Source organism: Numenius arquata, chromosome 5 (genome assembly GCF_964106895.1).
Source record: "Numenius arquata chromosome 5, bNumArq3.hap1.1, whole genome shotgun sequence".
Taxonomy (NCBI): Eukaryota; Metazoa; Chordata; class Aves; order Charadriiformes; family Scolopacidae; genus Numenius; species Numenius arquata.
This window is the reverse complement of record NC_133580.1, coordinates 27,422,387-27,494,475: the sequence shown is the minus strand read 5'-3', so window position 1 is coordinate 27,494,475 and position 72,089 is coordinate 27,422,387. Positions and strand designations below refer to the sequence as shown.

Below are 72,089 nucleotides of genomic sequence, written 5' to 3'. Positions count from 1 at the left end.
GGCTCAGTTTGTGGGCCCTAAACTGGGCCAAGTGAGCCTAGTTCCAAGCCTCAAAAAAACATCTGAGTCCAAGGCTGCAGGACTTAATCTCCATTTTCAAACCCTAAAACTGCGCAAGCGAGCCTGGTTCCAAGCCCCAACAACACAGGACTTAAGTTCTGTTTTTCCAAGCAGTAAAACACAGGATTTGAATCTCTTTTTTTCAAGACCTTTAACTGCCCGAATGAACCTGGTTTCAAACTCCCAAAACATAGGAGTTGGTCTCTGTGTTTCAAGCTTCCCCCCCCCCAAAATGCAGGACTCGCTGAGTCTGAACCTGCTGAAGTCAGAAATTGGAGAAGCCTTACAAGTTGCAATAAGAAGACTGAAGAGCAGATGAAAGGAAAAGGTAAATGCAATTAAAACCTCCGTTATTTTTAAGACAGGGAGGAGAGGTGGGCAGTTTGCACCCTACTGCTGTGCGATACCACTTCTCTGCCACTGAGATTGCTAGCACCATTAGCTCTGACCCTCTGAACCTTTCCATGGTAGCTCAAACTATTGCATGGAGACCATTAGTCTCACTGAACTCGGGGCCCACTTTCCCTGAGGAAGGTTTACATACATAAACAGAGAGGCTTGAAAGCTTCTCAGTTTAATAATACATTATTGGGAAATAGCTTTCTATGAATTGGAGTCTTTTCATTGATTTTTGCAGGCTCAGCGTAAGGCTTATAGCAAATATACCCAGAGCATGAGTACATACGGGATGCTGCCTCTAACGCTGCCTTCAGCTTTGATGCCCTTTCTTTGATAGAGCCGTTAGCAGCAAACTTCAGACCAACTTCTACAGAACGCACCAGTCTGGGCCACTCTGGGTGTACAGGACTGTGCATCGCATTATCCACATCGGGGGGAACAGAAAAGCTCATTTAAGGTTTGTTTTTTAAAGAGGAAAGAAAACAGTCAGGGTGTTGCAGTGGAAGAGCTGAAGAGCAGAGGGTAAATTGCCCTTTCTGTGAACATTGCAGTTGCTTGAGCATGACAGGACAGGACTGCTCGCCACGGTAGGGGGGAGGCAGCAACTTGGACGAGGCTGGGAAATTCTGATGTTCTTTCTTTGATCACTTTACAGCACAGCCTCTACTTTTCACATGTTACTTCCCGTGTCTTGGCCTTGCTTTCACCCATCAGCAGGTTTACTCTTCCAACAGCGTTTGAAGTGAGGAGACAATAACTGCAATTTTAATAATGAATGCTTTCAGATGAGTATTTATTTTTAGCGAACACTCTCTGTTCCTCCCTCCTTTCCTTGTTTTCCCAGGTAATTGGGTACGCAGGTCCTACTAAATTACCTTTCATTCTTTGCCATTGTATTCTGATGGACTTTTCCCTGTCACTCACACCTCCTTGGTAGTTTAGAAAGTCTGCCGGTATGCAGTATGTTTTACTATTTGTTTTATGATACTAATACTGAAACTCCCTTTGTTTTTTTCCCTAGTTTTCCCTGGACTTTGCAAAGTCTCTTTTTTTTTTTTTTTTCCCTTTAGCAATGCTCCCCTATTTGACATATAGTGTATTGGCATTTCCTCTCTTCCTCTGCTTTCTTATCTCCTCTATCTGCAGCTCCACGTAAATACTGATAATAAAGAGAATACAGCACCTGGCTATTTCAGCATGCCAGTGTCACAGATATTCCTCAAGAAGTAAATGAGGGTCCCCTTTATGCCCCTGTGACTTTTTTGCTGGGGTGGCTGTGGGTGGGAACACAAATACAGACAGATATCCCAGCTTAGCTGATGATGGGTATTGAGTGTAAGTCTTCGCAATTAGTGAAAAAGAGGAAAGCTGGATGTTTCCTAATGCTTTTGACAATGAGAAGAAGCTGCTTTGGAAAGGAGGTTTGTTTTGTTTGCTTTTAGGAGATAAATGATTGTGGTCCTGATTCAGACATCTCTGTTGCTAACCTCAAATTATTGATGCTCTCCAAACAGTCTTTCAGTTATTGCTCACATTGTACTTTTCCCTTGACATTTTCCTATTCTGTTATTTCAAATGTCCGCTTCAACACAGCTGTGATTACCTGCTAACCACACACTGTCTGACTTACAGAGTTGCACTCTTAACACAACTGCATTATCTTTTTTCATCAAAGGAAGCAGGGAGCGTTGAGATGTGTTTGGCATCGGGCAAATTCCAGGGGAAAAAAAAAAAAAAATCTGTATAGGGGACTGTCTGCTGCTGGGCTCCACCAGAATGGAAAATGCAGTGGTAACTCGTAACTGAGATTATATATTATATAGGAGGTAAAAGCAAATATATGCCAGGCTAGTCTGAAAACTAGCAGATCCACTTTACAATGCTCTTGGTCTTACTGTGCACTACACCTAGGGCTGGGGAAACAGTGGGTTTGTACAATGTGTGTGCTTTTACGCTCTGGGGCTAATTGCCCAGTACCGTATTCGTAAAGGTATTTAGGGGCAGTTAAAATCTAGTGGTTTTACTGAGTATAGGCACCTTGGCAGATCTTGAAGTATGACCTTTCCCTTGTATGTGCTCAAGTTACCTGGATGTAAAAAAAAAAACCATAAAACCAACAGTAAAACATTTCCTTATAGTAATATAGGGATTGATGTATTCAGGTTTGAGATACTGAAGTAGTTTGGTGACAGAAGGGGTGTAGGTCCCTCAGAAACCCCCAACAAGGATTCTTCATGTACCTAAATGAATCCCTTCCTATTCCTCATCCCAATCAGACATTTCTGAGTGAAATTCATCAGCTCTGGCACGGCTGGAAGTAATGCAAGGAGGAGAATGGAGGATGTCCTGGTGTCCCCACGTAGGTGTGCAGGTCTTTCAGCAACCAGTAGGTCCCAGATGACAGTGCCAGTTTCCCTTCTGGGCTGCACTGAAATCAGCATCATCTGTCTGAAGAAGCCACGCTGCTCATCGGTTCCTTAGAAGGGTCATTCAAGAGCTGCTTTGTTCTGTTCTGTGGGACATACCCCCACGCTGCATGGTGATTAGGGCCTTTGGCAGACTCTTAACAGGTAAGGTTTTTATAGAAGCCTGTTACAAGAGCCTCAAAGCCGGTTGAATTTATAGACATTCACCCCTGTAGCTCTGTGCCTAGCCATAGAGCTCTTTCCCACCTAGCGTTGTGATGGCATGTTGATTTTTGTCACTTGTTATTTAGGGATAAGAAGGTGGCATTTCAGGGGACACTAGGTCTTCTGCATTTAACGGGCTTAAGGTAGAGGACCAGTTCTTTCTTGCTGTACCACTTGATGGCACACTTGCAATAGCACACTGCGGGCTGAAGGCAGAACAAATCAACAAGCGGATCCTGTCCAAAGTTGTTCCACTTGTTTTGCATCATGAATGCACCTGTTTAATTGATTAAAGGAATCTAACACTGTGGTATTGAGTAGGAATGAGCAGGGCATACAAAATAATTACAGCAAGAAAGCCCTGTATTTTGCAATTTTAATCCCAGATATTGCCTGGATAATTCGTTACTTTTTCATTCTTTCTGTAAGTTTGGTAAGGAATTTGCCATTGCCTCACTGAGCCTCTTCTTCCAAGGGCGGCAAATTTTCCTTGCTCGGTATTTTCCTTCTTCTCTCTATCAGAAGGTTTGTGGCAGGTTTGTTCATCCCATGTGTTGCTAGACTGTAAATGGAAATTAATTTATGTCCTCTAAGTAATAAAATCGTGATCCAACTTTAATCAAAGGAACATTCTCCAGTGGACTATATGATGTTGATAAATGAGTATGAACTGTTATCACGTACGCCACTTATCTCTAGATGGTTATAAATACAACAGCAAATACTGCAGATGGTTACAGGCCACAGGTAGAAACAATTTGCTGGTCTGTTGGATTTTATGACTTCATGAAGAACGTATCAAAACATTTATTAGCTCTTTATATACAAAATCTTGATGGCAAATGTAAATGACCAGGATCTGAAGTTAAAATGTTTCAGAGTGGGAGCCTCGCAAGTAAGTGTCATGGGTAGGTAGCACATGAGAGGTTTTGAAGCACACACTGTCCTGACTTCCTCCATTACCCACTGAATTGCATTGGCAGCAATAATTGCAGCTTCAGGAAAAGTAACTGCTAAACAATGACAGCAGTAAAGCCCTACAGCCTTTCTCAATCAAATTAAGTGGAAATTTAGTCATTGAGTACTGCTCCTGAAACTGGCTGAGCAGGAGAAGAGCAAGCACCCGGGTGGGTTGGAGGATAGTTCAGGGCAGGAGAAAGACTGCTCGCTTTGCTCCGTGGCAATCCTTCTTATGGTCCCCATCTTAAAAGTCAGTGGCCCCTTCTGCCCTTTATTTAATGTTGGCACAGGAATAAAAGCAACAGATTGCAAGTTGAATCTACTCTAACAGAAGCCATGTAAGCTCATGAATTTAAGGGAGCGCCGTTGTCATCTCTTTAGCCATCAATTCTCGTTTTGCCTCAGCAATTTGTACTTCCACCATTATTCACCTGTCTCCACCACTACCTTTTGATCTTTGAAGGCCATTTTGATATTGTCAGTATTTCCTTTCTACCTCACTTATTTCTACCTTTTCTACTTATCTTGGTACTTGCAGTTTTTATCAGCACCATCTGCAAACACCTTGCATTTCTTAACAGGTCTTACAAATTAGGACTTTTTGTCTCTATACATTCTTGCGTGAGGGGGAACTGGAATCATTTTGGGTAGCAAAGGAAATATATTTACACTGATTTGATGTAGACTACCCAAAATGAAAGAATCAAAGAAATGAGTAAGAAGACTTTGTCATTATAGGGAATCCAGGAGACTTCCTTCAAATGGTATCTGAGAGAGCATTTACTTCAGCCTTCACAAAGGAAGGGGAACTCTGCCTTAATGAACATTATTTGGGATAAAGATGGGATAGGAAGGACAGGTTTTTATGGAAGAGAACAGCCTGCAAATTGATATAGCCTTTTAACCTCTTACTTCTATAACCTCTTTCTGCAGTGCTTGGAAACAATAACCCAAATAAGTAGAAAGGCCTTTGGCCAACCTTTACATAATGTAGCTCTTGAAGAAGTGCTGTCTCAAAGATTGTGGGCACAGATTTCTATACAGAAATTGTTCACAGTGCTTAGAAAAAAACCCCAACCTATCTAAAACTTTGGAAAGCAGGTAGACACAGCACATGGCTGTGACCTCAGAAGACTGGGTGCGTTCACCTTGTCTACCATCCAATGTGCAGTTCTCCCCATGAGGTGACCAAGCTCTTCACAGTGCTTGGGTCTAACCTGAAGTTTCCTTTTTCCCTTTTTCATCATTATTTCTTGTGCCAGTCCCCCGTTGCTTTTGGTGTGTTTTGAGCAGCGCTTAACCCCAGCCCTTTGTGACAGGCACTTTATCAGTGTAACAAAGCATCTCTGGGCTTGTGGGAAACATAAGTCATCATCTGTCTGGAAGCAGCCAAGACTCACTACCGGTTGTCATGCAGAGTCAGAGGCTGAGAAGAGAGAACTTGTCAGCTTTACCTTGATAAGCCCACGAGTGTGAAAGACACGCCACATGCAATTTCCATTGCAGAGATCACCAGGAATCCATGAGTAGTGTGAATGAGTCAGGCATGCAGAAAATTATTCAAACCAGAAACCTCAGGCAGTTTCAGGTGTTCGGGCTTTCCATAGGAATCAAGGGGATTCTTAAAATTGTCTTACATGATCAAGATAATCACAGAATGGTTTAGGTTGGAAGGGACCTTAAAGATCATCGAGTTCCAACCCCCCTGCCATGGGCAGGGACACCTCCCACCAGACCAGGTTGCTCAAAGCCCCATCCAACCTGGTCTTGAACACCTCCAGGGATGGGGCATCCACAGCTTCTCTGGGCAACCTGTTCCAGTGTCTCACCACCCTCACAGGAGAGAATTTCCCCCTAATACCTAATCTAAATCTAGCCTCTTTCAGTTTAAAACCATTATGCCTCATCCAATCACTACACTCCCTGATAAAGAGTCCCTCCCCATCTTTCCTATCGGCTCCCTTCAGGTACTAGAAGGCTGCTATGGGGTCTCTCGAGAGTCTCTTCTCCAAGCTGAGCAACCCCAACTCTCTCAGTCTGTCCTCATAGCAGAGGTGCTCCAGCCCTCTGGTCATTTTTGTGGCCCTCTGCTGGAGGTCCATGTCCTTCCAACAGGTCCATGTCGTTCCTGTGCTGAGGACTCCAGAGCTGGATGCAGTACTCCACGTGGGGTCTCACCAGAGCAGAGAAGAGGGGCAGAATCAACTCCCTCGACCTGCTGGCCACGCTTCTTTTGATGGAGCCCAGGATGCGGTTGGCTTTCTGGGCTGCCAGCATGCGTTGCTGGCTCATATTGAGCTTCTCATCACCCAACACTCCCAAGTTCTCCTCGGGGCTGCTCTCAGCAGCCTGTATTTGTGCCTGGGATTGCCATGACCCAGGTGCAGCACCTTGCACTTGGCCTGGTTGAACTTCATGAGGTTTGCACAGGCCCACCTCCAAAGCCTGTCCAGGTCCCTCTGGATGGCATCCCTTCCCTCCAGCGTGTCGATTGCACCACACAGTGTCATCGGCAAACTTGCTGAGAGTGCACTTGATCCCACTGTCCGTGTCCCTGACAAAGATGTTCAACAGCACTGGTCCCAATACCAACCCATGAGGAACACCACTGGTCACCACCTGGACATTGACTTCAACTCTTTGAGTAAGCCATCCAGCCAATTCCTTATCCAACTAGTGGTCCATACATCAAATCCATGTCTCTCAATTTAGAGACAAGGATGTCATGTGGGACAGCGTCAGACACTGCACAAGTCCAGTCTAGATGACATTAGTTGCTCTCCCCTTATCCACCAATGCTGTAACACCGTTGTAGAAGGCCATCAGATTTGTCAGACATAATTTGCCTTTAGTGAAGCCATGCTGGCTGTCATCAGTCACCTCCCTCTTTGCCATGTGCCTCAGCAGAGTTTCCAGGAGGATCATCCATTACAAAGTACATCAAGATAGCAAGATAACAGTTTCAGATTAACCTTCCTATATTTTTTCCCTTCAAGCAAAAAGGTGATTCTCACATGCTCACATTCTCACATGCATCTCACACTGAGCTGTGGCTCAGTAGACTTCTTGCAGCTGACCTGAGTCCAGCTAGGAGATTAAGGCTCATCTTCCTGAAGCTGGCTGCTTGGTGTCAGCTAGGGGAGATGCAAGGAGCCATGCAACCCAGACGTGGCTTTGTGCCTGGTTTCAAGGCACCAACTTTGTTTTAAAAGCTGATTGCAGTTCAGGAAAACAAGCTTTTGTTACTTGCATTCACCCCCTCACATAAAAAGCTTCTGCACACCTGGAAGCTGGTAACAGCCCAGCACATTTGTACAAGTTAAAAATACTGTTTTGCTTAGGAAAAATAATGCCCTTTTGAAAACAGCTATTAGTTGAAAAAGCGATGTAATATGCATATAAGCTCTTTCAGACCAATGCTACCCCCAGACAAAGTGTTTCTTCATCAATACAGTGCTAAAATAGCATCACTGCAGAAGTTCAGCAGCCTGCTTTCAAGAACTAAAGTCAGATGATGGTTACTTTTGCAAGACAAGTAGAAGCAAAGTCTGCTTGTGTCAATCAGTATGAAAATGTAATTTAATTCGGAGCAACAGAAATCAATTTTTCTCCTAGGACCTAAGAGATCAGAAATTAAGCTGAGTGTGCGATATTTAGCGATCCATACAACCTCACCTGGGAAAAGCATAGTTCATGCGGGTTTTGTTCTTCATAATTCTTTTCTGTTCTGCTTTACTGCTTGAAAGAAGGAGGCTTAAGAAGCTTCACGGTGGCAATAAAATCTCACTCCAATTGAGATTTTCTTTTGGTGACCAGGAGATGGAATCAATGCTCCATCATCAGGCCATCTTATTAGAATCACTAAAGCACGCTCAACAAAAGGAAGAACATGAAATCACAGGTCCTTAAATCTTTCAAAAAAAAAAAAGGAAGCTTTTCCCATCAGTTGCCTTCCCTGGAGAAGTAGCGGCACGTAAACTGCACAAGACCCTTACTAAACCTGTCTTCTGCTCTTCAGAAATATGTATCTATCCAAGTCTTTTTCAGCATCATCTTGCAGTCCAATGGTCCCCAGGTTTGGGCTGGGAGCTCTCACAAAGCAACCCAAGCCTCTCTACTGCAAACTAAGGGTCCTGTGCCTTCTTGCTGCCCTGCCCATGCGTTCCCCAGATGCGTTTTCTGGGCTCTCACACCACACAAAGACCCACAAGGAGCATTAGGTTACCAACAGCAGAACAAGTCTCAGTACCGGTGGCACGGGCAGAGCCCCTGCCCCAAGGGGTGCTCAGCCAGTCACTAGCACACAGGGCACTTACCCCGGGGGCAGGAAGAACAGGATTTATCCTCCCTTGAGGAGGACAAACCAGGATGCACAGGTTACCTGGCCACAGCAACTTCACCAGGGAAGGGCACGCCGTCAAGCGGCACAAGCAGAGCAGGGTTGGTGGCAATAACAAGTCCCAGCAACAGGCCAGTGACCATCAGACAAACACGCAGGGATAAAGCAAGTCCCAGGGCAAGCTAGGAAATCTGGCAAGCAAATGAGGTGGAGGCTGGAGGCACCAGATGTTGATGAGGGTGATTAGAGTCTATTAGCACATTCACACCCTGCCAGCTGGCTCTCCTTCTCAGGCTGGTTTGAGTCAAGGATTTTACCACTGGTCCATGAGCCGCAGCAGACACTTGTTTCCAAAACTCAGACTGCATTTCCTCAGTTAAAAGAGGTTTTGCTCGTAATAAGTATTTCCATCAGGGTTCTGTCTCTCTCACCTCCTGACCGCTTTCTGGCCCTCACCTCTCCTGAAAGCTCCCAGCACGCAGCAAGGTCCTCCTGATGGCGACCACGGAGTCCTGTGCCCTGCCCGGGGCTGTCGCCCTGATGGCCACGAACCTCCGTGGGAAAACCTCTGCCCTAGCACTGAGTTCAGGGGACGGGGCATCCCCGTGGGGTGCAAAGCATCCAGACACATTGGGTGATGATGACATATCCGTGGTGGATCTGTGACTCAGATCACGGGGTGGAATGTATGGGAGCACCCAGCCAAACCGGTTTCAGAGCACAAGAGGTGAGATGCAGGGAGTTGTCATCTGACTCAGCTTCATCTCCGCCTTGCCTTGTCTGTGCAGAGATAATGTGGGGGGAGCTGCAAAAGCGGCTCAGCCCAGGGTTGTCTTATGATTGCATCACAATAAGAACCGAAACCGAACGGAGCCTTAACTCCCTTAACAAATAAAATGCCCCGAGTCCCATCCCACCACTATTCCCATGACTTTGAGTGCTAGGCATCACAAAATTGGCAACCGAGACTTAGCCATCGCACCACCAGAGGTAAATATCCCAGACAGTGTAATCCACTCAGGCATAATCCTGCACCCCCACAGAATCAGGAAATATAAACCGCAAGGTTTGAGGAGAAAAATGGGGGAATCTTCCAGCGATACAGGAGGATCTCCTGTAGGAATCTCCTGTAGGAGATTCGTCCCCCGCCTCGTCCAGGACGCTGTACAGGGTAACTTCCCAGGGATTGAGCGACCTTACCTGAGAGAGAGGGTAAGTGATTAAGAAACATAGGTATGGTATAAGGCATGCTATTAAGATGGTGATTTGTGCACTCTTTTAAGGTATTAATATCTAGTGCGCCTGTGGTTTGTGTTGTTACTTTTTGGGATCATTTGTAGGTTGCAATAGTGTGTTCTGCGAATTGCTTTTAAATTGCAATAGCGTAATCGCCATTGTACGCATAGAACTCGCAATAGTGACGTGTCGGACCTGTGAGTGAAGTCCAAATAAATTGTTAATTTGAACCTCTCAGTGAAGTCCTTTTTCCCGTTTCGTCACAAAAATGGCGCAGCGAGCCGTTGGCCGCTGTGATCTATCTGGACTTCTGTAAGGCCTTTGACACGGTTCCTCACAACATCCTGCTTGCCAAATTGGAGGGATACGGATTTGATGGGTGGACGGTTCGGTGCATAAGGAATTGGCTGAATGGTCGCACCCAGAGGGTGGTACTCAGTGGCTTTAAGTCCAGATGGAGAGCAGTGACTAGTGGTGTCCCTCAAGGGTCCGTGCTGGGACCGGTACTGTTTAACATTTTTATCAACAACATAGACAGAGGGATTGAGAGCACCATCAGCAAGTTTGCAGATGACACCAAGCTGTGTGGTGTTGTCGATACACCAGAGGGACGGGATGTCATTCAGAGGGACCTGGACAGGCTGCAGAGGTGGGCCCAGGTGAACCTCATGAGGTTCAACAAAAGCAAGTGCAGGGTCCTGTACCTGGGAAGAAACAATCCTCAGTATAAATACAGCCTGGGGGATGAGGTATTAGAAAGCAGCCCTGAGGAAAGGGACTTGGGGGTGTTGATGGATGAGAAGCTGGACATGAGCAGGCAGTGTGCACCTGCAGCCCAGAAGGCCAACCACATCCTGGGCTGCATCAAAAGAAGTGTTACCAGCAGATCCAGAGAGGGGATTCTGCCACTTTACTCTGCTCTGGTGAGACCTCACCTGGAGTACTGTGTGCAGGTCTGGGGGCCTCAATATAGGAAGGACATGGACCTGATGGAGCGGGTCCAGAGGAGGGCCACCAAAATGATCAGGGGGCTGGAGCACCTCTCCTATGAGGACAGGCTGAGGGAGCTGGGGTTGTTCAGCTTGGAGAAAAGGAGGCTCCGGGGAGACCTCATAGCAGCCTTCCAGTACCTGAGGGGGGCCTACAGGAAGGCTGGGGAGGGTCTGTTTACAAAGGCCTGCAGTGACAGGATGAGGGGCAATGGTTTTAAGTTGGAGAAGGGGAGATTTAGATTGGATATTAGGAAAAAGTTCTTTACTGTGAGGGTGGTAGAACACTGGAACAGGTTGCCCAGGGAGGTGGTTGAGGCCCCTTCCCTGGAGATATTCAAGGTGAAGCTCGACGAGGCCCTGGGCAACCTGGTCTAGTTGGGGGTGTCCCTGCTGACTGTGGGGAGGTCGGACTAGATGACCTTTGGAGGTCCCTTCTGGCATGGACCAATCTATGAATCTGCTTGCTAAACGGGTCTGGGCTAAATGAGGCTCGGCTCTTGGCCCCCCGCCCTGAGCTCCCGGGCTGCTGCAAAAAAGCAAAAACCCCCACCGCTTCTTGCTCTGAAAATAGACCTGTACCTATTTTGGTTGCTGTCTGAGTGAAGGATGGTTTAACCGTGCCCGTATTTATTTGCAGGGCGTTTCACCAGCTGCGCTGCCCCCGTGCTGATTCCGCTTCCCTGGGGTGGCAAAGGACACCTCTGCGGCGTGGAGAAAGACACTTCGGGTTTTCCATCTCCCTCCGGCTTAAAGGTTATTGTGGAGGTATTTTGGAGATGCTTCCTTGCTGGCCGTTTCCCTCGTAACGGTTTTAGTCATAGTTTTAGCCCAGCTGTGTGTGTTGGGGGGGTGGATTATCACATACCCCGGGGCCGGCACAGCCCCCCCACCCCGGCATGGCAGGGCTGCAGCTGGGTCCCTGCCGGTGGAGGAGCAAGAGCATTTTTGCTTTGTCTCTGTAGATAAAACAAGGTGTCGAGCTGCCGGGCCACCGGGCAGTCACGTATACATCTAAGGTGAAGCCTTCCACTCTTTTCCGTAGGTCCCAAACTGTCTTCATGCCGTTTACTCGTTGCTCTGGTCACTCAGCCCCTGCCTGTCTGTCCCAGCATTATTTACACCACGGTTGTTTCAGAGAGGTTGGAAACCAAGCGCCAGGGTGCCGCAGCGAGGGGGATGCTTCTGGAGCCCCCCCAAAAGGCAAGTTGGGGCTAAGGAGGCAGCGGGAGCCCCGTGAACGCATCCCAAGCACCACCACCCCCCCCCCGAGCTCCCAGACCTCGTCGGGGAGATGCCCGAGCCCCAGACAGAGCGAGGGCTGGGGGCGCCAGAAGAAAAGGGAGGTTTTGTCAGCGCCACACAGAGCGTGGCTTCATCCCCACCAACCCTGGCAGACAAAGAACAAAAGGCAGCGGATGCCAAGGAGTAGGTTTTAGCTGCCCATGGAGCCTTCCCTTTGTGGCTGGCATGGCTGAGGAATGCTCGAAAAACCCAAGAGGCAAACAGTGATAGGGGCTGTTTATCTTTTTATTATAAATTTAGTATGAATGACCAATGGAAAAGTCACAATGGAGTACCAAGAACATTTTATCAAAATTTTAGCAGCATTTAAACAGTAATAGATTCCCAACCTCCTCCGGGCACCCCTTGCCCTTTGCCTCCCACCCATGAAACAGTAACTTTCACCCAAGTGTGCTTTCCAAAGCCGTGCAGGGGATGTAGCTAGCCATTTCCCCCTGAGCTGCCACGAAAAAAAACCCACCTCATCCCAAATGCTGGTTACCACCCAACCTGCATCCACGCAGGGCCAGGCTCCCGTCCCCCTCCTCAGGGCTGTCAGCATGGCGGGAGGCTGGTGGGCTCTGGCGTGGGATGGGATGGGATGTGCTGGGGGGGGACCCAGCATCTGCTCCCACCCTCGCCGTGCTCCTCACGCCAGCCCCTCTGCGGGCGCCCATACCTTCAACCACGAAACCAGGGGCTAAGCCCATTTCCTACCCGCTGCTACCCTTTGTGTCTGTATGTAGGGGTGCCGTGCACCCCGCGGTCCCGCTCCTGTACCTGAGAGTGTGCGGTTGTGGCTGGATGGACAGAGAAAGGGGAGACGGGACGGCCCGTTCTCCCACCGGAATTGATAGCAGGGTAACTGGGAGCTGAGACTTGAAGGGGAAAGGTAGAAGGTGAGCAGCGAGATACTTCAAATTCAACCCACAAAATGAAGTCGGTCTACTATCAGCTAACGTGGAGAGCTGTGGTCTTGTGGTCTGCCTACTAACAAGAACTAGCTTTTTTTGTGTGTGTGGTTTTGTTTTTTTTTTAAAGTTACATTAAGAGACGTGAACAGTACTATCCCAGCCTTGCTGGCAGGAGCTTGGCGAGAACGTTGAAGTAGAGGCGGTGGGAAAACACAACACATGCCCACACGTGTAGACAACAACATAGCATCGGCAAGCTATTCCCCTGCTTCTTTGGTACTTCCTAAACTTTCTTATCCAAAATATATATAAGGGAAATGCACCGTTTTAGAAGTTACTGTTTGTAAGTATTTACGCAGCCATAACCAGCACGCTATGATACACAAAGATCAATATGATATGAACAAAGTTATTTTATGAAAAGCACTTCTGCACATTTTATTTTGTTCCAGTATCTTAATAGCTTTAAAAAAATTCATGTGTTATGCAGTCCTGTACCTCGCTTCTTCTTATATCAAATGGACAAGAAACATTTCCTAATCCATACTCTTCTTCAAAAGATTAAAAAATTGCCACCAAAATGATACACTATGTACAAATTTTACTAAATATTAAATTCTAGGCAATTATTTTCACCCCACTGATAATATAACTTAGGTATTGTTACCTACTATATGCATATATATTTCTTTAATATATAAGAAATGGCACCACATCACCATGTCACCAATATGACACATTGTTATGTACAGTAGATAAGGAGTTAGATATGGAAGATGGATCCTCTCTGACTGGTTCTTTCACGGGAACACTTCTCCCCTCCGGTAGTAGCTTGGCCGTTTCCCCTTTTCCCAGCGGAGTAGGCTGTTCAGACGTAAGGCAGGATCCCGTACATCAGCAGCGCCATCACCCCAGCGCTGAACAAGCCGGCCACCGGCACAGTCACAAACCACGCCAGGAAGATGTTGCGGAAAAGGCGCCAGTCGACGGCTTTCTTGGAACGGATCCAGCCGACGGCCACCACAGAGCCCACCTTGGGAGGGCAGGGAAGAGGGAGAGACAAGACGTGAGGGGTAGGTCCGAGTGCCCGTAACACGCCCACGGCCACACCAATGCCAGTCAGCTGATACCAAGCAATGCTGAGATAAAGGAGGCCCTGATGATGGTGATGGCTCTGTTCTGGTGAGGTGGCAGGAGGGAGGCACTTCCAGGGTGCTTTGACCTTTATTTTAAAATGATCTCCTGTTTTTCATGGGTCTCAGGCTCAGCCAAAGGAGAATAAATATCCTTGTGGGTTTTTCTCTGCCCTGCAAGTTCCTGGATCAGCCATGAGCGCAACCGAGGCAGCCCTCCACCCGCCCAGCACCTGACTCAGCCTGTAGGGAAGAGGGCAAGTGTCCACCAAGCCTGGCCAGACTGTGGTCTAAATCATGAAAACACCAGGAAATTTGTTTTTAAAGCTCTGACGGAGGGTGTGGCATGAGGCAGGTGGGGAGAGCTAGTATGATTCCCACCCCATCTGCCTGTCCTCCTGCTGGTTTGGGATGTCTGTCTCTTCACCCAGCAGCTGCTGAACCTCTGCAGCTTATAGCCTGGCAATACGGAGCTGACTCCAAACAGTACCTATATACTTCAATACTGCGGGCTATAAACAGGACAGCAGCGGCAATGTAAGCAGCTGAGCCCACCCTCTAACAGCGATGGTAACTTGGCAGGGAGCGGACAGACAGCAGGAGGTTAGACCCAGGACGGCTGCCCTATATCCAACTCATCAGGTCCAAGCCCTCCGAGGAAAACCAGCCCTTCCAGACCAGCCAGCCAAGCCAAGCATCCAAAGACATCAGCCTGATGCTATGGGGCATGCAAACTACATGGACACCAAGAGGTGTGGCTCCAGGTGGGGAATGGATAAACCACCAAAATATCCAGGGCAGCTGGGCAGGTCAGTGTTTTTGAAGACAAAACACACTGCGGCATGGACAAAGCTACAACCTTTTCTTCCTTCAAATGTATTTTCAGTTAATAAGCTCGGGTATAAACCCAGCATATTATTTTTTAAGAAAAGAACCGGACTGAGAAAAACATTTCCGGTGAAAAACGATGCGAAAACTTCAGAAACACTGCATTTTCTTTCTGCCCTGGAAGTGGCCCTCTGTGCTGTTAACAAAAATGTGTAAATCGGTGCACGTCTATTCAAAGCACACGGTAAAGCAGCAAGAAATGTGGAAGGAATATCCTGTTTTGAAGGAAAGGAAACTCCAAAACACAGCTGGGCTTGTGCTTCCTGAAATGCCATCCCTGCCTCCTCTTCCCTGCTTGTTTTCTTAATGGGAGTAGCAGTCCCTGCCTATAGATTAGAAGATGGGCTGCTCCCCATGTGCGGAGCCAGGAAAATGATAAATGCTGGGAGGACAGTGAAGCAGAGAGAGACACAACAGGGCTACCAAATCCTCATCTTTTGTTCACACCTAGTTAACTTCTAACTACTGCTTAACATTTGTTTTCAGAGAAAAGAGCTTTTCGTGGAAGACCCCGTAACCCTGGGGAAATAAGATTCTCAAAAGGGCCCGTGGGAGAACAAGGGAAAACTAAACTTGATATTCTAGGACTGAAAAGGCCTTGGTCTAGAGCTTGATCCAGTAAGGAAATCCGTTAGAAAATATTTAATCTGAATACCTCGAGCGGACAATACGCTATTCTGTCTTTAGGAGGTGTTAAGTGTATTTAGGAGGTGCCCAGCTGAGAGGAACCCCACACTTCTGACTCCATCAAAGCATTAACCCAAGGACACAGCATTTGGTTTTTCAGCAGCTCAGCTGTTAGGCTCTGCTGGACATTTTGCACGTCCTTAGCATCCGTCTGTCGTGCTTGCAACAAGAAGCATTGCTTATTGAGGGAGCCTACAGCCTACGTACCATAATCTCCGAGTCCTTCCTGAAATTTAACAGGTATCAGCAATGATGGCATTGGTAATCTGTTTTAAACATTATTAAAGTTTAGTTTATTAATGGTGATTTCGATGGACTAGAGGTTAGGAGAGTAGCTAAAACTGGGGTGTAGGAACACTACACCGCCTGCGGAATTTCAGATGGTATCTACTTTGAGATTGGTTTGAAACCAGTGCAGTTTGCCTTCAGTATGCTCTGTTTAAAGCATTACAGAAATGCTTTTGACTCTCTTGTTCCTGTGCAATGACGTACTATAACAACACACAGAATACGATAATTCCATCATAGCAACACAGAGAATACTTTTCAAAGCCCCCAAATCACAATAGCAAACCACAGCTGACAGTATGACCTCAGCAAAGTCGCTTTTGCATGGAAAAAAAGCATTTAACTCCTGCGCTCTACTTTTATCCCTATGGGAATGCGTTCAATCTGTCGCAGCTGAGAAACGCCTGTTTATTTCTACATCTCATATCTTACGAATAAATAACAGGCGCTACGTGTAAGATGCAGTATGATCAAGTTGCCTACCTGGGCAGCAGAAAGGCAAGGTGACTCACAGCAAAGCTGCTGGGCTGGAGATTTGGGACAGGCGTATGGGGCGGTGGTTGCCTCAGGCAGACCGAAGCCTCCGATTTAGGACCGAATGCAATTCCTCATCTGCGAGGGCTTGACAAATCTTTCTCAGAAGCTAATGCTTTTCTTCCTGCTACCGATCTCCAAGTTTGCCACCGTATCTGCTCCGAGAACTGAAAACTGCTGCTCGGAGCTTTCCTTCATAGTTGGGTCTCCATTTTTCATTACACTCTATTGTTTCACCTGAAAAAGGTCTCCCTCCACCTAAGGTGTTTCACGCTGCTCCTTCTTGGCCGTCGGTTAATCCAGTTGCTGCACGTTCAGGTTGACTGACACCCCTTAGGAAAGGGCTCCCACTTCAAAAAATGCTACTTTGCTGTGGAGCAAACGTTGGGGAAAAAAAATAATTCCCACTCCCTGATGCTAGAGGCTTAGGACTAGGCTCACCTTGAACCCGCTTTCTTTTTGATTTCTAGGGGGAAATAGTTTTTCTCCTGATTTTTAAGAAAGTATTTCCGTCTCAATGGCTGACAGCACTCTCAGAGAGGCATTTTCCCAAGGAATAAATGATATATAATGTGGGTTTTTTTATTCCTTCACCAAGCCTTCAAAGAAAACAAGGAATACATCTGGTGCAAGTGTTTGCTTTATCTTGTGTTGATCACTTCGGATCTTTCAACTCAGGATCTCATTTTGCTGAAACACAGAGTCAGTTATAATAACGTGACATCCTGGAACAGTCTAATCCTATTGCGAAGTGAATGTTTCCATTAAGAATGATCCTTCTAATAAGATACTGCAAACCACAGGGAGCAGACACAGACTAACCCCATTAACTGCTTTTATGGAAGTATTTTTTTTAAAAAGAATTATTTTCCTCTGCAGTTAGAAAAGATCAAGCTTTTTACTGCATTGAGTCAATGAATACCTCCTAATGCCGTTCTCTCATTAGCTTGTGGCTTCCAAGTCATTTTCTTTTTAAATTTAGCCTATTTGTCTGCACCAAAGTGCATTTTCTCTTTTACGATGGTTGGCTAGAAGTGCTTCAGGCATGCAACTGGGATAATCAAAGCTGTATTATTCTCCCTGTCAAATTCCTCATCACACGTTTGATAGACCAGTCAGCTTAAAGAGAGGTGGTTTCAGGCGACCGTTTTTAGAAGTGGATCACATTGTTATTATTTTTCCCCTCCCTGCTTGATTCAGAGGCACCAGAGTTCGGCCAATGCCAGGAAATCTGAACAGCCTTTCAGAGCAGCTCAGTCTTGGCCGCTTCTCAAAGAGCTCTACGGCAGAAGAAAGAAATGATTTTGCAATAGAGGAAGGCTTTCTGAAGAAATGGTTTTCACTAGAAAAAGGCCAATTGAACCAACTTGGGGCGTTTTGCAGGATGTGTGGATTTCATTGACTCTTTCACTGGAAACCAGGTCAATGTCACAGGCAAGGATGCCTGGCTTCTTGCCAGCCCGCCTGCCATGCCGTGGAGCAGTCACAGCCCCAAAAACCCGCCTGCTCCCAGCCCCAGCCAGAGCTTGGAAGGGCTTCCAGGTCCCCAGAGTGCAGTAGCAAATCTTACAGGATCTGGCTCTTGTGGGGCTTGGTGGTACGTCCCAAAGTAGAGGGGCTTTGCTACCCTGGGGTCTCTGATTGCAGAAGGGCTTCCCCATGCCCTGCCAGAGGGTGAGGGACACAGCCAGCTCTGCGAGTACAAGAGCTTGGGAGTCCATAGGGAAGTAAAGGAAAATAAGTCAGGACATTTGACTCGGGAATTTCCCAGGGAACAAAATTCCAAATTCCCACTATGTTCTTCCAGCAGTGTAAATGCCCATGTGCTCCCTGCTGCCCTACGAGCTATATAAATGTCTTCTCACACGGCGTATCATATGACACAATTAAATTCTGCTCATTACCCAGCCTATATCTATACTTCCAACTGATTTTTTTTTTTCTTTTTTTTTTTAAAAAAAGCCAACAACCTTATTCAAAGAACTAATTACAAGGGCCGGATTCTATATTAAAATGCACAAAAGTGAGGACAAGTTGGTTTAAAAGAAGAAAGACATTAAAATATTAGCTTAATGATGTAGCGGTGTTTTTCATACAGGCGGCTCTACAATACGTGTAGCTGGGATCACACAAACTACGAGTCTACGTTATTTTAATATGTCTATATTAGTCCAACGCAATCACATGAGGGTGAAAAGACATTCCTGACTTTTGTGCAATTACTCGTAGCGCTGACTTTGCTTAGCCACACCGGCTTTAAAAAGCGGCCCTCGTTATTTTGCGATGGCTCTCCGCCCGGCGCATGGCATAGTGAAGGCAAATCTGCAAACAATTGGTATCTCTCCTATTTTGTTACGGTTTGTCCTAGCGATGTGATTTACTGATGCGATCACTGCAAACTCCAATACCTTGCAATGGGTGGAGCTTATTGGAATACCCACATTTGAGGCTACAAGTACCGTTAGCGCACACATTACTTCAATGCAAAATCCACTGTGAAGAAAAAAAAAAAAAAAAAAAAAAAAAAAAAGACAGATGGAAAACCTGTAGTAAAAAGAGTTATATGCAGGAAATCCCATGCCATGCACTTATCAAGAAAGTGAAGTATAAATGATGAATGGTGTGCAGCCTCTGAACAAGGGAGAAACGCTACCTGACCAGGTTCAAATGGCACCGTTGGAGGAAACCAGGTTCTTCCTTGCAATCGTTTGCTTTAAAAATTGAGGTCACGTTTTTGTAAGCGCTGCTTTTCTTTAGCCGCTTTAACTTTACTGTGACAACTCCAATGCGTTTTTTGGAAGCCTGATTATTTTCCAGTGTGGCTGGCGGGACTGAGACGCGCTTGATGCGCCTCCGCCCAACCATCCTCCACCAGCGGCTGCTTTCCCCTTGCCGTGCCATTATCCGCTGGCTCGAGCAGCACGATTTTAAGATGAATAGTCCAGACTGCCTTGACTGCAGTCGCTGGGCAAAGGCATACCTTGCAGTGTGTAGTACTGACAGGAAGTCCAACATTGGAAGCTACCACAACTGTGAACGCCGAAGCCAACTCAATAGTGAATCCACTGCGGGAAGCATAAGAAAACACTTCACAATCACTCTTTGCATCAGCTCGGACTGATACCGTGCAGCGTGCCAAAGTCTTACCCGTTTCTTCTTTCGGCTGTTTTATCTCCGACTGGTTTTTGTCATAGGAATAAGTTAAGAGAACAAGGAAGGGCTGAATAATGGGAACGGCACAGGCCCGTCATCTGTAGTAACCCGGCTGCAGGGCTCATTGCGTCAGGGACTTCTACTACTCTACGCTGCAGTGAATCACGCCTAATTAGTAGTTTGGTTAAGCACCAAGCAGAGGTCGAGTATGCATTAAGGACAAAAATTACTGTAATAAACACATATGGGGGTTTAACAGTCTGAAGCACACTGGGAACGCCACCGTAATCTTGCCATTTCCAAATGCACCTTCTGCCATATTAATTAGGTCATCAGCAGAAGACTCTGTTCAAGTAGACCTCTATGCCTCAAAAGCATTCAGTATTAGTTTACAGGCTTATCTTTTTTCCTTTCTCTCATTCTTTTTCTCGTTCTTTTTTTTTCATTCTTTCTTCCTCTCCTTTTCATTTTATTTTTTTTTCCTTTAATTTTTTAGAAAGATGGAGAAGTCAAAGCCAGGTTATCATTAAAATCAAACCACAGCAAATCCAACAAACCGCATTACAAACACAACACCGGAGCAGCAATCTCTCAGATGGGTTCGCGCACGAAGCTCACAAGACCGTAAAGACAACCGTGCACCTACCTTGATGGTGTGATTGGAGTGAGGTCTTTACCCATGGTCTGGATAACTCTCCTGCCCCAGACCCAGAGACCGACGCAGATCCCGACACCTCCATAGAACAGCAGCCAGACGGGAGTTGACGCTTCTTGCATTACACCACCTTGCTCGTAGATAAGCCAGAGGGCCACGAGGGGACCGATTGCGTTGCTGGAGAAACAGAATTAACATCGCTCAAGTTATAAAAACGCAGATAATTGCCTTGAAAGAAGCCTCTTATCTTCTGCGTGATTTTTCGTCGTCACGCACGCAGCGCTGCTCCGGCTGGAGCCTAAAGGCGACACTCTTTCTCACTTGGAAAGGCTGCAGCAGGAGACCCTTATCATGTTGTTTTTTCAGTTGTCACTTCACCACTGATAACTATAGCAAATGCTGAAAGGAATTTTTCTTTTACAAATTGTTTCCTGAAATGTCAGAGTTGGTAATACCTCATTAGGTATGTCTCGGGACAAAACACAGTATTTTCAGTACTGGGCTGGAATGATCTCAAATTTTACCAATTCAAGAGCTCTGCATCTTTAAAATTCAAGTATTAAATTAGCTCTCTTTTGTTAAAGAGGGATGTTAATGAACAAAATTACCATCGCAGAGAAGAAGATACAAATATAATCTAGTCTGACAACCTGTAACGTTTGGAGATATGATCAGAATGCAGCCAGGAGGGTGATTTAGTCCTCTTTAAACGCGTTGTAGAGCTAGTTGGACTGGATCAGAGAGGACTCCTTGGTGACACAGAGCTGGCATAAGCCCTTTTTTGCTACCCTGCCGCTGCTATCTAGAAAAACACTGAAAGTCAGCAACACTGAAGTCCCCGTTCCTAAAGCAGGTCACCCGACATCGGTGGCTGGAGTCCCCGGTGCCTGGGCTGAGACTTCTGACTCTGTTTTCTCTAAAAAAGCATCAAGTTTCCAGACACGAGAGTTAGAAGAAAAACTTGAAAGCCGGTATCCAGTTACTTTAAAGGCTTAAATACTAAAAAGTAGATTCATAGATTGGTCCAGGCCGGAAGGGACCTCCAAAGGTCATCTAGTCCGACCTCCCCGCAGTCAGCAGGGACACCCCCAACTAGACCAGGTTGCCCAGGGCCTCGTCGAGCTTCACCTTGAATATCTCAAGGGAAGGGGCCTCAACCACCTCCCTGGGCAACCTGTTCCAGTGTTCCACCACCCTCAGAGTAAAGAACTTGTTCCTAATATCCAATCTAAGTCTGCTCTTCTCCAGCTTAAAGCCATTACCCCTTGTTCTGTCACTGCAGGCCTTTGTAAACAGACCCTCCCCAGCCTTCCTGTAGGCCCCCCTCAGGTACTGGAAGGCCGCTATGAGGTCTCCCCAGAGCCTCCTTTTCTCCAAGCTGAACAACCCCAGCTCCCTCAGCCTGTCCTCATAGGAGAGGTGCTCCAACCCCCTGATCATTTTTGGTGGCCCTCCTCTGGACCCGCTCCATCAGGTCCATGTCCTTCCTATATTGAGGACTCCAGACCTGCACACAGTACTCCAGATGAGGTCTCACCAGAGCAAAGTGGCAGAATCCCCTCTCTGGATCTGCTGGCAACACTTCTTTTGATGCAGCCCAGGATGTGATTGGCCTTCTGGGCTGCAAGTGCACGCTGCCTGCTCATGTCCAGCTTCTCATCCATCAACACCCCCAAGTCCCTTTCCTCAGGGCTGCTTTCTAATACCTCATCCCCCAGTCTGTATTTATACCGAGGATTGTTTTGGCCCAGGTGCAGGACCCTACGCTTGCTTTTGTTGAACCTCATGAGGTTCAGCTAGGCCCATCTCTCCAGCCTGTCCAGGTCCCTCTGAATGACATCCCGTCCCTCTGGTGTATCGACAACACCACACAGCTTGGTGTCATCTGCAAACTTGCTGATGGTGCTCTCAATCCCTCTGTCTATGTCGTTGATAAAAATGTTAAACAGTACCGGTCCCAGCACGGACCCTTGAGGGACACCTCAAGATAAGAACTTTGACTTCCCCTTTTTTTTTGCAGCTCTTCTGCTAAACTGAGTAGCGTTTATCCCCGACCAAAAAAAATGTGAGAAACAAAGCAGCGCCACGCTTGTGTCTAAATGATTGCAAGAAGAACGGAGCAAACCCGTCCAATGTCATTCAAAAAGCCTGAAACCCAACAGGAAGCTCCCCTCTTTGTAAACCGATAAGGAGCGTGGGTCGCAGCGAGCGCTGCAGGCAGGACCGACAGCTACGCACACCCTGCAGCCAAGACCAGCTAAATATAGTCCCTGGTCTCACTCCAAAGCGCACAGATGGAGTAAGGGCCCGGTTTTAACGTCAAACGTTGTGCAAAGCAAGCCACCGTAACCGACCGTTAATAATTTACTTTACCAGATAGGAGGTGCTCGGGGCCGAGCGCTAATTGCCAAGAGAGGAGGGTCCTCAGCACGGCACAACTCGGCACATCTAAGCAACACAAGACCCTCCCCTTCTTTCTTCTGGTCCTTGAGGACCCAAGCTCTGAACTCTGAGAAGCGATCCTGGAGCAAAGTAACTAGGAAGGAATTTTCCCTTGAAAAAACAGGCAACAACATTCAAGCTGCGAGGCAAACAAAAGTACTTAAAAAATGCTCTTTGATATAAAAAGGAATGAATAATTCTTACGGATTTTGAGAAATAAATTAGTGAGCTAACACGGATAATAAAATCCAGTGGGTTTGAAGAGACTGGGTAGTACAATGAAGAACTAAATACGCTTCAAATAAAGAGTGATTTTCACTAGCAAAAATACTTTAAAATTCTGGTCTGATACTGGGCACAAACTTGAACATAAGAAGTTCCACCTAAACATGAGGAGGAACTTCTTCACTTTGAGGGTGGCAGAGCCCTGGAACAGGCTGCCCAGGGAGGTGGTGGAGTCTCCTTCTCTGGAGACATTCAAAACCCACCTGGACACGTTCCTATGCAACCTGCTCTGGGTGGACTTGCTTTGGCAGGGGGGTCAGACTAGATGATCTCCAGAGGTCCCTTCCAACCCCATGTGATTCTGTGCCTGAGTATGCATTTGATCTGTTGAGTTTTTGCGTGAGTGAAAGGATGGTATGTGAAAAGTCCTTAGTGCCTAAATGCAAAAATTATTTTACCTTCAAGGAAGAAGAGATTCTTGATTGAAGCATTCCTAATATTTTTAAGTTGACCTGCAACTTCATGACCAGTGTTTTCAGGTGTAGATTACATTACTTGCACATTTAAATGCCTTACTGTGCATAGAAAGAGAATGGCAATTCGCTGTACCTTCAACTGATGAATGCAGGATGGATAAAGGCAACTAAAACTTTGATCAGAGGAAAAAAGGGAAAACTGATCATCCCTTCCTACAGTGCTGTATGACGCGGGGACAACCTCCCTGTTGAAAATAACGAGTACATTTGGAGCGAGCCCAGGCACCGATTCCTGACCGTTCTGAAGAGATTATGGATGGATATTTTTCAGTCCTAATGTAAATGGGAAGACAGAAAAGGCTTCCAAAACTACAGCAGCAAACTATGCTCTTTTGTACCAAAATCCAGTTTTAATTATTTGCAAATGCTACACCTCTCTGAATCAACTAAGCTTAATCCTTGAAGAAAAGGTTATTTTCTTATTTGTGGTAACAGAAGGCAAGGCAAAACTCTGCTGACTTATGCTCGGCCTCGGAGGATCCGAATGGCTGATGCTGCCCAACAGATCAGAAGAGATTACACCAGTGCCCACAGAGGCAGGAATCCTTCCCTGTAGGAAAAGGAAGCAGAGCAGCATTGGATCCATATATGCTTGGAAAGGAAAAAAGGTAATTAACAGCATTTTCGTTTGTGGGTATCTGTACCTATACCAGAGGGATGTTTTTCCTCTCCCTGTAAATCATGTTTAATGTGACTTAAATGTTCAGCTCCGAGGGACAACAGTATCTCTCAGCCTGAATACCTGCAAGTGGCTACCAACAGCCAGCAAACTGGCAATGCTGCGCAGCCGGTGGCTCGGGTCTACCACCGTCACGGCTCTTCAGAGGGCTCCTTCTGCTTCTGGGTTCGTTCAGTAGGTCCAGTCCCAGGGGCTTGTGGTATCAACACTTCCAATACCAATGGAGAACAGCTCTAGAAGAAGCCCTTAAGCCTGTCCCACCACAAAACTACCAAAAGCTCAAACTGAATGTGTCAAACTCACGAATTGCAAAGATTAGGGTCTTGGTGCTGCGTACATCAGCTTCGAGACATTACCACAATCATGTGCAATCAACCATCTTTGGGACTAGGACGAGTTCATCGGTAGAAGAAAACCAGTCCCACCAGAAGAGTAAGAGAGAATAAACACATCAAAAAAAAAAAAAAAAGAGACTTTGCTTTGAGACCTTCTGTGGTTATCAGATGTCTCCTGCAGCTGAGTGACTAAGCAGATGAACCACATCTGCTGGCTGGACTGGGATGTGGCTTTCACAATATTTCCCACTGTTTCTACCTCATTTGACTCAAGACACGACTAGCCAGAAAGCAGACCTAAAATCTTCCATGCATTTGGCTAAGACTTAACTTCACAAGCCTATTTTCAGGAAGCGATTTTCTCTTACTCTCCCACGCAGCTCTTTTACTTGCCTTAACTAACTCTCATTTATTTGTGCTGCAGCTCCAAGCGTTATTCGTGGTACTTTAGAGGGAGAAGAAAAAAGCCTGAGAAGGTCACCTAGGGGCTCTGAGCCCCTATCCACATCTATCTCAATGCAGAACTGCCATTAGGTTCCTCTGTAACTGAAGTGCTGTTGCTGTACTATTTAACTGCTGGGTTTAAAAGCCGGGATAAGCTACTCCTGTCGTGCTATCACTTTAGTTTTGTTTGCGTAATACACATTTCCACTAAGCACAAAAAGATGGCCATTACGAGTTGATTTTAGGGTGAATTCATAAAATGTTATGGCATGAGAAGTCTAACTCCTGAGTCTACCTGTCATGAAGTATATTCTCCATGTCCAGTATTTTTTATCATCTTTACCATGCTCCTCCGGCCCTGGTTACTCGCAGGGCACAGGGCTTTGCAGCCGGGGCGGTGCATAGGGGCTGTTTGCCTTCCCCAGAGGCGCGATACAGAACCATAGAATCATATGGGGTTGGAAGGGACCTCTGGAGATCATCTAATCCAACCCCCCTGCCAAAGCAGGTCCACCCAGAGCAGGTTGCACAGGAACGTGTCCAGGTGGGATCCAGTGAATGTCTCCAGAAAAGGAGACTCCACCACCTCTCTGGACAGCCTGTTTCAGTGCTCTGCCACCCTCAAAGTAAAGAAGTTCCTCCTCACGTTTAGGTGGAACTTCTTATGTTCAAGTTTGTGTCCATTACCTCTTGTCCTGTCACCGAAAAAAGAACGGCCCCATCCTCCTGACACCCACCCTTTAAGTATTGATAAACATTGATCAGATCCCCCCTCTTCTCTTCTCCAGACTAAAGAAGTCTTCTCTTCTCCAGACTAAAAAGACCCAAGTCCCTCAGCCCTTCCTCAGAAGAGAGATGCTCCAGGCCCCTCATCATCTTTGTAGCCCTCTGCTGTACCCTCTCCAGCAGTTCCCTGTCCTTCTTGAACTGGGGAGCCCAGAACTGGACACAGTGCTCCAGATGGGGCCTCACTAGGGCAGAGCAGAGGGGGAGGATAACTTCCCTCAACCTGCTGGTCACACTCTTCCTGATGCCCCCCAGGATGCCATTGGCCTTCTTGGCCACAAGGGCACATTGTTGGCTCATGGTCATCCTATTGTCCACCAGGACTCCCAGGTCTTTCTCCTCAGAGGTGCTCTCCAGCAGGTCAGCCCCCAACCTGTACTGGTGCAGGGGGTTATTCCTCCCCAGGTGCAGCACCCTACACTTGCCTTTATTAAAGTTCATCAGGCTAAATGCCACAGGGTTAAATGCCATCTACAGCAATGCTCGTAACTTGCAGACGCGTGTCAGGGCGGGTTCAGCGAAGTGCTGCTGAGTGTTTCTGAAGTGCTGTCTGACTCTCACGATGATTTCTCCAGCTCTCTCGACTCACGGGAATTGGCACAACTCCTCTTTTTCTGCTCCCTTCTGCCAGTTGAGAATCTGCCCCGCACCGTTTATAAAGCTCTTGTGAAAGATAGCATTTGACAGTGAAGCTGAACTATAAATAGAGTTGGCTTCTCCTCTCCCCTGTGAGACAGATAGTATTACCGACAAAAAAACACCCCCACATACAGCTATCATGAGACAGGCTTAGAAATTACAGTTTCCCATGCACACACACACACAAGCAGAAATTTTTAGGTACCTTTGGGTCACAAGTCCAAGTCCAGGCCCTTCTCTGGAGGAACAAGGACTACGACTTCTTTTTTTTTTTTTTTAGTAAAAATAAAGGGTTTTTTTCAGTAATGGAAGGATGCCATCAGCTGAACGCTCTGTCACTAAATCCCATCAAAGTTGTCAAAATATTTTATGAACTAGCAACATTGCTGTTACCTTGCTGCTACTTATTTGAGGGGAGTCATGAGTTGCTCAAAAAGAAAACCTGATTGTATTTGAATGCTACGCTCCGAATAAGCTTTGTGTTATAATCCACAATCCACAGACTACTTGATGACCATGCTTTGATCCTCTGCTATCTGAAAAAGCAGATTGTGCTTTAGCTGCTTTTTCTAGTTGAGTGAAGGAAGCTTGACACATACATTATCACTGATTAAAACTGAACGACGAGCAAAATAGCTGCCTGAGAAATCTGTATTAGGCTTCCAATGTTGCAAATATAATTACAAAATCCCCAATCATTTGACTATTTCCCAAACCAGGATTTCACAAACGAACTTTCCACTGGGAAAATAAGTGGGATGGACATGCTGCAGTTATGCCTGGAGACATCACCCAGTTGAGTTAAGGGTGCGAGAAAGATCCGCCCATATGTACCAAGAGGAAAAAAGATATGTCCCAATCTCCAGAGATTCTCATATTATCGACAGAGTTCTATCCTAGTTCCAACAACCAGACAGGTTTTGAAATAGTGCGTATGCCATAGCGCAACAGAAGTGCGTCACAGCCGGGCTCCGTGAAGCGCAAGCTTTGGGTGCGCCAATGAGTCGGGAAGGCTACGTAGTCCTTCCTGCAGCTCCAACTCCCTGGTCCCTGGAGGTCTGGGTCCATCCTCCCCCTCGCCCGCCACCATCAGCCTTCTCCCAGCAAGCCCTGGCTGGCACACAGGATGGGGGGAAGGACTCCCATGCCCACCAGAGCCCCCCGTTTCTCACTGCTCTTCCCTGGCTTACCTGCGTGGCACAACAAAGATGCCATGTACCTGCACGATTAAGGGCACAAGCGAAGATTCATGCCTACTCAGGACACGGGCTGCACTTTCAGGACGGACTGCTATTAAAAAGGGAAGAAATCAGATTTCGGGCTGCTCTCAGTAATCGTAATGGACAGATTAGCTTCCAGAATATTCTAAGTGATCTTGACTGCAGCTCTCAGGGAGGACATAGGAAATACTCATTTTGTAATCCAGCCTTATTATAGCTCCTTGAGACTCCTTATTTAGCCAGGAGGCTGAATCCCACTAAGCTCTCTGTGTGTAGGGAGATACTGGCCACGTTCTGGCCCTTCCCTCCTTTAATCCCACTGCATTTACTTTAGGAAGAGGGGAAAAGGTGAGTCCCACTGCTGTTAGTGTGCTCTGAGCTAAAACGCCAATGAAATCTGTAGGGAGGTGAAAGGACAAGTTTCCTCTCCCTGTATTTTGGGCAAGCAGGTATTTCCTAGGTTCACTTGCATTCCTTTGCTTAACAATGAATTCCCTATCTGGTAGCAGTTCAGTTTCCCTAAAACCACCGAGACAACATGTAGAAATATATAAAAAGTACTACACATTTTTTACTATCTCCCTGAAATAGTTATAAATCCTGTCTTCAGTAATGTCATCTTTATCGTTCGGATAATAAGAGAGCCATTCTTTGTCAAGCTTGTGCTATAAATGTATATGGCATTATCTGCAGACTCTAACATGAGTGACCCCTTTTTTGCTATAATATCTAAGGATGAATACGCAAGGGTAGCCCTGGAGTCCTCCATGTGAAATTTAATTAGAGCAGCCACATTCAAACAATTCAGGCAGCAGGAACTCAGCAAAACTGAGATCCCCCCGCGCATCTGTGAAACGTCTGCAAGTAGGTTTCTCCTCCCTACAGCAGATTTTAATCAGCAAACCTCATGTCAACCTACAGCATCTTTCCATGGCTCATCCAGCTTCGATTGTGATAATTCAAGGAATAACGAGCTCCAAAGTTTGCTTGAGTCAACAAAAGCATTTTCCCATTTGCTTGGATGGGCTGCGGGGCCGACGCACAGTTTGCTCATGGATTTCTCATTCCCAACCCAGAAGCAAAGCAGCCACAGCCACCGTTGTGCTGAGCGCAGGAGGTAGCTATGGGGTTAGTAGTCCTCCTCAGCCACTTCCGAAACAGCCAGCCCAACTGCCCTTATTTTCGGGTACTTGTTAGTTCAGACATGCTTCCAGACTTTGAAATGCAGCATGGACCCTACGGCTTCAGCAACTCTCCCACCACCTGCATTTACACAGGTAGGTTATATAAATTATACAAGATAGGCTGCTGAGCTCCTGATCATCACGATTCCTGCTGAACAAACCTATAACTACAGAAAATTTATCGAAAATAAGCTCAGTCCATAGGTGCATGTAATCCCCGCCAGCCAACAAAGCCTAGCCTCCAAGCCTCTGGAAAGCTGGCTCCGAACAAGCATTTAGGAAGCTGGCAGTTCTCCTTCTGTCACGCTCCCGGCCCAGGTCTTTTTTTCCATCCTGCCCTTTTCATTCTGCTGTTGCCCTTGCAATGACCTGACGTGCTCCCTTTGTGCTCGGGTGCTGAGCCAGTGGGACCTGCTCACTTGGCGCCACTAATTAAGCTCAACAACAACATTATGTTTTTTTTTTTTTTTTCAGCGGTTTCTGTCCCAACACATTTAGTCGGGATTTTAAATTCTTTAGATTTCATTCAGCCCATGTGCCACGATGGTGTCACAAGGCTCTCGGCCCGGCTCAGTTAGTCCCAGCCCTGGAAGGGCTCCAGCATCCTTGACACAGCGCATATAAGCTCTGCGGGCAGGGGGGGCAGGAGGGGATGGTCTGAACAAAACAGTCACCCAAATAAGGAGTAACCATGATTCCCTGTTTCTTTTAACGCACAGCTGCCCCAGCCAGGGTCCCTGCTGATGTCAGCCTAACCACCAGCCCTGACCGCTACCCAACATCAGCTCCTACAGCAAAGGTGGCTATGGTTATGATGCTGAAAAGCATCATCTTGGAAGAAACAGGGTTCTAGCTACCCTTGTTATGAGTTGGTTCTGCAGCTGAAGCCAAAATACTGATTTAACCCTTTCAGATCCTGGGGAAAAGCCTGGAAAATGGAAAAAGGGAGATCTCCATACGATTTTTCGCCCACTGAAGTGCTATCCAAACTACATGGGGCACTTCTGCTCCACAAAGTGTTTCTGAGCTGCATCATGGTTCAGTCCATACCATATGCCTCACGCTTAAATATGCTCTAAAACAGGTCAGTCATGTAACTACCTGCAGTTTTTAAATTGTATATTAGCTTTTCATTTTTATCTCTTTGCTCTTCTTAAGTGCTCCTGTCCCTTCAAGGAATACCAGCAAAACAGCCTAATGGAAAATAAATAGAAAACATGGGACAAGGAAAATGTAGGAGACAAGTCCAAAGAAAAAGATGTGGATAACAGAGGTGCCGCCCTAAATATACGAGTGAGGAGCTTAAGACCAAATGCAGAGGAAAGCAGGATTTCAACAACAAGATTCAAGGCTAAGAAAAAAAATAGAGAAGCAGGTTGGCAGTAGCACCTACAATGAGCAGAAGGAAAGTGAACGAAGAGGGAGAAGCAGCCTTCGGTGGAAGACGGATTGCCAAGGCTTGTTTTCTTACAGAAATGTGGACAGAAAGCCATGCTACTAGCCAGGTTCTACCGCATTATTTTTAAAAAATCGCACTGCTTTTTTGAGCTCTGCAGATCTTTATGCAACACGCGGAGGAGCTAAGAGCCTAGTAAGAAGTCTTCCCCTCTGCTAGACAAAGCCCGGCAAAATGTCTCTGCTACATAATCCACAGGACAGATATCTGCATTCCCGGTGTTCTATCTACTCGACCTTCTTGGCGCATACAAAGGGGTCTTTAATGTTTATTGCTTAGCTGGAACTCAGTACAATTGCAAGGATGGGCTTCTATCCAATCCTACACCCATCACCATCTTCTTGCACTTCTACCGGCTTCGACAAAACAAAGCTAATTTGTTCTTTAGTTTTGCAATTGCATTGATTTGTCTTAAGAAGAGATTTTGGAATAAACAGCATTTAATAAAAATGCATGCTTGCTGACAAATTTGGTAGGATCACTGACAGAAGCAGAGATCTGCAAATCACTAAAAAATATGAATTTTCAGGAAAGGATATTCCCAAGGCAACAAGCCAGTCCAAATACAGAATTCTGGGGGAATTAGGCTGTAAGATGTAACAAATCATACTGCACAGAGTCTAAACCTTGTCTTTCTTCCTGTCCAGCTCCCATCCACACCAAATCCGATTTCTGAACTGACTGCATCCTTACAGATACTTCTAACAAACTCTACTTCCCTTGCCTCCTACAGAAAAGGCAAGCAGTGCTTGCATAAACGTGTGAGTCATTAAAGAGTATGTAAGAACGTATAGACACCACCTACAGGGAATAAAGGAGCAGGGGCACCTACAGTGGCAGGCTGTGGACCTCCTGCAATGGCATTTCCCAGGGTACGTGACAAGAAATATCAGCGGTGTTTGTCCTTTTTCCTACATTCCTCTCGGCACTTGCTGCTGGCCACCTGCAGAGCAGAGGTACCAGCCTCCACGGGTCTTTGCTCTTGCCCGGTGTGCTCAGAGCAGAGGTCCTGATCAACGGAGACCATCTAAGAGGAAAGAAAGTTGCACCGCTGCCCTCTGATCCAGAGGATGAGGGGACCCTGGACTCCTTTCCCAGAGCCAGATCCCTGTGGATACAAAGGGAGCAATAACAAGAGCGAGGACAAGGCGGCTCTTCAGAAAGCCCTATCCCGAATTCCCCGGACACTGGATGGACCGGGAGGGAAGAGACATGTTTGTAAGTGTTTTTGAGATGAGCTGCGAGTTAAATTGGGTGGCTGACAAGAATGAGGAGCAATAACCATTCTCCTTTCTGAGTGGGACAAGAGTTTGCCCAGATGCCTAAGGAGGACTATGAAAGTCATGAACGCTGCAAAGCCCCACTGCAAACGCTGAAACCGACACCAGCAGGGCACGGCTAACACCGTGGGAGGGTTCAGTGGGGAGGGCACTCAGTAGGGCACCCCAGCTACAACCCAAATAAGGACCAAGCTGCTCCAACAAGCGGCTTCTGTGGGGATTTCTCAGGTGACCTTATCACGTGCATCTCAGGGGACCTTATCACGGTACAGGAAAGAGGGCTACTAAATACCGAGTGGATCACTCCGGGCGTAGGGAAGAGGCAGTCCAGCCAAATCCTAAATAAAAATATGCAATGTTCCCAGGGAGGAGCAAAACCACCCAAACTGCCCTTCGCCCACGTGCCACTGAGGTGGCGAGGTGCAATAGGGCCCTGCAGGTGAAGCACTGTTCTAAGCAGATGAGCAATGTGAGTGCAGGTGAGGAAGGTACAAAATGCTCCATCCTGAGCCTACATCGTTCAGTCCAAACAACACAAAACAAAACAATACAGTCAAACAATACTTTGTGGAATAAAACAGAGCTGAGCCTTCGAAGGGAAAGAGGTTGGCAAATGAGTGAGTGAAGAGACGCTATTTCACAGGTGTCTGACCAGACAAGGAAGGGCAAAGAGGTGCAGATAAACAATTCTGAGACCAACTTTGAGATTTTGTCAGTTGTCTGAGTCAACACGAACACGAGATAAAGACTCCTGGAGGGTGATCCTTTTCCTTTATTCCTGGGAAATTATGTTAGTGTCACGGGATTTAAGGACAGACACAAGCCAAATGACTGAAGGATGAACTCACTGGCTTCTTCCAAACTCAAGGAGCGACTCAATGGTGAATAGCAGCTCTGCATAAAACTCTAGCCGGGGATTACTGTGTACCAGAACTGTGTCAGGAGATGCGAAACTTCTTAAATGAGCACCAGGAGATGAGCCATAGCCCTGTCCCCTCTCTGCACAGGGCACGAGAGCATGCCCAGGGCTCCTCAGGGGTAACTCCCTTTTTTTTTGGTATGTGAACTGTGGCAGCTGGAGAAGTTGTGTGTGCACTTTATGAACTGCAGCAGGACTTTGATGTTAAGGCTTGTTAGATTTCCTGGGCTATTTAGTGATACGCTGCCTCATGTGGTCCTAGACCTCTGGAAAACTCCCCACAAAAGATTCAGCAAAGGGAAGTCTACAAGGCCTACGGCAATCAAAATGAAGACATTCTTCACACACCTCTTCTCACTGTGTTACAAGAGATGGAACTAATCTAATGACAAAAATAGCCTAAACCTCTCATTTGCTGATGGTCTCCAGTCTTGCAGTTAAAATAGGCTGTGAGCTCTGCGGGGCTGGGACTGTCCTGTTTGCTTTCACAGTGGTTGGCATGCCAGGGGGAGTCTCAGTGCATCAAAGCTTGTCAAAATTAAACCTGAATTAAACTAATTACTGTACAATTATTTAGCAGCGAATAAAAAAAGATGTTACCATTGAGAAGAAAATAAGCCATAGCCTGAGCAATCCAACTCCTGGAAAGCACCAGGGACATCAGTGTCACAAGCTTTGCAAAACACAGCAATGATGACCATCTGCCTGCAGAAACGAATATGCTTTCTGACCGGCCAAACTGGCAAACCTTGCTCCAAGCACTTAAACCCTAAAACTGCTGGTTTGTGAGGTTTCATCCTCTTACCTGACATCATTACCTCCATGGGCAAAAGATCCAAAGCAGGCTGTTAAGATCTGGAGGAAGTGGAAAAGTAGGTGGACCTGAGACGTGTCTTTCTCTTCCTTGTCCTCTTCCACGGGATCAACTGGTGGTCGGTTAGGATCTGCCAGTTCAGAGGCCAACTTCATTTCCACCCCTCCTTCTTCCGCCTCGATCTCTGCCTCAGCCACTGCGTTGCAATAGCTGGAGTAGCTGTCGTAGCGAACTCGCTTCTTGGAGTAGGAGACAGTGTCGCCCACTAACTTCTCACTGTCCTCTGGAGTCGACGTATCCGCTGCCTTAAAGGAGGAATGCACGGGCATGCCACAAATAGCAGCTGTGTAACACGTGTAACTGTTGTTGCGTCGTAAGAGTTTGTAGTTGTTTTCTTGAGCGGGCCTCTCATCGGTGGCCCTTTCCAGGTGTATTTTGTGGAGCAAGTCTTTGTATAAACCTGAGTCCTTGTGCACAGTGTGATAAACGTGGCCGTCGCTCCTCATCTGGCCATCGAAGCTGAAGGTGCCATTGGAAACGGGTGATTTCACCGAGGTGTGCGTCATCGAAAACGCCCTTCCTAAAAAGGCAGAGATTTAGAGCTTTTTATTTCTACGAGATGTGATACAGAAACCCTCCCAGCTCCCACTTCGGAGGATGATACAACAGCAGTGATGAGAAAGTACAAGAAAAAGAAGATCAATTTGCAATATACGCATATGAATAAGCCAAGACTCGATTCACTGCAAAATAAACTCTCTCATCTTCTGTGGGAAAAGAGCTTTGTTCCAGCACTGGGTCTCCCCCAGACACGCTGTATGACCTGCAGCAAGTCACTTAGGGTCGGCTATTCAAAGGCGATACTTGAAGGTTAAATCCTCAGGTCCTTTGAAAAAATCATTTCTATAAAATCCCTATCTGGTAAAATAAACTCTACTTTTTCTGAGGTTTTGTCCACATTGAACAGGCACAATAAGGATTTCAGGAAAGGTGGTTTCCTGTAATTTCATACTGAATATGAGGTCACCTTTCAAAAGTACCCACGTTTAAGGGACATTTACATAACTTTTTAAAACAATAGTAAAAAAAAAAACAAAACCACAAAACCAGAAAGCAAAAAAGGTTAATGCTCCGCAGAAGTATTTCTTCAGCTATTCCAACATTTTGTGTATCTTATTTCTATGAACACGATGATAGTTATTCCCACTGTATACATTTAACATTAGCGAATGCTGTAGGACACATGACACAGCTAAGGCAGTATTTCCAAAGAAAATATCTTTTTCATTTCCTGACTTTCCGGATTTCCACTGTGCCATATCCAGAATTGGCGTTAGCTATTTTTAATCTGGAAGCACACACTCAAAGGGCTTCACGTCATGGCTTATTTGATTTTGTAAGAATCGGTTGAATATATTAGGCATTTATTAACCAAATTACAGGGCTGTGTAGATGTTAGCAAAGTGATATCAAAGTCAGCAGACAGCTAAGCGTGTGGGGGGGTGCGATCCCACCACATGGGAGAACAAAAAGAGCTTTATGCACACAAGCCTACTTCTTATAAATATACGTTCAGAAAACAACGCGTGAGATTTTTCTAGTGGACACGTTCCAAAGGGTCATACATTTGTCAACGAAAGCCCAAATCTTTTCATCTCCTGTGGTAGTATGCTAATCATCTTTATGCTGAATTTAACCTTCATACATCAGCAATTTGCGTTCTCTGTATTTTTCCACTGCTTAAAAGGACAGAAACACTATTAAGGATACAAAGTAAAGCAAAAATGAAACCAATTTTCCTTTCCAGCTGTTTCTAAAATTGAAATACAGCCCCAAAAAAATGTAATTGTTTTTAAGTCCTCTCTAGAAAATGTCACTTGTAAATGAGCATCTTTCCCAACAAGCGCTGAAGAGGGATTGGAGCTGGAAATCCCAAATGCTAATTTACCATTTCAAACAGAGACCTACTTGCAGTTAAGAAACCCTATCGAAACAGGGAGAAGATAAGCTGTCTGTCTTGTCTTAGCTTCTTACCATAGGGTACACGTGGATGGTTTCCATTTGCAATAGTATCCGATGCCCCAGCAGCTTCTGTTACTGAGCCAGTAAGGGGAATCGTGCTCTCGTCGGATGCTTTGGCACCGGGAAGCTCTTTAAAGACTGGTGTTTCTTCATCTTGAATTTTATCAAGACTTTCATCTGATATCCTTGACAGCGCAGCATCTTTCTTTAACCGGCCTAAGGAAATAGCAGTACTGTAATTTTAAACCCAACCTACCTGTCTTGCTGATTATGTTTCTACCGTTTGCCTCAATGGCAGAGATCAATGTGGATACAATAACCTGGCTCTGTTTCATACACATTCTTTATTTATTTCTAACACTTATCTTTACTAAATTCTGCTGAGAAATTTCTAGAGCATCTTTGTTTCTTCCTACAAAATTCGCCAAAGTGGGTAACTGAAGTAAAATGCCGGGCTGCTCATTTATTAATGAAATCTGAAACTTTTCTCTGCATCTTAAACACTGCATTTGTTGAGAGTAGCAAAGCAAACAAGCAAAACACTGTAAAGCTAAAAGCTGGGATCAGCCCAACTTGCTGTAAAGTTAAAGAAGTCATTTAAAGATAGTCAATCTGCCAGATTTTTCCTCTTTAACGTTTCCTTAATAATATATAAAATGGATTATATTCCAGGATTTATTTTCCTGTTTCTGCCAGACTCTAGAAGAAGTGAGCACTGCAATTACCTGCCTAAGGAGGTGCTGAATTTCTACCACTGCAGGTTTTTAAGAGCAGGTTACACAAATACATGAGGAACAGTTTAAGCACATCCCTGCCTGTAGGTGGGGACTGGACTAGGTGACCTCTCAAGGGCACTTCCAGCACCGAAGTGCAATTTTCCTTGATTTTACATCACTCTCATTTCACCAAGCAACTACTTACTTTCTATTTTTCTCTTCATCCAAGGGCACACAAAAATCCAGACCAAGATGGCAAATACTAAGGATACGCCGATTGATATTAGAGCAATCGCCCACATTGGCAGTACCAGTCCCAGTACTGTAAAGACAAAGAAATAAAACCCAACCATACTGTAAAAGAACATGACTTAATTATCTCAGGCAGTGGAAGAAGAATCTGTTGCAGAAAAACCTGTCTTCACAATGTATTCAAAACCAACATGAACGAGATGATCATTTTTAACGTAGATATCAGTTAGTGCAGTATTTAAGGGTCTAGTTGACATGTTATCATTTCCAGTCTTCCGATTCTCTGTTACCCCACTGCGACCTTATTTCTAAAGAAGTCAGGGGTAAAAGCCCCGCATCAGGGCTGCTAAAACAAGTTTGCAGTGATTTTACACACTAATGCATGTTAAAGCATGTTGCCCACTAGGGTAAGTATTTAGCTGACCTTTGCTCTGGTCAATAAAGCCTGATGCTTAGCTTAATCTGAGCCATTATCTGCTTATGATAATAGCTTAATGTAGCACTTGCGAGCTGAGGTTTCAGTCCTGCAATGCGCAATCACGTCAATAACTCGTGCTCCTGTACATACATATGGTATCCCCCCAACAGAGCTCCTTGCGCTTGTTCAATTAAATCATCAGACCCTTAATGAAGAAAGAGCTTGGACTCTGATCTTTCAAACCTATAGATGCACGCCTGACTTGAAATCCACGTGATTAATTCATCCTTGGGAGTAAATGTTGCCAGGCCAGAGGCCCTAGAGAGTAAATATATATTTCCTGAGTATCAAAAACAGAGTCCCACCTTTTTTATTCACGCACTTTAGAGACTGCTAAGCTGAAACAGAAGGGACATTAAGATTCTTATTTCATTTATTTTCCTTAATGAGTCACTGCAGAGTGCCTGACCTACTTCTGCAGTACAACTAATGAGGAAATGTTGGTTATACAGCTGATTTACTGTGAAACATCTCGGATACGTAGCCAATTAGACTTAAGAAACAGGGATAGTTGAATTATGTTACCCTCAAATTGGGAACTTTTCAAGCTTTTTATTAATTTCAGTAATGCTATGTTATGAAGTAGAGTCTACGGACTGCATTTATCTAGTACATCTAGTGCGTCAGATTTTAGAGAAAACAAATTTCTACTCAAAAAGGTCATTTTCTAAGCCTGCTTTCTTAATTCAGGGGCATGTTCAGGAGCTCTCTTCAGTTGCCTGTTCCTTCTTGGCTCTGGGGCAATAATCTAATCTAAAGATAACATTTAATGACCAGAGTCTTCAATAAAGTAGTCGAGAGCATTAAGCAGCTTTTTTATGAACTCTGTCGCTGCAAGTACGTGTTTAAATGTACACTGCTTAAATAAAGTTAAATATAAACTTATAAATGCAAATAGATAAGCATAAGAATGTGTGAATATAAAAATATAACTATAAGTTCAAATATAAACACAAATATAAATAAACACAAACATATAAATGCACATAAAATATACAACTATACAAAAATATAAACAAAATCCTGAAAATGACATGCATCATTTCCTTCTACTGAGTTACAATGAAAACACAGCACCCAAGGAAGAAGATGCATTCAACGCAGGAAAGGGCTCAGGGCTTCTTATCATTGGAGAGAAATAAAGAAGCAAATTTAATCAATAGGCTCCGTGCCAGATCTGCCAGAGCAGTGACTCTGCTGTTTTCAATGGAGCTATAGCGTTAGACTGAGCGCAAACAGCCTGATTGCTCTTACTGCCCACCCTGAACCTTCTCTCCTTGATGCAAATACCTGGAATACCTTTGAGACTTCAACACGTGATCAGATTTACGAAGCCGAAGCTGGCAGCTCAATATTTTCCCTTTCTTTAAAAAAGGGATTCTTTTGTAGCTGCAGTCCTCCCTACTGACCGGAGTGATGGGGAGGGAGTCCCAAAAACACATGCACAAACAGGAGCACGTGGGGAGATGTACGATTTACTCTTGCCCTCGTTAACTCCTGATGTAGGAGATAACCGTGTAGTGTCAACGGCGACCTGACAGCATGCTGGCAGAGCATCCTTACACGCTGTTGGTGGGAAGCCTCCCTCCCGTGCCACCCGCTGCCGACGGCCCACTCACCTGGTGCCCCCGTGTACATGATGGAAAACACGTTAATAGCTATGGTAGCAGCATAAAAGACTGGAAGCGCACGGAGACCGTTGGGCACAGGGTCTTCCTGCATAGAAATTGGGGGGAAAAGGGAAACATTAGCTGGATTTTCCACTAAATTCATGTCAGCGTGAACCACCGTGATGATGGGACTGTTTAATTTGAGGAAGAGGAGGCTGAGGAGAGACCTCATCACTCTCTACAACTACCTGAAAGGACATTGTAGAGAGGTTGGTGCTGGTCTCTTCTCACAGGTAATTAGCAATAGAACAAGAGGGAATGGCTTCAAGCTGCAACAAGGTAGGTTTAGACTGGACATTAAGAAACAATTCTTCACAGAAGGAGTGGTCAGACACTGGAACAGGCTGCCCAGGGAGGTGGTTGAGTCACCATCCCTGAATGAGAGTCCTTTAGATGCGGTGTTGGGGGATATGGTGTAGGGGAGAACTTTGTAGTGTAGGGTTGATGGTTGGACTCGATGATCCCAAGGGTCTTTTCCAACCTGAATGATTCTATGATTCTATGAAAACATGTGCTCCCAAGTCAGTGCCAAGCAGGTGGAGCTTCTGGGTGGATGGTGAGGAAAGCGTGGTTATACCCAAATCCACAACGCTGGTCCTAGCAAGAGCCAGCATTCTGAGGAAGCTTGACACCGTTAACGGGAACCAGGGAGACAGGTTGTACTTTCAGGTCAGCTGCAGACCTGCTGGGTGACCTGGGGGCAGGTTTCTTTCTGTGAGTGTTTTGTTACCTGTCTTGTCTCCCAAGATGAGGAGTCCCTTCCACTCAGCACAACCGAAGGGCGCCGAGCAGGACAGGGCTTTGATATTTTTTGGAGCGGGGCTACAAGCATCAGCACAACTCGTGCAAGCCAAAACCTTATTCCTAACCTCTCCGTTCCAACTGAGACAGCCCGGCACTTTCCACCAGCTGACAGAAATGCATGCACACAACACAAGTCGCTACCTGCTTATGCCAGAAGCTCTACAGATCTTACTACTTTGTCAATGGCACAGATGGCAGTCAGAAGACAATTTCCTTAGCGTGAGCTTTTTCTGCCTCTTGAATGCTTAAATATGTGGCTTTTATACCAGAGTTCATGTGATTTTGATGACTAATTTCTTAAATTGTTAGATTTTAAATGCAATAGAGGAACTTTTCCTTGTCCTTTATGCAACTTGAGTAATTTTAAATTCAAAGCTGAGTCTGATCAAATTTATCATCTGCTTTTATCGCTGACATTTATTTACATCAGAAATAAAGAACGATGAAGCTGAGGTTACAGGTGGTGTTATTTATAGCAAAAGAATTAATCCCTTATCTATTTAAGTTCCTTGTATAACTGCTAATATAGTGTTCCTTATTTTAGGTCATTGTCATGCGCTGCACTCCCCCATTTTAGCAAGTTGAATGGCGTGAGAGAAATGGAAAGAGCAGATAAAAGTGTTCTGGTTTCCAGTTCATGGTGGGTGTGCAGGCAAATCGTGTTCTGCACTGGAGATATATGGACTGATGCTACCTCAAAGCTGCCACTTTTGACTGGGCCACTAAAACCCATCGATTCAGGTTTCCCGATAATCTAGGAAATATGCAGATACCCATCTTCTAGCGTCTAATGTGCTAGGAAACCAAAGCTTAAAATTTCACAACTATGAAATACCAATTAGAACAGTCCTCCCTTGGAGATACTCTGTTTGAATAACAGTCAGAACGGCTACTGTGAGGCTAAGTCAATGCCAACAAATTTGTACTAATACAGAAGCAATCTCAATGTACTATCCTTTAATACCGTATATGCTGTTTGAGTAATTATCACATAGCAACTTCTAAGCCTCAAATACTTATCGAATTATTTCCTCTGAGCTTTCAGAACTAAGAGCAAGTACAGTTCCAACGGCCATAAAACGATAATGACTGGTCTCCTGTCCAAAAAGCCACAAACTTTCAACTCTGGAAATGCGAGAACTCAAATGGGAGGGTAGAACACAGCCTTCATACCAAGCACTCATTATTAATAGTGAAGTTTCTTTACCTTGTTTAAAATGAAGAATCTAATCAGCACAAAGAGGACTCCAGACATCAAGCCAGATAACAGTGGGGATATAAACCAAGAGGCAACTGTGTTGGAGAAAAGAAAGAATGGAACATGAAACAAACAGTATACTTGCATAATAGTTAAGTAAGCAAGTAGCGAATGAGCAATACATTTAAATCAGTTCTTGTACAACTGGAATGACTGTTCCGTAGGTTTACTTACAACTGGCACAAGTCAATATCCATGGACTCTCATGAAAGTCAAAGTAATGCTAGGCACAATTAGGAACATCAACCAAAGCGTTTCCCAGGAGTTTTGCAAGTTAGCAATCAAATTCATTAGGAAAGTTTCAAGTAGTTTGATGCAGAGTGGACCAAGAAAGCCCTGTAGCTTCCTAATCACCATGACCACGAATGTTGCAAGCAAGTGGAAAGCAACCGCATCTAGCAGGATGCCATGCTACTCGCAGGGTAAAAGTCTCAATTTCCAAAATGCCATAGAAGCATCAACTGCAATGAATAAAGTGCGTACATTTTTTGCAGGCCAGATTTGCAAGTGTCCAGGACTGATTTAACTGAAGTAGGTGGCAAAACTCCCACTGATTTCAATAAAACCGGATTAAGGCAGTGCTCTGGAAATCTCATCCAGAGTGATTTATTGTTTGTGGCATGGTTAACAGACTGATTCTGCTGTCATTGCAAACTCACTTCTACTTTTGACAGAATTTAAAAAAAACACGCATCGCTCCAGCTTCTCTGAAACCCCATTTTATTTCCCTGCCTTCAGCATCAAATCCTTTTAATACAGGGTTTAGGCTGCTACTCAGGTTACAAGGCTTCCAAAACAATACTGAAAACTCCTTCGCATCCCTGCTTGGCTGTGCTGATCTTGGCAGTGGGAGGCTGTGAGTTAAACATGTGCTGTATGCCCAGCTTTCGCCTCCCTGAAGCTGGTGGGTGGAGAAACACGACTGTGGGCATTCACGTGATGGCTAGCGTTGTTCAGAGCAAGAACGAGGTGGTACGAGGTGCCACAAAAAGAATTAGAAGAGGAGGAATGTCACCTTGAAGCATGTCTCTGAGGGACAACGTCTCCTCAGCTTACCGCTGAGGAAGTGCAACCTGTGTCTTACGCCTTTCTCCACTGGAGACACAGTGCAGCCCTTAATCACAGAATCACATGGGGTTGGAAGGGACCTCTGGAGATCAACTAGTCCGACCCCCCTGCCAAAGCAGGTCCACCCAGAGCAGGTTGCACAGGAACGTGTCCAGGCGGGGTCCAGTGAATGTCTCCAGAGAAGGAGACTCCACCACCTCTCCGGACAGCCTGTTCCAGGGCTCTGCCACCCTCAAAGTAAAGAAGTTCCTCCTCACGTTTAGGTGGAACTTCTTATGTTCAAGTTTGTGTCCATTACCTCTTGTCCTGTCACTGGGCACCACTGAAAAAAGAACGGCCCCATCCTCCTGACACCCACCCTTTAAGTATTTATAAGCATTGATCAGATCCCCCCTCAGTCTTCTCCAGACTAAAAAGACCCAAGTCCCTCAGCCCTTCCTCAGAAGAGAGATGCTCCAGGCCCCTCATCATCTTTGTAGCCCTCTGCTGTACCCTCTCCAGCAGTTCCCTGTCCTTCTTGAACTGGGGGGCCCAGAACTGGACACAGTGCTCCAGATGGGGCCTCCCCAGGGCAGAGCAGAGGGGGAGGATGACCTCTCTCGACCTGCTGGTCACACTCTTCCTGATGCACCCCAGGATGCCATTGGCCTTCTTGGCCACAAGGGCACATTGTTGGCTCATGGTCATCCTATTGTCCACCAGGACTCCCAGGTCTTTCTCCTCAGAGGTGCTCTCCAGCAGGCCAGCCCTCAACCTGTACTGGTGCAGGGGGTTACTTCTCCCCAGGTGCAGCACCCTATGAACACGGCATCAACACATCTTCTGAATGACAGGACTGGGGTGGAAAAAAAGTTAAGGAGGGAGCGCGACCAGCACAAAGCAGATTTTTGGGAATGTTTTTTGCAGGCAGTGCACACTATTTCACATACCTTCACGCGTAAAAGGAAACAGCACTTACCAATCTTGACAAGCTGCATCCACTGGACTCCCTGGGTGCCAATTGCCACCAGAGAAAATCCAATCGTAGCACCTACAATGCAATGGGTCCCCGATATCGGGAGTTTCAAGAATGATGCAATTAGCTGCCAAACAGCAGAACCTAGAAAAGAACGCAACCGTATGGTATAAACAACAACAGTAACAATAACGTCACGCAGAACATTCTTCAGCATGTACCCACATTCTTTTACGAGCTCTGCCTACACTCCACATGCACAACAGGGATCTCCTAAAGAGAGTTTTGTTCTTCTTCTGTCTCTAAAAGCATATACTAAGACAGTTCAATAGCAGCTTTGAACGCTGAATCTTACTTATGATCTTTTCTTACTAATAGCTCTTTATACTGCACGATGATTCTGCGGGTTTTTTTGTTGGTTTTTTTTTTTTTTTTTTTTTGAAGGCTTTCAGTATTTACAGCCTGTCTGAGTCAATACACAAACTGCTCCCAGTCTGCATCAAGCTTAGAAAACCTCACACTTGAGAGATGGACCTGGAAGCCTCCAAATGTGAGGAGGCATCCACCGTTTCACTAACGAACTACCCATGCTCCTAAATTCAGATGCCACCAGAAAAAGGCTCAAATTGAGGGGCAGGGAGCTTTATGCCTCTTCTCAGTGACGTGTGGTCATCCAGAGTCCTCTGTAGGTAAAATGGACTGAGAAGGGAATAAATACTCTTTGACCGCCTTTATTTGCCGCGCGTTGCAGCACTGGAAAAATTCAGAACTGCAAAAAAAGGTTCTATAGCATAAGGAAATAAGATCCCCTAACTAAGGTATAGTGGCTAATGGTCTGTAAAGTAAATGCAATGCTGGTGTCCCAACAGATGGCCCAAGGAAGGGTGTTTGCCAAGAGCGTAGGTGAAAAAAAAAGAAAAAAAAAGTAAAAAAAAGTCCCCAAGCACTAGAGAGGATCCCTTGTGTTTGTTTTAAGTCTGAACTTCCAGTATTTAGATCAGACCACAGCTGGCCACCAAGCCCTTGAGCACAAAGCTTCATGCTCCGACTCATTTTCACATTGCAAGGACCCAGGTTCCCCTTGCAGTGGCGCTAACCTCGGGACACCAAAATCATTTTGGCAGCGACTCAAGCTTTCTGCAGATCTCACCTAATATTGGAGAATTCTTAGAAAGATCCCTTCTTCACCTTAAGACTTCACAGCCTTAAGACTAAATCTTGAGGTGTTAAGAGGCCCCGATAGCTGCAATCAAGCTGTCATAAGAGATGCCGTATTTTCTGGCTCATGCCACCTCTCTTAACAGATTTCCAGCAGACACTGGTGATCAAGCAAGGTCGATGAACATACGCTGTTACTCAAAGTGCCAGCCTCCATCCTCAATTCCAACAGGAGAGGACGGTTTGAACGTCTTGAAATGGAGCCATCTACAATTGGTGATTTGCTGGCACCATACGCGGCTACGTTTGGAAGTCAACCAATTTGTAAAACTGATCTCTCCTGGGGTACTATCCCAAAACAACTGGTACTCTCCTATTGCTATTGGAAATTCTAGATCAAACAAGGAACACCTGCTCTTTTAGTTTTTGGCTTCTCTTCCCATGTTCTAAAATAAAAATAAATACACTTTGAAACCTTTGACATGAACTTAGAGACCAGCAAGTGGAAGTGAGGTGAAAGAGAAAACAGATGGTAACATCTGTAAAGAGCCAAATAAACAGATAAGCCAGCCACAGATATGTAATTACAAAATACTCAGTGTAAAAAAATAGGCAAAATGCAACCAAGCTGCAGCTGCACTGCAAAAGTGTAGAGAGAGCTGGGTTTTTGTTGGGGAGAAATAGAGGGAGTATGGCACTATTTCTTATTTAATCAACTTCACCTTGAAAATAAACAGGAGAGCGAGAGGAAAAGTGACGGAGGACTGATGGATGCTCTGAGAAGCTCAATGGGTGGTCTAAAGAAGTTTAAGGAAGCACATTAAGGAGCAGAAGAAAATACAAATCAAGCCAGAGCAGGACTTCCTCTGGGGGTTGCAATGTCTTAACTACCTACATCAAAGCTTTAGCTCCTCTTAAAAATTGGGAACACATGTTTTATGTTAATCTTTGCAAAACTAATCTAGGAAGCAGAAGGCTCACTAGACCTGTCACAGAGTCCCAAATTCACAGAATCACAGAATGGTTAGAATTGGAAGGGACCTTAAAGATCATCTGGTTCCAACCCCCCTGCCATGGGCAGGGACACCTCCACTAGAGCAGGTTGCTCAAAGCCCTATCCAGCCTGGCCTTGAACACTTCCAGGGATGGGGCATCCACAGCTTCCCTGGACAACCTGTTCCAGTGTCTCACCCACCCTCACAGTGATGAATTTCCTCCTAATATCCAATATAAATCTCCCCTCTTTCAGTTTAAAACCATTACCCCTCGTCCTATCACTACACTCCCTGATAAAGAGTCCCTCCCCATCTCTCCTGTAGGCCACCTTCAGGTACTGGAAGGCTGCTATAAGGTCTCCACGGAGCCTCCTCTTCTCCAGGCTGACCAACCCCAGCTCCCTCAGCCTGTCCTCATAGCAGAGATGTTCCAGCCCTCAGATCATTTTCATGGCCCTCCTCTGGACCCGCTCCAACAGGTCCATGTCCTTCTTATGTTGAGGGCCCCAGAGCTGGACGCAGTACTCCAGGTGGGGTCTCACCAGAGCAGAGTAGAGAGAGACAATCAACTCCCTCGACCTGCTGGCCACACTTCTTTTGATACAGCCCAGGATGCGGTTGGCTTTCTGGGCTAGGAGCGCACACTGCTCATGTTGAGCTTCTCGTCAGCCAGTTTTGACTCTTCACACCTGCAGACACTGTGGCCACCCACCCTTTCCTCCTGGTTGCTATCTCCTAAAGACAGAGGGTTGGCTGCAGACTGCCCTGACCAAGAGTCACCTGCGCCGGCATCTGGTTCAGGGTGCACTTCGTGCTCCACTGCTGCTGAAGGCACTGCATCCATTCTCCTGAGGATCTGGTGCTGTGTGCCAGCCGCGAGCCCCCGTGGAGCACCATCCCACCTGCAAGACTGGGCTAGTACTTTGCTTTGCTAATCCTGGCTGGGATGTCCTCTCTCTCAGTGGCATCTCCTCAGTTGCACCAGCTGCTGACTTGAGCTCCCACCAGGACCACTAGAACAACACTCGGGGAATTCCTGACAATAGCCCGACAATTGGTTAACGCTTGGGAAGTACTACAACTTATCCCCAAGAGCAACAGTCCCTAACTTCCTAACAAACATCTTAATACCCTACAAATTATTACAAAATGTTACATTTTAACATTTTAATCCCGCTGCTCCCTCCTGCTTTCTCTCTTTAGAAGAGCAAGTCGCCCTGAAAAATCACCATCTGCCATTTGCTGCAAGCATCAAAGGATCTTCCAGCAACATCTGGAAAGAGAATACAGGAATGCAGTGACTTTTGGTCTCTCCCAGACTGTTGACTCATTTAAGCCTCATCGAAATTCAGAAGCTAAGTCCATTTGCAAAAACATGATCATGAGGCATGAGACATCAGGGGAAGAAAAGGCAGAGCAAAAACAGAAAGAGGAGAAGAAAACATCTGGGAGGGGCTCCAGGAAAACACAGAAAAAAATATGACACATCCAGAGAAAAGCTGGAAATGGATTTGAGAAAAAAAAAAAACCACCTGAAATCTGCAGTTTGTAACTTGTGATTAATTCTGAGATTTAAAACGTGGAATTTCTTCTTAATGCCCTTACTGGGGGAAGGGAATGCAACTGGTCATGAAGTTCACAGAGGCTTATGTAAATATGCATGCAAATAAGTTGTTTTCTTTGAGCTTCTGACCAGTTGCCTCCACAGGGGGTATCTGAGACTTAAAACTTTGCCCGGCCAGGATCAGGATGCCATAAATAGACGTGGAAAAAGAAAAGGACCCTTCCTTCCATGAGGACCATGATCATCAAGAATGTGAAGGTCAGAAGCTGCAGGTCACTTACATTTCAGGCAGCATACGCTGATCCCAGGCACACGCCCGTGGGAAACGATGGAGCTATCTCCGGAAGCAGAAGGCTAAATGATGCAAGTGGAAGTGGTACTATCAAGCCACCCTACAGCTTGAGGGAAAGACCAGAAACCTGCGGCTGACCTTGCAAGACATCGGCAAAGAGGAACTGATGTGGGTGCCCAAGAGCATTTGATGTGGTTTAAGTTGGCAGCCTCACAGAGGGACCGTTTGGGGAAGTGGCTGTGGTCCCAGCAGTGACTTCTCGCTGATCGACCCCTCTTCCCCTTGGGCAGGTGAAGATGGCCAACCCTCAGGAGGCTCAGGAGCAGCCAAAGCCCAAGGGAACCACCTCCCTGCTCTAAGCACACAAAGCCATCTCAGACAAGTCCAAAAACCAGCACTCAATGTCCATCTTGATCCGTTAAAATTTAAAAAAAAAGCAAAAATTTTTCTGCTTCCCCAAAGAAATGGGAAAATAACTGCATGTAGGAGACCTCTGCACGGATTCACCTCTCTCACGCGCAAGTTCTGCCTGAAAACTGCGGGGAGGTTAGAGGGTGTAGGTGGAAATAATATTTAGGTTAAGTTTAAGGAGGTTTCAGGAAGAAAAATCTTTGAGCGGAGCATCCCTTTCAAACAGAGGACACTGCGACACTTGTATAACTTGCATCACCCTGGGGTGTGGGATGCCACAGACCTGCCGGGCTGAAGAAGTGGTGGTGCGATGGGCAGGTTGGCCCCCTGCCTGGGCTGCCTCTCCCATAGTGAAAGAAAGGGTTTCCTTCCTGCCGTCTCCTGCTCTTTAAAAGCAGGTTTGCTAATGATTCCTGAGGGAGCCCTCCAAAAGCACACAAAGCCTCTTGCATATAAACCAAGAGTAAATACCGTGGCTTAATGTTACTTACCTCAGAATATGCTATTTGTTCTAAACGGAGATTAATTTAACTGCAAACAAATAGCACGCGGAGCAGACTCTAAGGTAGTCTGAACTGCCGTCGTTTTGAGCCAGAAAAACTAAAAAGACCATAAATGTGTGACCATCTATCTTTACTGCTCCTTTTAATTTTGCCACGGGCAAGGGTGAAGTGTATGATTAATTGCAATCACTCAGCTAGCCAATCAGTTTAAGCGTATATGTTTGGATTTTCTGTAATTTTTGGAAAAGATTTAGGTAATTCCTTCTTGTGCGTATTCATTGCAAACTGCAGTTTCTGTAGGATCTCCTGTACAGTCACAAACGCTATGCTTACATGTTTTCCATGTACCATCATAAAAATCTCCACAAGAATGTTTTTAGTACCCTAGGAATATGATCCATTATGTTAAATGTTTTTTTTTCTTCTATTACTTAAATGGCTGAGCCATTGAAAAATGCAAACTATCAGAAGCATTTAAAAAACACAGGAGACTAAAAATGGAATACAGGCCCCTGCATTCACACAAAACCAGGTGTGCAAACCCAGAAGATGCAACGACTTAATTAACAATAATCACAATGAACAGGACGACAAATACACAACAAACGTTACTTGGAATAGGAAACGATTACTTACCAACCATTGCGCTCACTTCTCCTGCCATCAGCAGCGGGACAGTGTTGTTGTACAGGTTAACATCAATGATACCTTTCCGAATCGTTTCTCCTACTTTTGCTCCCAGTAATACTGAGCCAGTGGTTTCAAAAACTGAAGCCAAAATGCAAGCCTGGCGTAAAGTAACAACACCAGAGCCCACAGCCGTTCCGAAAGAATTTGCAACATCATTTGCACCAACCGAAAAGGCTAAAATAAAAGCAATGATAAAACCCACAATGACCATCCACAGGTACTCATCCATTGCCATCTTTCCCCAAACCGTAGATTAGCTTCCCCTTTGCAAATAGTTAATAGTCAAGGCTGGAGGGCACCGTAACGGATTTGGAAAGCAGATTTCTTGTAAACAATGAGTTCTCTCTGGAAAGTGCTGGGTAGTGTTAGAATGTGAAGAAACTGCTAACTGCTGATTTTCAAACTACTATAAATACTGTTCATTTGGCTGCCTTCGGTCAGCAGTGAAACACATTCCATATTTTGCTCCCAAACTGGTACAACTGCGATGTTCTGTCCTGCAACAGAAAAAAAGAAAAAAAGGGGAAAAAAAAGAAAATTACCAAAAAAAAAAAAAAAAAAAAAAAGGAATAGCCAGCAGAGCCCGTAACAATGCGTGGTTTCAGAAGTAAACAGATGATTTAAATCCACTAATGGGGTCCTACCTCAGCATGTGACTGTTCTAATCATAAAGCAATTCAGAAAAGGTTAAAATTAGGTCACCTCCAAAGCGATATGTTTCTTGAAATATCACTGACCGAGAAAATCTTTTGAGCAATTTGAAAGGATTTAGAAAGGTTGGGGGCTTTGCTTGTTTTGAATTTACCGAGCGGTGCGATAAAGCCCTCTTTCTAGGAGGAGGATCCCTCTTGGCTCTTGGCACCCAGTGAATATGAGACATGTAGAATATATAGACCATGCCATACAGCCTGACACCCAGCTGATGTATATCTCCTATATCCACCGACTTCAGCAGAGCTCTCACATTTTATCAGCCACAGCCAGGGATGAACTCCGTCGAAAAAGGATTTTATCTCTATGCCTGTCTAGGAAACGCCACTGAAAATACTCTGAAGAGCATTAATATTCATCTATTGCTGTTATCACAGCTTCTCAGTTACTGCAACAGCACAATAATCGCGATATTCCCATGTATCCCTGCAGATCTGGGGAAGTCTATTAAAACAGTTTTTGAGCTCTCTGCTCTTTCCTATAGGTGGTTACCAATTACTAACAGGTTTATTATATTCAAACCATTGTTACAGTTATCTTTTAGTTTTTCTTTTGGTGGTTCCAGTTTTATGATCGCCTTTTGAATTACATCTTAATTAGTCTTTAATTAGTCTAATCTGAAAAAAAGAGCGAGGTCTGGAAATGGAACCAAAAAATGGACAGAAAAAAAGGGACTTCAAAAAATAAAACCGTCACCATCCAAAAGGTGGTTAAGCAGATCAATGAGGCCCACACTGATGGTCAAAAGCTAGAAGCAAATTTGCCCAAAGCACGTGCCTCTTCTGCTTGTGGCTTCTCTTCTGCTAGCAGCCACCATGAAGACATCCCATGCCACCATCTGCTTGCCTATCCATGCTGTTTGGCTCTAGAAAAGTGCCATTTTGGATGTGGCAAGGGGTCCAACGAACATTTAGCAGCAAATATACATCGGCCAACTCAACACATTTTAAGAAGCATTTCAAGAGACCAGGAGATATCAGATGAAAAGCCCCAAGCCCACCTCCTACTCTCTTCTCAGTTTCCCTACAGTCGCTTCAGTCTCATACCCGTGGTTTCAAGACCATGCTAAATTTCTTTTGATGAACCCAAAGCAATGTAGGTTCTGCAGTAGCAGGAAGGGTCTCTGAAACCTCTGAAATAACGGCAAAACTAAAAAAAAAAAATAGAAGAGATTTAGCATATTCCTAAGACGCTAGATCCTTGCGAAGAACCATCAGGAAAATACATCTAAGTACCTAAGTGTTTTTTAGAAAACCCTAAAGTTGATGTCAAAAATTGATGCTTTCTCTAAAGATACATATTCATGAGGAAAAATGTCCCTCTTTCTTTCTCCAGGCTCCAAACTGGTTGAAAAACTGTCATTGCAGTGTTTTCCAGACATGAAGCAGACATCAATCCTCGAATGCCTTACACTAAAATAACATCTTGGAAGGTCTTAATGGCTAAAAACATTTGTATAAGGATTTTTACACTATGAGATAACATGTGAAAATGAAGCACCAGTGCATTTTTGATGTTTGAAGACGTGTTGCCTTTTATAATTCATGAGCACTCGGCCCATTGAGTGGAAAAGGATATGACAGAGACAGAAAAGGCTAACAATATTTGGAAGAAACAATTAGACTTAGCACTTGTTTGCCTGTGAAGGGAGACAAAACTCTGTTAAATCCAATCATTAAAAAATTTCTACTATTTATATCAGATTTTTGCTAGGAGATGAGGTGCTGGACTAGGACTTCCTTGATCCTGGAGATTAATGATTAAATTCTTCATCCTGAGTGGATTTACACAGTACCTTTCCCAAGTTAGCCCCTCTGCCTCAGTTTCCTCTCCCAAAAATGGGAAAAGCTGACTGAGATCCACGCATGCATACACAGACACTATGAGACCCATTTCCTTCGGCCCCACAAGACGATAGCACACCCTTATTCCCAACAGATATCTGTCTCTTGTCCACTTACCAACCAACCTACCAATTTACTGCTGTGACTCAATTTCTGGGATGAGGAAGAGCAAGGGGAATTGTGACATTCCCCCACCGCAAGGGAATTCATGGAACAACGCTTGCCAAATCTGGCTCCTCCAGCCACAGCAAGTTCCCGCAGCTTCCAAAATAAACCACTAAGTCACAAGGTTGCCTTTATTAGCTTCCCAGGGAGGAGGGGGAGAAGAACTCCAGATGGTCCCAAAGAAATTAAGACTTCCAAGCTCCTAAAACTCCTTGTGAAGGCCAAAGAGCCTCCCAAAGTTTGTCAGGAGGGCTCTTGGCAAAGGGCTCGGAGAGGCAGCTACATGATCTCCCTCCCTGTGAAATGGGATACGCAGTCTCAGGAGAAAAGGATGTCTTCAGTAAGAAGTCACTCCTCCTATCGTTTTATGCAAGGTGATAGTTCAAAATAGAGCTTCCTCCAAAATTTTGGGAGGCTCCGCTTGACGTCCATTGCATTTGCACAAGTGACAGAGCACAGCAACAGCCAAGCCTTGTCTTTAACAAGATGAAAATCAAACGAGAAGAGGGAATAAACACATGTTCAAAAATTAACGTGCAGGCAGCACGTGAACGGCTAGGTGTTACTACTTTCAACCTTAAATAACCGCAACAGATGTTAAACGTTTGAAGAAGAAACAGAAAGAGAAAATAAATAAATAAATAAAGGCACAACTCCGCTGAGAAAGTTTTCAGAAATGCAAAATATCCTGCAAAGTAGGCCAGTGACTAAATACAGACTAAATCTTGTAGCATGCTTCTTTCTAGAGCCCAAAATACATTGGGCATGCTCAGACACGCTGCGCTATGCCCCTCATCACCTAATCTAACCCAAGAGCCTGTGGTATTTCACGTTGTTACTGGGACGAAAAAGAAACTGGAAAAAAAAAAAAATGCCATACAGGAGGGAACGGCAGACCTTCTGGTCTCTGCGTGACAGGTGGAAGTCACTAGCCCCTTTCTCTCTTGCACTCATTTAATATTTCATCGCATGCCAAATGCAATTCAGCCTGACCTGCCAGACACTAGGAAATCCTCCCGTTTACCTGTGGGACCGACACGGCCGCTCTCGCTCTGCCAAGGCCTCCGCAGTCGGGTACGCTATGTTCCTGCAGCAGACCCTGGGTGGAAAAGTTAATTTTCCTATTTACGCTTCGGATAACTCTTCCTGAACCAACCTGCGGTGGCCGTGCTGCAAACTCACCCGTGGGCATTAGCAGGGCAGAGGAATGGCGTTAGCACCGGGGGGCTGCAGGACCTGAGGCTGAAGTGTGCATCTCTGGTGGCTGCTAGAGCGAAGGGACACGCGTGGAGATGAAATTTCAACTTGTAAGAATCTCATTTGGCATTAAGGCAAGATTTACCACTAATACAGTTTTCTTAGTAGAGTATCATACTTAGGAGGTCTGAGTTGAAGCTGTTAACTGTTTAAGTGGACTTAGAAACTTACAGAACTTACCCCTCAGTGAGAAAAGTCTGATTTTTGGAAATGCTAAGCACGTCCCTCTGCCTCACTGGCAGATGATCCAGACACCCCCCATCGGACTTCATTTTGTTGCTAGCTAAACACCTTGTTGTAAGTCTGTCAACACAAAGTGCTATTTCTTCCCTAAGGGAGAGCTGAAAACAAAACCTAGGTAAGGAAGCACCTTGATTCATGCAGAACGACAAGTGAGTCCTCAGGAACAAGTCAGGATCTCCTGGTAACTAGGAGATCATTTTAGGACACGTTTATATATGGACATTTACTAAGACAGCTCTTCTGGAAACTATCCACAGTACACTTCTGAGCCTAAGACAAGATTTTAGGGAAAAAATAATAGGAAATTTGAAACACAAAGTTATCAGTTGTTACTTTTTTTTGCCAAACAAATTGCTGCTAAAGAAAACACAGAAACATCTAACAACAGGGATGAACGGTTAAATAAAAGTTCGGGACCAAGTTCAAAGTCTAGGGAAGCAGAGTGCATTACCCACCAGCAACCCAACTGAGCAACATAAAGAAAACAAGAGACCCCATAAATGTCCTTTTATCTTCTCTTCCCAGAAAATTAGGGAAGAACCTATTGCAACTGTGAAACATTGAAAGGTATAAAAATCATACCATACGCAGCTCATACCGTATATCGATCATACGATACGCAGCTCTTCTGCATTCAGAAGTTGCCCCATGCTGCATTTGGAAACTTCCTCCTACTCCGGAGGGGACTGAGACTCCTGGTTTTAACTGTTTTGCTGTTGCCCAAGTATGAGCAAAAAATCAAGATAACTCTTACAAGTACTCTACTTTTCATTACGACATGACAGATGGGGGAGGACGATTTCTTTTCCCCTGCAGTCTAGAAAAAACGCAGACATTTCAGGACAGACAGTCGCACTGAATTGGTACTGACAGGTTCACTTCTAATTACCAGTGTCTGAAAAGTCTGTCCCAAATGCTTACCAGACAGCAGCTTACAGGAGGTTATTCCATACCTCTCTAATTTCTGTGTGTTGTTCTTTATATAAAACAAATCCGTCAGGCTTCCCACCTATGTATGCAAACTCATACCAGATTTGGCGTCCCGGTCTATTGGTACTAAACACAGCGCTGCATAGAAACCAAGCCTGATTTATAACCAAAGCTGCTAACATCATTCACATCAATAGCCCTTATCGTTTCCAGTTCTTCCTCGGGCCACAGGGCTCGCAAGTTATCTACTTTAAGTTACTAATACTATGCTCACGATACGAAAGGTGGTATTAACTCAAGTGGTTCAAGACTAAAGAACATCCCTATATGGCTCTAAATTATGTGCACAGGACTTGTCACAAGGCCAAGCATGATGCAAGTTTAATGCTCCAGTACACAAAAAACACCCTCGACTTAACTTTCAAAAAAAAAAAAACATCCGTTACCGCATCCACAGAAGCGGGTTTTGTATCAACCAGTTCCTATTTTAACATGTTCGCAATGTGTTTAAGCATACATCACACTACTGCTCGATATGGAAGCAAGACTGAAGTTGATCACTTTCCAAGGACTCCCATCCAGTTTAACATTGCAGAGAGGGACTGTCACCGCCAGCTCCCAAAACTTCCAGAGGATGCTTCCTTTTCTTAGCCCCCTACCAACCTCTGTTTCCCACCACTGAAAGGTCAAAAACGCACATTAAATATTTAGCAGGAGATTCTGTTGCTGAAAACATCCACTAAAAACACAGACAGCAATCACATTTAAACAGCAATTCTACAAATGTTTAAACAGCAATTCTACAAACAAGTAAGATGGGTAAAGTAGCAACAAGTCCTTGTGCATTTCCTGATAAATATCTTTTCTCTCTAACTAAAGGACAATTTGATCCTTCAGTGACTGAACAAAGACTTTCTCACAAGCAAGTGGTTTTCATAATTCAACACTACGGATTTTTAAGATCCATTCAGAGAAAACAAGTGTTCGGGGTTATGGGAAAACGTTTTATAAAAGAAAACCATGCAGAGAAATCTTTTAAAACTCACCCAGTATTGAAAAGTTATTTCAAAAGAAAAAGGAGCTAAGTTCTTCCAGCGACTTGCCTTCCTGATTGTAAATACAGGCTGAAGTCTAAAATAGACATCCTATCATTCAGCACAGTCACATCTGAACATGCAAACTTCCAGAGGGTAGAAAGAGGGCTATAACTTACACCAGGCAGTCCGGGGAGAAAATTCACTCCGGCACAGGAGAGCACACAAGACAAGACTGAGAAGCATCAGTGCGAGTCCAGACTCTTATTCAGTAGGTGAAAATCTGCCTCCTCTTAAGCAAAGAATTCTGCTGGGGGTGGGCACTGATAAAACACAACACTGCGTCACGACTGCACTAGTGAGACAAACCAATCCAATGAAGCTCGTATTAAAAGCAACAAAACGGTCCCTTTTTTTTTTTTTTTTTTTTCCCCAACTGTAGGCATAGACGAGAAAGGAAATCTCTTTTTTGATGGGCAGCTGGGCATTTTGGTGAAACCAGGCAATCTCTGAGGAGCCTCGGGTCTCCTATTGGCAAGCACACTTAAACGCACGCTTAATTCAAGTGCACGTGACAGTAGGGTACATACACCCGATTTGGGAAAGATGTTGCAGGCTTTTTACTTTATCCGTGTCAGCAGAGGTCTCACAGGCTACGCAGACTGCAGAAAGTTAAAGATGTGCACGAGTTTTGACTGGAACGACGCCTAAGCAAGCAACTTGGCTTTCAACAGTTCAACCTAAATTACCCAATCCAAATTCCTTCAACCGCTTTCCTTTAAGTGGGAAAGATTTTCGCATGTATGGCAAGGCAAAAATAATGTTTGCCTAAAAGCACTCGGCTTAGCTTTATACAAAATATTTGCTTTGATACTATAGAATGCAATTAAGCCATTTTATTCAGCAAAAAGGAATGTAAATCAAAAGTGCACTGTCGCAGTTTAAAGATCTGACAGACGCAAATTTATTTGGACATGTTTCTGGTTTATAAATACATGATTTTTAAATTTAACTTTTAGGTTTTACTCCATTCTGAGTCACTTAAAAGCCATGGCATCATATTCCAACATAATAAACTTAAATTGGTAAATTTTCTGCATCCTGGACTTTGGAGAAAAATGGAATCATTGATTTAGATTTGTAAACTCAGACTTGGAAACGTAATTCTTACCTCATCTATTTTTTCAAGTTTGAATAAAGAATATTTCTTAACAAGGAGGCAAAAGTTTCCTAAATTGGTTAAACTCGGCTGCAGATGATATTCAAGGATAATTTGGTAAATCTGAACAGTGCTTTACATTTCTTAAGAAAACTCCCATGGATTAGTAAGCCTGTATCATCTTCTGCAAAGAATTAGGGCAAAACTCCAGCTAGAAATCTGCAATGCAGAAATGACATTAAAAATCCCCAATAAAAAAAGAATTATAAGTATCAGGCCATGATTCTTTTTAAGAAATGTTGACTCTTTATTTAAGGTCAAAGCCCAACTGCTATTAAGCTCGCAATATTGCTGCTAACTTTGTGAAAATCTACATCTCTTAAGCCTGGTTGCAAAGTCTTTCCTTTTCCTTCTGCTATAGCTGGCACACAGGCTCCCTAGGTTTAGAAAAGTGAGAGAGGTTGATACTTTCCCATTGGTTTTCCCTTATGTACCAAAGCAACATATTTTAACCAGAAGAATATTAACCTTTTCCTGCAGATCTAAACAAATCTTAATACTTTTGCGGTGTTGTTTTACAAGTAGCGTCAATCAATTCAAACGAGAGCGATCATAATTGTAAACACGCAGTCAGCCTGTATTTATAGGTCTGGAATCTGAGGTTTTAAGGAAGTGAACAAACACACACAGAGAAACTTTCTTGCAGCACGTATTTTTAACTTTAAAAACAAAAAAGAATGCAAAATATTATTTCATGCTCTCTTTATAGCTGACAAGTTGTTGATGTCTGGCTTGGTAAAGCTCAAACCCAAAGGGTCCGAGCAAGCGCTTAAACCCATCCTAAGTTCTCCTTAAAGGACCATTCACTCAGCCTAGAGTAACCACCACCAGCCTGCAGACGCAGGTAAAAAGACCATCAAAAGGACACGTTATTTTGGAGTTATCCACATCGATTTCAAAAGCCAGAAGTTGCCGGCCTGACCTGTGGGAATCATCTCGGGTCCAGAAGAACAACGAACTGGAACCATTTGAGTGCTGCTTCCCATGAGCCAGTCCGACCACAGCAGTGGTTTCTTGTTGACCTAAGCTTCAGAGCTTGGTCTACACATGAAGCAAAGGATATAATAAACAGCACAGAGAAAAGGAAATATCTTCAAAGTTTTGTTTTTTTTTTTCTGCTAAATCAGCATTGTGGACCTCAGGGACAGGAAAATTCAAGCCAAGATAGGTTGACCATTAAAAAGAGTTACAATTTGGGATACCGCTAAAGAAGCAGGCAAAGGAAAATTTATACGACCGCAAAATAAATGATGAGGATCGGCTTTTGGCAATGGCAGCACCAGTTTGGTTCCCATCAAATCAAATATTTGTAGAAATGATAAATATTATATATTAAAATCTTGGTCAGATACCATATTTTTTTTAATTGCAATTTATTCTAGTCAATCCACAATTGAGAGATCCCTGTTTGATTAAACAAACCCATGCTACGCAGATTTATATTCTGGTTTAAACAACGTCGTAGGACATGCCGATTTAAATAATTAATTTTAAACCCCCTTTGTTTTGCATTTCCGCAGCAGCTATTTTCTGAAAGATGCCCAGGTTCTCATTTACCGGTAACCACTAAAACAACATTAATTTGCAACTTAATGTAACTTTCAGATCAAACGCAACTGGCCTTTTTGCCATTCAGATGGGAAGGCTACATATTTAAGCAATTATACTTATTTTAAAATACATACATTTTGAGTATAAGAAAAAATGGGGGATGATTATACTTTTCTAACATAAAAACCTGTAAGAATTGGAACCTGAACACCTGTAAACTGTGTTTGGTCAGAAACAGAAATACCATAAAAACATCTGAAAGCTGCAGAACATTGCTCCGGTTAATATTGTCCCAACTTAAATAAGGTTACTGACCAGCAACAGCAGCTTTTGGGCTTTCACATACCTGCTGGTACTCAAAAATTAGGAGCCATAAGCAGCCAGAACCGGGGACTTTTTGTTTCCCTTATCAGTATTTGTGCCCCTGGCCCTGCCTGGGAACCCTTATTTCCCCTCAATCTACAAACCAAAATAAAATGAACGAGGAAGCACGAAAATGGGTTGCAGAGGACCGCACAGGTATCATACAGTATCTCAAAGAAATCCAGGTCTTGCAATACTCTTCTTTCTGGTTTTGAAGGCCCCCGTGACCACCTACACCATGGGGCACTTGAAGAAGGACACCATACGCTGGTCATTACCTGGCAACCAGCCCTGAGGTCCTCAAGACACATGGAGATTTAACACAGCTCTACCGCACACAGCGCCATTTCTGGTTGCTTCAGCAACTCCATTGTGCCTAATCGTTCAAGCTGGAAAGAGCCAGCTCCAACCAACAAAAGGACATCTGCTTTTGCATATTGGGTAGCAAGCTCCAACACACTCTGTTATCTATCAGGATAATCTCTGAATAGAAAGAGAGGTACCCATGCTTCACAAGGGTAGAACAAGCAAGATAGGTATCTTCACAAGGTAGAACATGCTTGTTCTTCACAGCAAGAACAACCACCTCAGGGGACTCTCTGGAAAATCTAACGTGGTAGACATAAAAATTAAGTAGTCACTTGGCATTCAGGGACGGAACAACTCCTCTGCTCTGAGGAAGCAAACCATTTGGATGGGCTTTCTTGATGGCTCTGAACTCTGTCACACTGTCATCCAAACCTCTTTTTCCAGCAAGCCCCCGGGCTTTCAAAGAGGACATCCCACCCCATCTAGGAGACATCCATTCCTGATGGTTGAGGTGAATTGGCTGTGCTTGCACAGGGATGTAGGAAGAGCTGCCATGTTACAGGGCATGACTCTGCTTGAGATCACCCTTGTCTATTGAGCAAGCGAGCCCTGGGAAAATGAAAAGGAGGAACCCACAATGGGAATTGTCGGAGGCCAAGGCTGGTGCAGAGGATGACACAGGCTCCGGGTGTCGTATGGCCTGGGAGAGGCAGGCTGGCTCCAACTCCTGCCACAGCACAAACCCACGTCGAGCCAGGAGGACTTCAAAGGCAGCAAACCCATTCTGAAGGAGCAAGGCTTTGGCCAACGCTGATTTAAGCACTGCCCCAGTTAATGCTGGGGACCAGACTCTCATCGACCATGATTCTGGCTGATTCACTGGAGAGCGAGCGTACTACATCCACATTAAGCCCAAGGAAAGGGGTGAACTGCTGCTCTGAGCCTCCCTGAGCTTAATCCACCATCTCCCCTCCCCAGCCCCATAGCCGAAGAAAGCAATCAGCATGGGCAAAGTATTTCTAAAAGCCCCAGCTACTGCTGACAACTCAAGAAGCATTATTCTGAATTACTAACAGACCTATACTGACTTTACACAGAATACAAAAACTGCCCATGAAACACCCCTGTGGCAATCCAAAAATACACATTTTGCAAATTCAGAGGCTTATGCAAAGATCTCCTTGGTAAAAAGCCAGAGTGTGGTTGCCAAAAAGTCAACAATGTGAATTTTTCAGATAAAGGAAACCTGACACCTCCAGCCCCAGATTGCCTGCCATTTCCATTTTGGTTGGGGTTTCAGAGAATAACCGCCGTGGAGTCTTTTCCCATCCAGCCAGAAGAGATGGCTGGGGCTCCCCTGAGTCCAATGACTCTCCCTCTTCAAAGGGAGCTGGAGTGAGAGAGTTGCAATCAACATGCCAAACCACACTGGCTGGCTCTCACGGACAACCTCCAAAATCGGTGCGGCCAGCAGGACAGACGACCAAGTGCTGCTGAAATGAGCTAGCTGAATGCCAAAAGGAGGAAAGGACCAGGGGTATAACCAAAGACAGGAGGGACAATGACACTCAGAGGTGCTGACCGGGGCTATGGGGGTAAGTGGAAGTAGATGAGGCCAATACATTGTGGCAATGGAAATTCTGCCTTTTTTTTTTTTTTTTTTCCTACAAGCATTGCAGTAATAAAGATATAAAGGTGGAAACAGCGATGAAAGCTGTGACCTTGGCTTCATGTCATAGGAATAGGAGCCAAATATTACACCAGGAAGCTGCTGACTGCCTAATACTGTCTGGAGACCATGCAAAGAATGGCACCTGCCTACTAATAGGCCTGCTTCCCCTCCCAAAATCCAACAGCTGCTGATCTCTGCTCTTCTGAGTCTATGTAATGGTCCAATCTCCCATGGCCTTTGCTGCTAGAGACAGGAGGAGCATAAGGGTGAAGCAAAAATCTGGAGTTCCACCTACACGGCAGAGTTAACATGACAGCTGCTTCACTGTAGGCTGACAATGCCGCTGGAGCAAACAGGTGGCCAATAAACTTGTCACATTGGCTAGGAATTAAATCATCGCCAATGCAACACGCCAACGAATGTCCCCTGGACAGGTATTTGGCTAGCAAACACCTCTAAGAGGACTTGCTAAGGGCATATGGTCCTGTGAAGCACGTCAAGAAAACCTAGGCTTTACCCTCTACAAAGTAAAACGTTGCTCTCCACTTCAACGCTTCTCCTCTGTGAGAATGAGCACAGAAAATCATAGGAAAAGTGGATCCACAAACCAGCTTAATATGGTGAGCTTGGTCAGGGACCAAGAACTTTTGGTCAGGGCTCAAGAACTTGGTCAGGGATCAAGAGTTTCAAGAACTCTCTCCCTTAGATGAGTTACTGCTCACGGAGACATGGCTCCATGTTTTATCTGGGCTTCTTCTAGCCTGGGAGCAAACATTAGCGTTTGTGCTTCAGCAGTTCAGTGCCTACATCCAGGTGGAGCACAAAGAGTCTTCCTAAAGGTACGGGCAGGATAACAGGACACATGTTGCTTCCAGTGAACTGATGAGCGTATTCGTCTGCAGCAAGAGCTGGAACAGCTAGAATTTCTCTGCTTGCTGACCCAGAGGCTATAAAGAGAAGAGAAAGTCATTAAGGTAGCAGAAGATATTTCTTTGAGTACCTGGCACCAACAAACAGCCCCTGTGCCTAATGTGCCTCACCCTCTTAAAAAGGTGTTTATAGCTGAGCTGTGCTGGTGATAGTGGTGCATTACAGCACCCCGGCGGTTGCCCAGAGGAAGAAATGGATGCAGCCGAGAGGTCAGGAATAGCAAAGGGGATTCCACAAGGAACCCTCCCCTCTTCTCTGCCTTTCTGGAGAAGGGCGAGAATCAGAGCTAGTCATGCCAGGATCCTGCTACGGCCACCCCAGCTTGAACGGGGACTTCTCTAGACCTATGCGTTTCCCTGGAAGAAAATGACCTACCCGACAACGGGAATGGCACAGCGCTCATACAGACCTCTCCGCTCCATACAAACGCCGAGAGAAGAGCCACGCCACTCCAAGGCAGAGGGCAAATTCCCAGAAAGCTGAAGTATTGGAAAAAAATCAAGCAAAAAAGGACAAAAACACCTAAAAAAAAATTTAAATAAAATTAAATCTACAGCAGCCAGGTATGACTACCATGCCTCGAGAAGAGAGTCCTCTGGAGTATGGAAGCACATGTGGACCCCATTTCTTGCAAGACCTGGAAGGGACCACAGGTCTACCCCTGTCACACTGGTAAGGAAAAATCACTCAGTGTTATCCATAAAACAAACGATCAAGCGGATCATCATGTAAAGAACACTGAACGCTCAGGAAAAAAATATATACTTTTAAAGAAGTAAACAAGGAATCCGTAATTAATAAACATCTGGTTGTTTCTGGCCACAAAGACCTTCAGAAGTCATAGAAGTCGTTTCCTCTTCTATCGCTTCTACATGTAAATTAAAAAAGGGAAAATCAATTATGCCATTTTTTCAACTGTCAATCAGTTCCTCAGCCTTGAATTAACCAGATATTGAATTAAATCCAATGAATAAAATAATGTAAAGAAAACAGTTGCTCTGAAGCGGTGGAATACACTACTACCCAAGTGGGCTTGATATTTCAATTAACACTGCCTCCAAGTATTTACCCAATTATCTCCCGCAGTTTGATTTTGTTTTCTTTAAATCTTCAGCAGACATGAACTCCTTTGAGTCACTTCATTTAATATAAATAACTAAGCAGATTACAATAAATTTGGGCTATATTACAAGTTTGTTTCTTTCAAATCCAAAGTACCAGGGTTTTAAAATAAACATAATCCTTTCCAGTTTTAAAAATTTCTCAACCGAGCAAAAAGTATTTTCCATTCTCCAAAGTAATCCAGAACATAGACCACATTGTTCATTAATGTACATTCAACCTGGGATACGCTGGTGTCACTAATCTAACATGAAATTCAGGTGTGCAGAAAACCATTCTGTATCTACCTTAAAACACAATCATCAGTTACTGACAAATGTATTTAAAATATGAAAAAAAAATAACAAATCACAAACTGACCCACTGGCTTCTCTACTAATCCTGGGATTTTGTTTTGCCTGGAATTCTCTACGGTTTATTCAGAAAACATAAGGTAATTGGACAAACTCAGAGGCATAGTTCTCCATCAAGAAAGTCTTCCAAATAAACATGCAAAAACTCACACCGAGAGTGCCTCACGGGTCGATCTAAAGAAAGCAAATATAATGAAAGGAGTTATGCTGGAAGAAACACTAGGTGAACGTAGAGCCAGAGGTAATATGAAGAAAACAGAAATGTGCAGATTTACTTGTTTCAGTCAACAACAGTAACTAACGTTTATTGATTTCAGTTTCAGCAGCTAAAAATCCATGAAAACATTTTTATATGATACAGACAATACTATCCCATATTCAAATTTCTATCAAAGTAATAACATAGGCCAGGATTTTCTAACATTGTGATTTAGTTATCAATTAGTACAGTAATACCTATTTTAAAATATAAATATTACTAAGTGCAAATAGCTTTTGTATCCAAATGTAATTTAGCTGTTCAATTATATGGAAATATCTAAGTGAAGAGACTGAAAAAATATAACTGTTAGCTACAAAGATAGCTGGACACATTCTCAGCCACTGTCTCTCAACTGTTCCCTTTATATCCACTCTAGAAGTGCTTCCAACACACTAATCATATCTATTCGGAAGAAACTAAAATTATATGATTTCAAACTATTTTCATTAGAAAAACAGTCCTTTAACAACTGCTTTTACTCTTTCAACTAATTATATAGTCTTAAAGGCCAAATATTCGGTCAGTATGCAAAAATAACCATAGCCTTTTATTAAGGGTGAAACACCAGATAAGAGTTCGTAAGAAAAATAAAGATGCTCTTTGCCTCTAACCAGCAACACTGTCCAATACAGGAAATTACATTTAATTTTAAAATTTTAAATACATGTATGTCAAAGTCTTAGTGACTCCGTATCAGCGACTTACTACAAGTAAGTCTATTCACAGCATCGTAACTTGCTGGACTGCACGGCTAGTATTTCCTTGGAGATACTTCACCTAACAGCCAAGATCTTCAAAAAAAGACTACCTTTCTAAAAAGCTCTCCCCTAACTCAATACTAACTAATCTGCACCTAAAACCCCACAGCCCTGCCAAGGATTCTTACCTATCTGGAATATTTTTGTGACCAACAGTCAAATAAAAAAAGATGGAACTGATTAATATTTGATTCTGCCTAAGGATAGCGTAAGAACACTCAAAAGTAGAGGGCTAGCACTACTTTTTTTTTTTTCTCTTTTACCTCTGCACCTGTCACACATTTTATGCAAAGGCTGTTTATTAAATGCAAGCAAAACCCCTGATTTTCTGTTTTGTAGCACTCATGGTCTGATCTTTTCCATATTCAATGTACGTTTCTACAAAAAAAATAAAAATTAATTTCAAGCACAAAGCTCTCTAATCCACAAATAAAAACTACAGCAATGTTCTGCTCTTCCTAAAACAAGTTTGAAGCCATGATTATATTAAAGACACAGATGTGCGGGGATTTGTCAACTTCCAAACAGATATGCAAACAAGGTATTACAATCCAGGGGCGCAGGTAAATGAATAAGCAAGCAAACTACGTGACGTTTGCGCAGCGTCCTCTCAAATCCTGCAATCCCTTCTAGAAAGTCTGGGTCTACATCTCCCTCTTCTTTACTCATGTTCTTCTCACATGGCTTGGTCTCAGAAACTTTCCATGCCTGTAACGGAAACTTGAGCCAACTTCTTAAATGTATGATTTCTTCATCTCCACTCATCATCCACTTCTGTTTCTGAGAAGCTCCTCATCATGACACCTGTATCTCAAGAAGCAAAACAGGAAACATCACAGGGATGAAGCAAGGAAAGATGAATAATAATATGCCTCTGTGTCTTTAATAAAATCCCAACTTTCATTCAAGTTCCTTTTAGGAAATAAGAGTTCCTTTCACAAAAGCAGTTTCACCAAACTCGGTATGTAAGCATCGCATGCCGAAATCGGGGTAAACCAATGAAATCTCCCAGTCTGCACCTCCGTTCCTGACATGCCGACCAGGAGGAATCCTTACACACAGTGCCAAACACCGTGGGGCGCCAAGCTTGCAGAACTAGTCTGCGGCAGCCAGCTCAACTACAAGAAACCACTGACCCGTCTACTAACTTATCTGCTACCCAAAACAATGCAAGTTATCTTTACCCAGGACCCCTTTGTCCAAGTAATTAGAGCTCTAGACCACACCTGAGATGAAGAATGAAGATGTAAACCTCTCCTCTGCATTCCCCACTGCTCCTTAATCTGGGCAGCTTCCACAGTACATTTGCGCTTTTATACACTTAATCAGGCACCAGAGGAGATGCTTCCTCGGCACTATAGCAGTTTAACTACAAGGTGACGAGGCCAAAGGTACATTCAATGCGTCTTTGTCCCCAGAATCATATCATAAAATTTGGGGTTGGGGCAGAGAGGACTTGCCTGTCTGTTTCTGCCATCCAAAACTCAGGATCAAGCGGACCCAAAGCCAACAGCAACACTGTTCAGAGTCTAGCAACAAAAAGGGCAGAGGGATGACCCATCCACAAAACAGAGACACGGCCACCTTGCCTCCAAATGAGCAGCCCTCACGACTTTGCCCGAACGCTGATGGAGTGGGTGCAGGAGAAGTGATCTCTGCAACCTCCCCAGCCATGAAGCCTTCAGGGCAGATAAGCAGGCACCAAAGCCAGCCAGCTCTCAGCAGGGCAGAAGCACGAAAGCAATTTTCTCTCTCCCTTTTAGGGTGAAGGCCATCTTTAAATAAACATTAGCACCAAAAACTCATCCTTAGCAGAGGCAGAGCAGATCCTACCTCTTATCAGCCACCATCTCAAATTCTCAGAATTCCACCTCCCATCTGAAATCCTCTTTTCTTCTGCAGAAGCACTTGACAGCAGCGCTCTCCATAGAAGGGGCACACTTCACTGAGAAAGACAGCACAGTCCTTCGCCAACTCCTCCATTCCAGCTCTCTGACTCTAGAAACCAGGGATGGCTGTAGGGACCAGAGTCCCATCCCAGCACAAAAAGTCTCTCTTGCACATTGCAGGAGAGAAGATAACTAAGCCTTGGACAGTCAAAGCAAGAAACCCTCTGACAAGGCTCTGGGTATCGCAGGAACAATAGCTGTTAAGTAACCGGACAGAAATGTATTTGCTGTGCAGGGATTACATGTCAAAGAAAAATACATATTCCCTCAATTCTGAACTCTTGAAGATGTCCTTACCCTCAAAAAGTGTTTTGGAGGCAAAAGGTCCTGGAACCTTGTGCCTCAGGGATCATGTCTGCTATTGAGAAACATGCTATCATTTCAAGAGCTTACAGAGCACAAAAGCTGAGGCAGCCAACCACACATGTCCCATCAGAAGGTCATCCAGAACACGTCCAGATACCATCCAACTGCTTTATACCACAATGATCCTTAGTCTCGTATCACGACGATCAGTGTATCCAGGAAGCAGAACCTACCATTTCACTGATCCATATTCATCGTAACTCCATATTCTCTCTGAGCATCAGAAATTAACTGTGGACAAGTAATTCTATTTATTCTTGACATCCTCACCCGTTAATCAGATGTCTACACTCAGCATATGCACCACACAGATTACAAGACATCCAGACTGCTCACCGTTGCGTGCAGAAAGAGAACTGCAGAAAAAGATTAATAATTTTCAAAAAGATCTGACGCTCGGTGTCACCTGAAACAACCAAGGAATTTTCTGTTTTCTTTTGAAGAGACAATTTACTGGCAGGCTGGTACATCTAACTTTGATCTTCATAGCAGCCAACACTGGCAGAAGAATTTTGTAGCTCAGTAACAAAACACAGCAACCTCCCGGACTGTTAACTCAATTACAGTATTTTGGCACAGAAGCCTTTCCCTTATACCTTGGGGAAAGTCTTAAGATTAAACAGTGCGTGTTTTAAAGGCACACGTGCCTCAATTATTTGGTGTAACTGTTCATGCACCTAATTGCTTTGAGAGAAAAAGCATTCCACGGCAACTTGCTTGGAAGACTGGCATTTTCCCTTGTTTCCCAAGGAAACAAGGGCTATGTGACCACACCGACTCTTTCATGCACAGAAACTTAAATTACAAGGCCAGTTTCAGCCTAATCTGATGGAAAAGGGTAGAGATTTCACAGGTGCTCAATTCCTACAACAGAGTTGAAGAATAAGTAACCAAGGCAGCCCCCCTGAGCAATGTGCCTGGTTCACAAACATCAGAGAGACATCATGTTTTGATTAAATACACCCAAGAGCTACGAGGTGGTTAGAGTCTGCTCAGGCGCTGTGCTGTTGGGAAAAATCAGGGAGGCCAACGGTACTGATGTGTAACTGAAAGAAGGGATGTTGTTTAGGGTACCACAGTGCCACCGAAACTGAGAAAGCTGCAGGAAACTCTCATCTTCCTTAATTCAGCTGCTCACAGAGCTACTTTTTAATCTAAGGAGCCATACAGCAATGCCTTATGCACCCATCACGGCTCCATCTTTACACAGGCTGCTGCTGATGTGCCAGCAGGCACTTCTCAGGGTTTGTTAAAGGCACTTGGTCAACAGTTGTCCTCTTTTGCCAACGAGAAAACTGGAAAAGTAGACACACGCCGCAGTACAGGTGGCCTCAGAAAAAAAAAAAATAATGCTTCTCAAACCCTTTCAACAAGATCCTACCCAGGCAGGCTAAGCTAAGCACCGCCACAAGAGATCAGATTGCTGGTCCATCTGTTTGAGAATCCTGCCTCCTGTGATCGGGACCAGACGCTTCAGAAGGTAGAAAAGCTCAGGTAGTGAACAATGATGTAATTCACCCAAAGGGGAAATTCCTTCCTGACCTCATCAATTAGCGTGAAGGTTTATATGCTTAATTTATTTTTAATCCTATTTCCTGCAACTCTGGTCATTGTCATTATATATATAAATGTCTAGGTCTGCTTGGAATCCGACTAAACTTCTGGCCTCGGTAATATCATGTGGTGTAATTATGCCAGGTTTCAAATGTACTGATTTTCAATTTCATTTGAACACGCTTTTGTTTGTGCGCTATGGGGACTAGCACTGCTATTTAACCACCTCGCTTCCCCTTCTGGGGGCTCCAGCCTGGCTTGCACCGTAAGCTCCCATGCCATACTGTGCTCTTACAGAACAGGAACATAATCTGAGGGCCTTTAAGGCAATGACTTAGCAACAGTTATCCAGCAACATCAATTTCCAACAACAGCAATTTCTATATGCTGAAGTTCTGGGATCTGCTGGAAGCTGGCGGCTCCATCAGAATTTCATCAGGCCCTACCCTCTTCCAGGTCTTGCAAGCTCACTTTTCTGATGGTTTCCACTCCAGAGCTGCCACCCTTATAAGCAAACTGGTTTGCCCTGTGTTGTGCTCTCTGAACAGACAAGAAGCATACCATGCTGGGCTTTTCAAGGTCACACAGGAACCTCTCCCCCTCAGCACAGAATTCCCCTCCCATCTCCATGCCTGGATAAAGAACAACCAGTGCCCAACCAAGCAAAACCAATCCCATTTTACTCTCAGCTGATGTTCCTGTGGGCTGCAGGTTCCTCTGTGCAATAACGTTAGCCTATATTGTTACTTATGGATGAACTCATGACGTATTCATCATGATTACTATGCCAAGTACTTACTAAAGCTCTAGTGCAATTAGTGACTCCTGTTTCTGCTCTCGCAACGCTTGCAAGAGGTACGAGGGACAAAGCCACACCTTCATTCAACAAGTTTGGAGAAAAAAAAAAAAAAGGATATATGCAAGCAGTAGACAAGGATAGGGGACTCTTAAAGCAAACTTGAGGTTCTAGATCCTCTCATCTTCCCAGAACAGTCCTGCTTCCAGTAACTATTTGGGGTGCATTCTCTTCTCCCAGCCTCTGGAGCTAAAACTTGGGAGCCCTGGGAACAGGTTCTTAATCCCAAAGATTAGGTCTAAGAGTAGGTCTGTCTGATATCTCATGGGAAGATGGCCCCCCAAGGAGATGACAGAGTTTTTACAGCATCTGTGAGAAACACCACATAGCCATCTCTGTTTTACCGCAAGTGTTTTGATTATGGGCTTGGAACTGGTAAATTATGGCAAGAGAATACTTCTTTGCCTCAACCAAAAAGAAAATTACACCGTTTCATCCCTCTTTATCTTCAGGCAAGCAACCGGTCGAGAGAAAACTCCTGTCCCATCCTATGGTCCATAAACAAACGGAGCTCTTTAATGATCAAAATAACACTAACAGAACTGGTAACGGGCACCACTTTGCCAACTGTTAGCTCTTTAAGTAATACAACTACAGGCAACCTTTTTTTCTCAATTTGAGTATCATATACTGACCAGAGTCAATAAAATCACAGGTCTCATAATGGCAGTTAAATTGTCCCATTGTGTACTTCTGAGTGATCCCCCCCATGCTGTTTAATAGTTGCGCAGCAGTCCTAGAAACTCTGTTCCGGGGCGATGATCTTAATACTTTCTTCCTAAGAGGCCACATACGCCTTCCTGTTCTTCTGTCTCACATGTGTAAAGACGACGTACCGATCTGGGTACTTCTACAATGCTCTTAGGCAACGTTCAAACAGCAGTCCAAGCCACAAGTTTCAGAGCACTGCCATACCAGCATCTCCAGGACCTCTAATCAGCCATCAAGTGGTTTGCCTTTGGCATTTCAGGATTTGCTGAGGTTGAAAGAGAAGACAGTAATGACAGAGAACAATTCTCCCATCAGCAGTGGCAAAAGTAACCTTGGAGGCCTTGAGTGCAAGGCTTTCACCGCTTTTGGGTCGTTACCGAATATGAAGTCAAAAAGATGTGATATTTTCTGTTTTTCATTCACAAAAGAAGAGTTTGGATAAAGAGATCTTTTAAGGGACTCAAAGGTATTTTTGGCTGCTAGAATTCTCAATCTGTTGTGCTAAAATTAGCTTTAAATAAATGTGCAATACAAGCAGTACATACTTTGCCTAAGAAAAAATCCGCTGGCCACTCACAGATCATGTGAACTTGGTTATTTAGTCGAGCTAAGAACACCAATTATTCCAAGCCTTATCTGACTGTAGATTTGGATCTGTTTAGCAATGGCATTGCCACATACCAAAACGCACGAGGAGCCACAGCTCATTACCGAAGCGAGGGAAAGTTCCTGCAAACAGTGGTTGCTGCCATGTAACAACATAGTCATGAAGAAAAGAGATAAGGTTGAAAAATCCTGTGCCTCTGCCTCTACCCTTCCGACCCTCCCTCTGAAAAGAAAAAGCAGTCCACCCTTCCTTCCATATTACAGTATAAAGAAATTGGATGCCTTCAACTATCACTCCCTGATGTCCACCAACCAAAGCTATGGAAGATGATATTCTTACTTTTTTTTCCCCCCTTCGAGTTTTTCATCAATCAGTAACAGGGTTCCCTAAGTTCTGCTCTGTTTTTACAACCAGTGTCACAGAAGTTGGTTCTAATATTGCTCATCGGAACGTACACCACGATCTGAGCAAAATAGAGTCGTTCAAACATACCGAGTACCCCGTGCTGGGTAAAGTTCACAGCAGCTGTTCAAGTCCCAGAAAGACATCTGAGAGGAGCGCCATAAATAACGAGATCACATGGAGTCTCCCATTGCACAACCAACATACATCTTTCCTGCTCAGGAATTTATGCTTCACACCCTACGCTGTCAGTCAGGAGCGTATTACAAGCTATGCTTTCAGGATGATCCAGAGGATATTTTGGCAAGTAATACAGCCCTCCTGCCGGCCGAGTCTTTTCAAAATACTCCTTCTATTCCATTACAAAAAAAAGACAGTGTTTCTATAATCTTGTCCAAACCGCGGTCTTTCTCAGGAGCAAGCTATAGATCCACGCGTGCCTTTATACATCACAGACATCTAAAAACCAGTTCCAGCAAGTCTGACAGCCTGGCGGAAGCTGAAGGGGACTACTCCTTCGCAGACTCAGGATCTAAGTTCTTCTTCAGAAATGAAAACGTAAGGTATTTTCTCAGACTCCGATTTCGGCAAATCTCCGACTTGAACAGCAAGATTTTTAAGATCATTAATGCATTTTACTGCTAGATTAAAATTAAACCCAGTTCTCCTAAAACATCTTATTCCTAGGCCTCTGTGAGGGGAGAATCAATTTTCAAAGCAGTGCCTAGCTATAACTGAGAAAGAAGATACACGGTTATTCTATAAAATTGATTCTTTTTTTCTTTTTTTGGAGTTTTGCCACAAATTGCCTTCGAGGGCTTGGTTCAGAAATTCCAAATTCAGTTTGTTGTCTTTCTCATTGAGAACTAACTCCTTTTAGCAAATCTGTTAATCTTGGAGTTTGGAGTTATTTTTATAAAAGTAACGCCCAGAGTTTAGATGTTCCATAAAAAGATCAGGAATTATTTTTATTAAAGTAACACCCAAGGCTTAGACATTCTTAGCAAAAATCAGGCAAAGCACCTTCATTCTTAAAAAGGTCCTTAGCCTTTTCCTTGTAAGCACAGGTTTCACAGAGACAACTGAGCACTGAGAGTCTTATCAGCCTTTTTTTTTTTTTTTCCAGAGTTGGAAAAAGAAGTTATTAAGGCAGGATTTCTCCTGCCTAAAAAAATCCTGAGCCTTTTGCTCTTAACACACTGTGTTGTTTTTTTCCTCCTCCCTTCTTGTCTTCTGCTACAGGAGAAGTAGGACCGATTTCCCCTCCCCAAAGTCAGGTTTCTCACGAGACATCTGCGCTGGCTTTGGGGTGTTCTGCCAGCAGTCGGTATCTCTGGTCATACTCGGTACCTGTCCCTTAGCCAGCAGGGAGTCCTGCCGACCCAGATGATATCCATTTCTGAAGGAGCTTGTTAGACTACGAGAAACTTGTTCTTAGCCCTTAACTCTTACGCCACAACAGAACAGAGGCTACAAAGTAAAGGATCTTACCTCCTTTCTCAGGGGCCCGAGGCACTGAAACCTTCTGCTCTTCGGTGGCAGCCCTGTCTTGAGGACAAGAACAAGTGCTGCCTTTTTGTTTGAGCGACTATGTTAATACACTAGGTGACATCACCCAGGTTCCTTACCGTGACTAAAATACAGTTTAAGTGTTCAGAGGGGTAAAGGAACGCCTTTTGATCACTACTTCCGACTCGGAGCGCAAGCGATGGCAACTGAGGAGTGTGCTTTGTCAGCAAGCCTCCTCCAAACGCTATTGCTCTTCAGGCATAACAGGCCAAAGACATCATGGAGTTAATAACACCTTTTTCCAACAAGGTGCTTCTTCCCCATTGAAGAAGGCACGTAGCGACAATTTTCAATCTCTTTAATGTAGAAATTAGGGCTGGGGCAAAACTTTTTCAGTTCCTCTGAAAGAGAGGTTAAGTTGCAACATACCCACCTTTCTCTCTGCAGCGTGTATAATTTCAGCTTGCTCAACAGCAGCGGCACTCCTGAGTTCAGGAGGACTTTAAAAGGAGCGATTATGCTCACGAAAGTAGCTAACGTGAATAAACTGCCCAGGCAACAGGGAGACATTCCAGAGCCCTGTGCTGTCACCAGGCTTTTGGCCAATGCTGCTTAATCATATATGCAAAACCCAAATTACAGAAAGATTCATCATAGGTTAGAATATTCTCAATGAATAATTTTGCGCTGCGCTGAAGAAGCTTCCCAGCAAACCGCCCTCAGACAAAGGCACTGGGATCTTCTCCCCATTTTCAGAGTTACTACGGGCGTCAGCAGTGCAAGTGGCACAGCAAAGGCTTCCCCTGAAGGTCTCGACGGACCAGAAGGCAGTTTTGGAAGGGAAGTCTGAGAGCAAGTTTAGCACCACTCGCATGTCACGCTGCTGAAATTCGTAACTTTTATGGCTATAACACACCACAGCAGCTGCTACAGGCTACGTTCTCATCTGGGCTCGGCTGGCACATGCCAATTCATACTATCCAGGCAAGTAACACCGGACTGAAACTCCAAATGCTCATGGCACGGGGGAAGATATTTTCACAAGAAGGCCCACAGAGTTTACAACTTCAGCTTTAAACACAGTCATAGATTAGAAATATTTAAGACCCTCTTGAGCCTTGTCACAGAATTTATAAAGCTCTATCCAAAAAGCTTTGATCTTCCGTGCTGCACTGAGTATAAAACCTAGCCAGTCACATTTTAGTTACGAGGAGAGAGGTAACTTTTCCACCACTTAGCAGAAGATTATAGTTTTCACATAAGATTATAGAGTCACGGTCGTAACTTTATCTGAAAACTGCATTTACAAAGATCTGACTGTCCAGCAGCTCCCACGAACGCAACGGAACGGTCAGATTCTCAACAACATCCGAATTATAATCGAGAGCAACTTGTTAACGCCTGTTTGCGGTATCATACAGATGCAACATTTTTAGCTGCTTCGAAAGCCTTCCCTCGCTTGCTTTGT

General features: G+C 44.6%; 1 protein-coding gene across 2 annotated transcripts; it reads right to left on the bottom strand.

Annotated features, from left to right (window-relative positions):
* Window positions 1-12,126: 12,126 nt before the first annotated feature.
* On the bottom strand, window positions 12,127-53,231 carry SLC20A2 (solute carrier family 20 member 2). 2 transcript variants are annotated; one of them, XM_074148041.1, is made up of 11 exons: window positions 53,086-53,231; window positions 47,891-48,441; window positions 42,335-42,475; window positions 40,258-40,343; window positions 38,196-38,292; window positions 36,052-36,168; window positions 35,143-35,346; window positions 33,100-33,688; window positions 20,141-20,326; window positions 19,322-19,406; window positions 12,127-13,844 (listed from the first exon to the last, which is right to left on the bottom strand). In XM_074148041.1, the coding sequence occupies exons 2-11, from the start codon at window positions 48,177-48,179 to the stop codon at window positions 13,680-13,682; spliced, it is 1,959 nt and encodes a 652-aa protein (XP_074004142.1). In that variant the 5' UTR covers window positions 48,180-48,441; window positions 53,086-53,231; the 3' UTR covers window positions 12,127-13,679. The 2 variants fall into 2 exon arrangements, with proteins under 2 accessions (XP_074004142.1, XP_074004143.1); XM_074148042.1 differs by lacking the exon at window positions 53,086-53,231 and adding an exon at window positions 15,727-15,785 and having other exon boundaries at window positions 13,228-13,844.
* Window positions 53,232-72,089: the final 18,858 nt, after the last annotated feature.

Bases quoted from the DNA above. Each gene is read 5' to 3' on its own strand.
- SLC20A2 (XM_074148041.1), bottom strand. From the start codon at position 48,179: ATGGCAATGGATGAGTACCTGTGGATGGTCATTGTGGGTTTTATCATT. The intron at 35,347-36,051 runs GTAAGTAGTTGC...CTATTTCCTTAG, and splicing joins GATGAAGAGAAAAATAGAAA to GCCGGTTAAAGAAAGATGCT. The intron at 13,845-19,321 runs GTATGCCTTTGC...TGCCCTCCCAAG, and splicing joins TCAGTACTACACACTGCAAG to GTGGGCTCTGTGGTGGCCGT.